Source organism: Papaver somniferum, unplaced genomic scaffold, assembly GCF_003573695.1.
Source record: "Papaver somniferum cultivar HN1 unplaced genomic scaffold, ASM357369v1 unplaced-scaffold_29, whole genome shotgun sequence".
Taxonomy (NCBI): domain Eukaryota; kingdom Viridiplantae; phylum Streptophyta; class Magnoliopsida; order Ranunculales; family Papaveraceae; genus Papaver; species Papaver somniferum.
Window position 1 is genome coordinate 1179354 of NW_020639929.1, and position 60948 is coordinate 1240301.

The following is a 60948-nucleotide window of genomic DNA, read 5'->3' on the forward strand; positions in this document are numbered from 1 at the left end:
ATATCGTTTTACTTGAGGACAAGTAAAATTCAGGTTTGGGGATATTTGATGAGCGCCAAATATTGTATATATCGGAACCTTTTTATTGGCATTTAACTCATTTTTTGTGCATTAATTCTACATTTTATCCCATATTCTGTATTTTCACTGTTTTCAAGAATAAATATTTTTATTAATTAATTTTGCATTTTTAGGTTATAAATAAAGTTTGGATGGAATTACGGAGCGAAAAGAGCAGAAAAGTGGTGGAAGCCGAGAGAAATCACGCAAGGAAGCTGCGAAGAATGTTGTGCGCAAGATCAAAAGGCTAGAAATGGGCTTAACAAGGAAGAAATTGTTCTTAAAGAAGAAATGGGCTCAGAATTATCCCAAGCCAAACTTATCTCCCAAACCAAAACCAAAATCCATAGCACACTTCTCCTGTAGCTGTCAGATTGGATCCTCAGCTGAATCCAACGGTCGCTTCATCGCAGATACATCAAATTTGCTACAACCGCTTCACACCACAGCACCTAACTCCATCTTGAGCCGTCAGTTTCATTGTATTTTTGCATCCAACGGTCGCTCATAATCTGTCTCCATCTCGCCGTTAGATCCGTTTCAGAAGTTATCATCCCACGGCTCAGCTTCGCGAAACATCAAAATCTTTATCCCTGCCTCACACCCAAACACCAAACTCATGTACACCCAAAATAGAGGTCGACCCAAACACACCCTAATCCCTAAACACATCGACCTTCTCTTTCTTCTCCACTCCGTCTTCATCCCATACCCTATCTCTGCCGCAGAAACCACCTCTGCCATCACCACCACCTCTGCCACAGCCACCCTACGACTTCCATAACAACTCTAACGAAACACCACCTTACCCTATATCTCTAGCCACTTATTTCACCAATTTCCCCTCTATCCATCTCTGAAAACCCTAGGTGGGAAATTGGTAAAATAGGTGAGTCTATAGAAGTGATTGAAGACAGGAGAGAGAGCAGGAAGAACAGACAAAGAATGGGTCGACGCTATAGGTAAGGATTATCCCATCCAATCAAGTAAAAATTGTAACCCTAGTTTACTGTTTCCATTTGGGGATTTGTAAGAACCCTAATTTTGTATTTTGGGGTATAAATAGAGATGGGGGGTTAGTGTTGTTGGGGTATGCCTGGACTAGCCAGTGTACCACCAAGAGGCCTGGAATATCCAGGACCTCAACTGTTAGTGTTGTTTCAATTTCAATTCAGCTCTGTTAATGTCAAATTCAGTTAATACTGTGTTCATTATGCTTTAGTTATTTTGCTTAGGTTTCAATGAAACCCTAACTTGTTGTTGTGCATTGCATTCTGATGACACTGCTTTTGAATGTTAATAATGCTCATGAAATATCAAACTTAGTGCTGCATCATATTGGTCTCACATGGTATGTCATGCATACCTTGTAGTTAGGTTCACACTATGATGGTGGAAGTACAACTTATATCAAACCAGATTATCATTGATCTTTAGACTAATTGTGCTTTAGCTAGACAATTAGTACTTAGGAGATATGCCTTAGTTGTGTTAGGTCTTTCTAGTGGGGAAACACCTTAGACATAGGGAAGACATGAATCTAAACCCTTGTCTATCATAAGGACAAGAGGAGTGTACACAGAGCATGCTTAGTGGAGGTTAGTGATGAATTTGAAGCTTGAGTTTCACATTGTCCTGCATTCCTTTCTTTTGCCTTATACTGCTGTGTAAAACTCAGCAGCTCACTGCCAGTTTAGTTGTGGTTCAACACAACAAATCAAAGCTCTCACTTCACTGTCTTTGCTTATTTTTGGCTCACTGCCACTGTCTCTTACTGTCACTATTTAGTTCTGTCTTGCTCTTGTTACACTTAGGTCACTGTCACTGTTAGAGAGTTAGCTTAGTTTCAACTTCAACTTTACACACCCAAGTCCCTGTGGACTGACCTGTGCTTGCACACTATCTACATTGACCCTGTGCACTTGCAGTAAAACATAGTTTGTAGGTTGTTTTCCCCTCCTACCAGTTGGCATGCCTTGGCACGGTGATATGGCTGACATGGTATGTAATTGGCATCCTGGTGCGGCTGGCATGGCATGCTATTGGCACTGTGGCGCCGCTGGCATGGTTGGCATTCCTTTGCGCGGAGATGTGGCTGTCATGCCTTGGCGCGGGGATGTGGCTGGCATGGCATTCCATTGACACTATGGCGCGACTGGCATGGTTGGCATGCCTTGGCGCGGAGATGTTGCCAGTCAGTTTTGAGGGTTCTGTCGTGGAATATAGCGTATAAAAAAAGTACCCCAGTAATTTTTACGTAGGCATGTTGAATGATTCAATAAATATGCTAGTGGTCGTAGTGACGTCATGTTAGATTTAAGGTTTTATGATTTTAACCTTCAGCTAAAAACCACTATCAACACCTGGCAAAATGCTTTGGAACCCAAGCAGCGAAAGGTGAATAAATTTCTTCATCTTCTCTCCTTTTCCTCTCTTCCTCTTCTCTCTGTCGTTGAGCCACTTCACTTGCACATCTATTTATCTCTCCCTGAATATCATCTCTCAATTTCATTAACTCATCAATTTCTAGTGAGAAAGCTTGAGTTTTAGCTAGGTTGTATTGATCGGAGTTGGAAGGTATTGCAGGATTGGGGTTACTGGAACTGGCCATATCTTGATAATTTTTCCTAAACCTTCCCTCTTCTGGTAAAATTGTTAATGTCTATGTTAATCTCACCCAAAACATCCCTTTTAAAGCACAATTTTGCCTATTAACTGCCATTTATGGCCTTCAAAACCATGCGTACTCCTTTCAACGTCAACACCATAATTACCCTATAAAACCCTATTTTCAACACCTAAATGCTTCATTAGCCATAACTCCCTATGGATCTGCCTTCAAGTGGAGTATTGGTAGGTCATCTAACTCCCATAAAGTATTTTGGGGTCTAATTAAAATTTTGTGTTTCATGCAGATTAGAAGAATGCAGCATCAGTTGAGAGGCACCATTGCGGTTTGTGGCATGTCTTCCAGATGGGTTATCCCAAAAACTAGCACACCCATCAAGCCTATAATCACTACCAAAAGAAAAATTACCAACCAAAACCATAAACCACCATATACAATTTCCCCCCATTTCTATTACCTCAATCCTCATCACCTTCTTTACAATACCACTACCATTATTACTCTTGGAATCTTGTATTATCATACATATGTCTATCTAAAAAAAGAAAAACCCATTTATGATTCACCAATCTCTGATCTCATCATGCTCACGTATCAAGTTTATATATCATTGAAAAGATTGCAAAGGATCGTGGTATTTGTCCATATTTGGATATCTTGTCATATACCTCACGTGTTTACAAATATCCCAACTATGTTAACTAGTATAAAATACGGGAAAGAAAGGGACAGGTCGAATGGTGCTTTCTATTCCCAACAGGGAGGTAGCAGTATAACAACAACTACTTTACATCATAGATCATCTGAGCTTCTACCAAAAAAACTTAATCAGCTTTCTCATTCCTTTTTTAAGGTTCAAATTCATAAAAAAAATTAAAACCTCACTGCTACCTCTCCATCCATATAGCCTGTGCCTTTTATCAGGATAGTACCAGGAAGAGATTCCTTTCTATACACTTCCATATTATATGTTTTTTTCTGTATCTCTCACCTCTATCAATCCGTATTCATATATATCCAACTTAATCTTCAAATGAATATTTCAAATCCTTCTTATATCCCTCGAACAATAAACCAAGAAATTCAAAATCTGTCTACCCAAATGGCTGAAAAATTAACATTACCTTCAACAATTGCTGATCTAGTGTTCATTGATAAAACTGTCATTCTAGCTGAATCTGATAGTAATTGGAAGTGGTGCATGGTAAGATATCTATGCAGTGAAACCCTTTTTCCAACCTCCTCTATCCGCTATTATATCTGTAATCAATGGCCTCTTTCTCAATCCCCCACTGTCACTACTTTCAATGAAATGCGCAACAAAGTCCTCATTCGTTTCTTAGGTGAAGATGACTTCAATAGAATCAACTCGCAGAGACCTTGGTTTGTCTGTGGGTGCCTAATGGTTTTAAAAGCTGTTCCAATAAAGGGATGGCCAGCAAACTACCATATTTCTTTCACTGAAGAACTAATATGGTTTATTTTGTGCCACATTCCAAAAGAATGTACTGAATTTGAAGATCTTCAGAAACTTACATTCAATATAGGAGAACTCATCGAAGCTCGAGACCCCTTTGGCAATCACCCTCTAAAGAAGAATGTCAAAGTGTGCATTAGGATTCCAGTTCAGAAATCCTTACCAGTAGGCATTCCACTTTTCACCAGTGGAAGAACTCAACCTTTTCTTATTTGAATGTAGATACATGAAAGTTCCAAGATATTTCTGTACTTCATGTCGTGTCCTTGATCATAAAGGCATCAACTGTCCAGCTTGGAAGTTGAAAAATAAATCTATCAAGGAAACTGCATCTTCTAGCAGTAATTACGTTCTTCCTACTGTCTCAAGACTTATGATGCCATCACCACCTGTTTGAGGGTGGAAACAATTTCTGCTGATTTTGGTAATTTCGGGTGTGTGGGTTGATAAGCACGAAAGTGCGACGCATTTTCACCCATAAATACATTAGCTAGGGATCATTGTTTCTCTAATAAATCTGTTTTAGTTGTTTTTGGAAGAATAAGCTCTTGTGGAGAATTGGCTCGAAAACATGGTATTTGCACCCGGAGGACACGTGTTATTCGAACTCTCAATGTTGGTTAAGGGGCACTCAATTACTAAGGGGCACCTCAATTACTATTTGCAACTCCAGGAGCTAACTGCTATTCGCACCCGTGGTCTGGATAAGGGGCACTTTCTTATACCTTTCAAATTCAAGAATTGGCGGGAAAACATGTTTTCACTGGCAGAATTATGGTTGAAGTTTTGGACGGGATTTACAGAGATTCAACCGCTGATTTTCAAGGGATAAGCCTGTTATGGATAAATAAAGATGATGTGGGTGTTTTATTGGTCCAAAATTGGATAAATCATTGAGTTTAGGTAAACAGAGGTTCACGAGAAAAATATTATACAGGATCTTCTGGATTTGGTTTGGAGAGCTTCTGGTGAGATTCAATCGAAGTTTTAGCATGATTTGGGACTGTTTACCACAAACAGGACTTGTAATTTCCTCTGGTTCGAAAAAAGGAAGGATTTTCTCACGATTTGAAAAAAACAGGGAAGTATTTGGTAGTTATATTTTGGGAAGCCACGAGATATTATGTTTTGATTTTGGAGATATTTACTCGTGATTTTCTTCAACAGATTGATTGGAAATGATATATTATGAATAAACAGGGATGGTAAGTCCCTTAGGTTCTAAGAAATAGGGAGATATTCCGAGTTTGATTGAAACAGAGGAGGTGGAATATTACGGATTATGTTGGCTTATATTTTGGAAATTTATGAACGGTGAGAGAATATATACTCTTCTGGGATTGATATATACCGAGTATGGAAAGTTTTGAGCACATCAGAGACCGAGTAGGATAAAAATAAAGAGTTTTAAACGAGCCAGAAGACACGTAAGAAGAAACAGGGAAGCTTATATTATTCTCGGGATTTCTGGGTATGTTTGGGAAGATTTCATGTGACCTGAGCGTGTTTGACGCATGCTGGGATGTGTGGAAGAGTGTATGGACAAAGGATGACTACAACAGGTGACTGCAGGAGAAGAAAAAGGAAAGAAAATATTCCTGTGGTTGGCAGCGTTAATGAGGATTAGAATGGAGTTATTACGGTGATTTTCTTGCTGCAGAGAGGTATAAATAGTGAAGGGATATGCAAGGAAGAGATATCGACTTACTGGGGAGAAGAACAGAGGGTTGCAGAGCAGATTTTTCTGCTGCAGCAGAAAAGAAGAAAAAGAAGAAAAGACTACGCTTGTAGTCTGTCGTTTAAAACTGTCACTGTTTCTACCTGGAACGAGAGTTTTCTGCGACAAATAAAAACAATAGTTTTCTGTAATATTCATTGTAACAGTTTTGTAACGGCTTTACAGCGTCGCGAAACTCAGTTTTCTTATCTCTTCACCTCTTGTAAGCACTTTTGAGAAATAAAAATGAATTTTGAGCGTGTCTACAATATGAGGAGTTAAACCCCTACTATGGGTCGACGGATGAATCCGAATTTCATACATGGATGAATTTATTTTATTATCTATATGACTTTTGTACTAATTAAAATTGATTTATGATTTGAATTAATTGGTTGTCATTTAATTTGATGGGTCATGCTTGCTTGGATGTTTTGATGTCCCATTAGGATTTACAACTAATCTTTTGAGAATCTACCTTGGCAAAAATAAGAGTCCATGTTTTTATTTATTGAGCTATAATTGCTGAAGAATAAATAATTGAAACTTATGATATGAATTCGGTGAACTCCTAGTCCCAGTAACTCTTGCTTTTATTAAATTTTTAAATTAAATATTCACAAGTCTTAGAGTTCGAATCTTATTTACTACAACAACAACTTGAAAATTTGACCATGGGTGAGAAACGAGTTTAAACCCTAAACAATGTAATGCAAGGGAGTAATTTAGATTCGAGAAATCAATCTGTACAAATCTGGCCTAGACCAATAAATGGTCGTTCCATACTTGCTTCGGTCACAAAGTGAAGGATAAGGGTTGGTTTTGGGGAGGGAAGCGAAGAGAGTGTTGAGACCAGAATAGTTGATTCTGGAAGAGTAGTTGTTTCACGACTTGTATCATAAAGTGGGAATCTAACAGATGGAAAACTAGCAAATATTTTCTGAGTGTTGTATCATCCTGACCTGAACTTGTTGTTCGGTGGAAATAGGTAAGACCTATTTATAAAAGTCGAAGTGAAACGTACTCTGGTCTCGTAAGAAATGGAAAACAGATGAGTAAATGGGAGGAGGTGGTAACCGGTAACGCCTGTAATTGATGTTCCATAAAAGAAAACGTTTCACCACTACTCCCTGTATTTACTAACCGCCTCATTCTTATGACACTGTCTTGTAACGGGCATAGTGTACCCAATAAGCATCCCCAGTTTGTGACATGTGTTGATGTCTCGAGTGTTTTCGTGGAAAACATGTAGCATGTTGTTGTTCGGAAAGTTGAGCTTGGGAAACTTGCTGGCTCGGTGGTGACCTTCGACGGTCGAGATTTTGCATATTGAGAGGAAGGGTAGCCGTTGATTATTGCAACCCTTCGTTTGGTAGCCAGTGGTATGAAAGCATGGCCGGTACGGCTTTAATATGGCCTAGTTTAGGCGCGGCCAAAAGTTAGGGTTTTTCCTTTGTTTGGGCGCGACCAAACTAGGACTTAGCGTCGGGCCAAAGGTTGTCATGCGTTAGCTGGTAACCTTGGACGGCTAATATCTACATCTTAGATGGAAAAGTGGTCATTGATCTTCGCAATCCTTTATTTTGGTAGCCGCATAGGGAAGGCCGGCATGGTATGGCGCGACAAGGTGGTTGGAATGCCATAGGCACATGTGGCATGGCTGGCATGCCTTGGCGCGGTTTGGGCGTCGCCAAAACAAAGGTTTTGGCGTTGGGCCAAAGGTTACCATGCGTTGGTTGGCGACCTTGGACGGCTAAGATTTTCATCTTAGATGGAAGGATGGCCGTTGATCGTCGCCAGCCTTTGTTTTGGTAACCGCATAGGGAAGGTCGACATGGTATGGCGCGACAAGGCGGCTGGCATGCCATTGGAACATGTGGCATGGCCGGCATGCCTTGGAGAGGTTTGGGCGTGACCAAAACTAGGGTTTTGGGCCAAAGGTTACCATGCGTTGGTTGGCGACCTTGGACGACTGAGATTTGCATCTTAGATGAAAGGATGGACGTTGATCGTTGCAAGCCTTTGTTTTGGTAACCGCATAGGGAAGGCCAGCATGGTATAGCACTGCAAGGTGGCTGGCATGCCATTGACACATGTGGCATGGCCGGCATGCCTTGGCGCGGTTTGGGAGTGACCAAAACTAGGGTTTTGGCGTTGGGCCAAAGGTTACCATGTGTTGGTTGGTGACCTTCGACGGCTGAGATTTGCATCTAAGATGGAAGGGTGGCCGTTGATTGTCACACGCCTACGTTTTGGTAGCCGCATAGGGAAGGTCGGCATGGTATGGCGCGAAAAGGTGGTTGGCAAGCCATTGGCACATGTGGCATGGCATGCCTTGGCGCGGTTTGGCGTGGCCAAAACTAGGGTTTGGTCCAAAGGTTACCATGCGTTTTTTGGCGACCTTGGACGACTAAGATTTGCATCTAAGATGGAAGGGTGTTCGTTGATCATCGCACGCCTTCGTTTTAGTAGCCTCATAGGGAAGGCCGGCATGGTATGGCGCAGCAAGGTGGTTGGCATGCCATTGGCACATGTGGTGCGGCTGGAATGGTTGGCATGCCTTGGCGCGGAGGTGCGGCTTTCATGGCATTCCATTGACGCAGTGGTGCGGATGGCATGGTTGGCATGCTTTGGCGCGGAGGTGCGGCTGGCATGGCATGCCATTGGCGCGGAGGTGCGGCTGGCATGGCATGCCATTGGCGTAGTGGTGCGACTGACATGGTTGGCATGCCTTGGCGCGGAGGTGTGGCTGGCATGGCATGCCATTGGCGCAGTGGTGCGGCTGGCATGGTTGGCATGCGTTGGCGCGGAGATGTGGTCGGCATGGTATGCCATTGGCACAGTGGTGTAGCTGGCATGGTTGGCATGCCTTGGCGCGGTGATGTGGATGGCATCGTCATCCATTGGCACAGTGGTGCGGATGGCATGGTTGGCATGCCTTGGCGCGGTAGCATGAGAATTAGGGTTTGGCATAGATGATGTCAGTCAGTGTTAAGGGTTCTGCCGTGGAACATGTCCCATATAAAAAAAGGGTAACCCGATAATTCTTACGCAGGCATGCTGATTGATTCAATAAATGTGTTAATGGTCATAGTGACGTCATATCAGATGTACAGTTTTACGATTTTGACCCTAAGCTAAAAACCACCATCAACACCACCAGTAAACAAACAGGATGTCTCTACACCTGCTGCAACAACAAATACTATCATGGAACAAACAGAAATTGTAACAGATACTCAAGTTGAGTCCACCACTGCTCTTGTATGTGAAAAAGGTAAAACTAAGGATACCAATCAAAAGATGGAAAACACTACCCAAAAGGGATCTTCTAGTACTTTCTAGATCGGACCTTTTGTCAATCGTTCCACATCATTGAAGATCATTGATGTTGGTCTGATTCAAAAAAATTTGACTCAGCAAAGTAATGGTTTACCAATCATCTTTAAACAGGTTACTACTCTGAACGTTTCTATTGAAGCTTCTATCACTAGATCTGAACCGGTTACCAGTGGACCGATTCGAACATCTAACTCATCAAGAAGATTCAAAACTGCTGATGTTCCTATCCCAAATCCCATTATCACCATAGGAACTCTTATCTCTGCTGAGCATGATGATCTTTCCAACCTCAAAAGAAATATCAATCCTAGGTATGATTTGAGAAAACGTTCCAGAGCTAATACTAGTCTTTCTAGCTTAGTGGTTATCCCAGAATTGGATACTACTGAACCTGAATATGCTCAACGTGCCCTCCTATTACCAAATTGGGGGAATTACCTGCCATCAATCTCTCAAAATGTTCTCTCAATACCCAACCAGTTATTGATTCTTATGGGAGCTATAATGTACCTGATGATACTTCCCCAAACAAAAATAGTGCCCGCAATAATTCTCATCTCAATGCTGCTACTTCTAATCTCGATTCTTCCCAAAATACTTCTCAATGTGGTGATACTACCAATGCTTCTCTTGGTGGTGGGTTTGACTCCACCACTCAGGTAAATTCAACTCCTCCAACCCCTTTAACTGATAATACCAGTAATAGTATAAACCAATTCCCTGTCAATAATATCAATCTAATTAATTGCTTGGAACATTAGAGGTTTGGGGGAAAAATCTTCTAATAAAGAGCTTAGCTTACTATGTAGGAATGTTAACCCTGATATTATCTTTTTTTATGAGACAAAAATGAGTAAAGATATGGCGGCTAGAAAACTCAAGAATATGGGGTTCCCTTGCACTTTTAATGTTTCTAGTGTTGGTAGAAGTGGTGGTCTTGTTCTGGCTTGGAAAAAGGAAATTCATATCAACATTATTTCTTCCAGCATGAGGGGCATCTATGTTACATCCACGACTTTATCCATTTTAAAACTTGTCATATACATTTTGTTTCTGGTGAATCCAACAGTAGTTTAATACAAGCTTTCTGGGAGAAACAATGCCAATATTCTAATGCTCCTTTAAACGAAACTGTTTTCTTCATAGGTGACTTTAATGCTCTCTTAGAAACAGAGGATAGAAATGGTGGCTTAGAGGTTGATGATTCTGATTTTTCAAATCTTAGAAATTTTTTCTCAGCTTTTAACTTGCATGATCCTGGTTTTTCGATCCCTAGATCCACATGGTCCAATATGGAACAAGGCCCTGATCTAATCCTAGAAAGGTTAGATAGATGCCTTATAAACCAATCTGTTGAGTACCTTTGTCCTAAACTTTTTGTTAACAATCTCCCCAAAGATTCTTCTGATCACTTTCCCATGCATATAGGTTTCAATTATGAGGATGTTTGTATGCCTAGACCTTTTCATTTTATGGCTATGTGGATTGAAGATCCTACTTGTAGAGATATTATTGCTAATTCTTGGTCTGTCAATGTGGTGGGTTCCCCATCCTATAAACTTAAAGTTAAACTGTTAAGCACTAAGAAAGGTCTAAGAGATTGGAATAAATCTTCTTTTGGTAATATTCAAACTAATATATCTACCATTAGAAAATATCTAGCTGACAAACAAATTTCTAACCCCACTGATATCATTACTACTTCTAGACTCAAATTTAGAATTGATATCTTTATAATTTAGAAGAGTTATATTGGAAGGAAAAATCTAGGAAGGTTTGACTCATGGAAGGTGACATAAACTCACCATATTTCCATAGAGTTATTCTCTTTAGGAGAAAAAGAAATGCTATTAGCTGGATTAAGAATTCCCTAAATACTATTCTAACTGATAGCGATAGTATTGTAACTCTTTCTTAAAAGTTGCACTCCTCCCATCCTCACCAATTTCAGGATGAAATCCTTGATGACCTCCCTATTAAGTTTTCTATTGAGAACAACTCTTTCTTAAATGTACCTCTTACTCCAGAGGAAATCAAGAATGTTTTTTTCCAAATGAGGGGGAAGAAGACTCCAGGACTTGATGGATTTACAAGTATTTTTACCAAAAGCACTGGGATATTGTAGGAGATGCTGTCATTGATATGACTCAAACTTGTTTCAGAACAGGGAATATCGCTAAGGTTTTTAACCATACTAATATTGCCCTTATTCCTAAAGTTCCCCTTGCTGAACTTGTAACCCGGTACAGACCAATGGGGCTCTGTAGTTTCATTTACAAAATTATTTCAAAAACTCTTGCTAATAGGCTCAAACCTTTTATGAATAACATAATATCCCAAACTCAAAGTGCCTTTATACCAAAGAGGAGTATTTTAGATAATATTCTTCTATCTAATGAGGTCATATATGTTGTCAATCATAATGACAAAATTGAAGGAATAACTGCCATCAAACTTGATATGTCTAAGGCTTATTATGATAAGATTGAATGGGTTTTTTTTAGAAAAGGTGTTAACTAGAATGTGTCTTTCTAACCACTGGATTAAACTCACTAACCAGTGTGTTTCTACTGCCTCTTACTCAGTCCTTCTCAATGGCAGCCCAACAGGGTTTTTCCAACCGGAAAGAGTCTTGAGACAAGGGGACCCTCTTTCCCCTTATCTTTACATCATATGATCTGAAGCTCTGTCTTCTTATATTGATAGCCTTCAAAAGAATGGAACTTTAGAAGGTATCAAAGTTTATAAAGATGTTTCAGAAATGACACATCTGTTGTTTGCTGATGACTCTCTCTTGTTTTCTAAAGCTACTACCCAAAATTTTCAAGTCATTAAAGACTATCTTCAAAAATATTTTTTGGCCTCTGGGCAAGAAATTAATTTTGAAAAATCTGGTATTTTATTTAGTAGAAAAATTCCTGAGCATAGGAAAGCTCTACTGGCTAACATTCTTGAGATCCAGAGCAGGGACCTAGGAGAAAAATATCTTGGCACTCCCACTGTGTTCCAAGACTCTAAATCCAAACCCATATGGGTATTCTCCAAGCTGTAGATGCAAGAATTTCTATCTGACTACATAAGCTCCTGTCCCAGGATGCTAGAACTACCTTAATTAAGCATATTGGCCAAGTTATTCCCCTTTTTCAAATGAGAGCTTTTCTTATTCCTAAACATCTTTGTAAAAAAATGGATTCTCATCTTTGTCAATTTTGGTAGGGAGAAACTTTAGACCTAAATGACAAGAAACTGCACCTGCTGGCTGGGATATCTAATGCTCTCCCAAGTATGAAGGTGTCTTAGGCTTTAGAAAGGTTCAATTGAATAATATGGCCATGATGGCTAGGAATGCTTGGAGAATCCTGGAAAACCCAAACTGTTTGCTAGCCACTTTCCTTAAAGCTAAATACTTTCCTAGAACTGATTTCTTGAATGCTAAGTGCACTAGAAAATGCTTTTGGACTTGGAAGTGTTTACATGCTATAAAAGAACCCATTAAGCCTTTCATTTCCTGGATTGTAGGGGATGGTCAATTTATTGCCCATGGTGTGATAAATGGATACCCACTCTGGGTTCTGCCACACCCGACCCTTTAGTCCCACGTGATCCTAGTATCAAAGTATCTTACTTCATTGATTCTCATACCAGAAGTTGGGATTTATCTAGATTCAACACCCATTTTGACATATGCTTTTGTTCAGAAGATTGTCACTATTCCCTTAAGCCAGCTTTACACTCCTGATAGGAGGGCTTGGGATCTTCCAAAGAATGACAAGTTTTCTTCTAAATCTTCCTACATGGGGCTCAGAGGTCTTAGGCCCTCCCCTTGTAAAAATCTTTGGAAGCGCATCTGGAAAATCAGAGTTCCTTACGGAATTCAAGTCTTTCTCTGGAGAGCAGCTAGAAATGCTCTGCCTTACAGAACTGTTTTACACACTTGAATGCCTATGCACAGTGCTATTTGTTCTAGGTGTATGGATCCTCATGAAACTATTATGCATGCTTTGGTTTTCCGTCCTTTTGCTAGCAGGGTCTGGTTCATTTCTGATTTCAACATAAATACTCAATTTTTCCAAAACAATTCTTTCACTGAATGGCTTCTCTTTTGGTTAACTGATCCCTTGTCTAAACTTTCTGATGAAGCCCAATCCCTTTTTATAGCTATTTGGTGGTCAATTTGGACTAGCAGAAACAATTTCATTTTCCAAAATCTAATTGAAAACCATATTACTGTCTTAGATAGAGCTATGCTTCTCACTAGAAAACCTTGCATTATTGTTTCTTCTATTACTCTTGTCAGTATTTGTGATAAATGGATGCCCCCCTCGTTTGGATGGATTAAATGTAATATTGATGGTACTTATGATGACACTTCTTGAGCTAATGGTGCAGGGTATGTGATGGGAGATTTCTCTAGTAAAGCTTCCTTTTGTGCCTCCCTGGTCTTTGATGTTCAGTCTGCTGAAGAAGCTGAAGCCAGAGCTATTTAGGCATTTTTGAAGAAAGCAGTGGAGCAGCAGTTAACTCATATCCTTGTCGAAAGCGATGCAAAGTCCCTCTTTGAACAATTTTCAGCTAGTATGTTCGATGGAAACTCGCGTACGGATGTTATTTTTAAGGATATTATTCAATTTTTTTCTTCCAAATTAGTGGCTTGTATCTTTAATTTCCAACCGCGTGTTTGTAATTCGGTAGCTCATGAGTTATCTCAATGGGCAAAAAAAAACAATGCCTCTATGTACTGGTTTGTTCCTCCTGTTTGGATCCTACCAACAGTTGAGGGATCATTAGGGGGATCATTAGCCTTTTTGAAGGCCGTTGTCTAAAAAAAAAAAAATTAAAGTTCCTACTCGAAAATAGGCTTCCTATCACGAGAAAATTCTCTAAAAAAATTGACACATATCTATGATATTAATGAATTTTGTTTCCAAACATACCAACACCAATTAAGAAAACAAAGTTTCTCTCTAAAAACACACTTCTTTTATATTTTTGGAAACAAAATTCATTAATATCAAAGACTTGTGTCATGTTCCCATGTCTCCTTTAAAAAACGCCCCCGTCAAATTTTTTCAATCCTATCACTAGTCAATACAAGTAGCAAAACTTAAAATGTCGATGTGATTTACTATCATAAGAAAACTAGACAGACGATAAAACGGACCTTAGTCGTCTTTGAGACACTAATGTCCCAATACATCTTTGATTGGAGAGATTATTGAAGTGGATTCAGAATTCCTATTTTGATGGTTGATGAGCTTCGGTTATCTTGGAGAGATGGTTACAAGCCAAGAATAGTCACAGGAAAGCCGGAACCTAGTGTTACTTTTGTTGATGTATTAATAGGAAATCTTAGATGTAGTATTAGAAGCATTCCTAGGTAGAATATTTGGACGACCAAAGAGAGTCCTTATGTAATGAAAAAAACTCATTGTTGTCAGTCACAACAAATATGCAGAGAAAATAAAATTGAATTTTTATTCATCAAATTGAGTTATAATTTGAGATAACTAAACAAAATGTTCAACAATCAAACGAACAAATTATCAGTTTATAGCTCAGTGGTATCCCATCAATTCCAGTAAGGAGAAAGTCAGGGGTTCAATCCCCACCGTAGAGATTTGTATTTAATTTAGTTGTATAGAGGGGTTTGGCAAGGTTGGGTCTAGCAGTGGAGCTAGTCCAACTGGATGGATTTGGGTAGGATCCTAGCGCCGGCTTTAGCCTATCAAAAACTGCATTGTCAGCAGCAGAGAAACGGGTAAGAAGATGAACTACTCGAATACGAAAATTAGAATTTCACAAATTGAAATGAAAATTTCGTGAAATTGGAAAGGAAAATAAATATGAGCAACCCATTCAACAGATTTACAAACAAGTTTTCATTAACAAATTTCAACTTTTTGTTACAGAATGAAAGGAAGAGGAATCAATGGAGAAGAAGAAGATGATTATTAAATAGAAAAGAAACATACTTCCACCCACCGTTGCACTCGCCCCGCCGATTTAAGTCGCTCCATTTGTTTCACTTAGTTGTTCTTCTTTAACTAATGAACTACATATAATCCCTGCAAAAAAAAATTTAAGAAAAAACAACGCAGGTAAGAAATTGTGATGGAGAAACCCAACCCAATCAAGTAAAAAAGTGATCGAATTTGGTGAGGATGACGTTAAAGTGGTGGTTGTACGTTCAGGGCCGTCTTAGGCACTAGGCCATATAGAAGGTCGCCTAGGGCCCCAAATTCATGGGGACCTTTTTTTTATTTATTTATTTAATTGCAGGTAATATAGGTGTTACAAAATAATTTTCTAAATTATGGAAAATAGTAATTGTTACTGAATGTTTTGAAACAGTTTGTAGCCGTTACTAAATTTTTTATTTTTGAATCAACAACCCATTTTGGGCATATTTTATGCTAATTTACAGGCTTAAAATCTCTAAATGGCTTAAAAATTTTGGTCCCCTAAATTAAAAATTTAAGTCTTTCTGTGGCTTGGTAACACATAAAAATGCCCGGTATATTAACTTCGCTTAGAACATTCCAAAACGGTAAGACGGCCCTGTGTACGTTGAACAGAAGTAGAAGAAAAACGTAGAGGAGTGGAACTGAGGAAGATGGCAACAGAAAGAATACAGAACGGGATGTGAGGGAGGAAAAACCTATACCTACAGTTTTTGTTTACTCAAATCACCTTCCTGCTTTTCTAACACGTGGGTCAAATGCATACAACGTGTCGCAAATGCCCTTCAAGATCAAGGCGCCCGGATTTTTGATTAATGGGACGTCTCAGCGTTGCCAGCCCAATTATTAGAAGGGAAGTTATCGGGGCTGAATTGGGGCCCTTAAAAATAATTGGGATTCCTAGCTAGAGGACAAAAAAATGTTATTAAAATCTAATTTGAGTCACCTCTTATCAATTTTTTTTAAAAATACTAATCTACACTTATTTATTAGTGATAATTTTACTTAATTAGTGTTAATTTCATTTAATTTGATTTTAAACTTCTTTTTTTCCAAAGTTTTTGTTGGCAATTTTCCTTTTCTTTTTTTTTTCCCAGACCTGCATGAAAAGTCGTCAGGATAGTGAAGTATTTTAATAACAACTCTTAACAGTCGTTTAAGTTTCAAAAACGACCCTCAAGAATCGTTAGTGTTTAAAAATTGTTTCTTGACGACTCTGAACAGTCGTTAATGGTTATAAAAGAGTCGTTATCTTCTTTGAAGAGTCATTAATGGCGGAAATACATTAGAAGAAGATAACGACTCTTTTATAACCATTAACGACTGTTTAGGATCGTCAAGAAACAAAGACGGCTCGTGAGGGTCGTTGACTACCCTTTAATGTATCTCCTACTACTGAATCTTAGAAGAGGATAACAACTCTTTTATAAGCATTAACGACTGTTTAGAGTCGTCAAGAAACAATGACGATTTTTGATGGTCGTTTGAAACACTTCAATATCATGACGACTCTACCAAATTTGGTGAAGATTCTCCAATAAACAATGACGATCCTTCCATTTATTTGGACAAAGATATAGTTTTTGGTCATAAAGAGTCGTTAGTGTATAAAAAGGGTCGTCAAAACCCAGAAAAAGGGTCGTTATCTCCTACACTCTAGACATCAACAATTTTTCATACAAATAACATGCATATGAAAAATTGTTAGGGTATATAACTATGAGGTTGACGACTCTTATTTTTCAGTTGTGATGGAGAGTCGAGAGAGAGGGGAGGAGGGGACTGATTATTTTTTTGGGTTTAAAAATGAAAATGAGTTAGGGTTTAAAGTTAAGGGTTAATAGAATTTTAAGTTTTAGATTTAGTGAAGGGTAAAACAGTATTTTCACTATATTTTGGGGTGGAAATAGATTTTTTTGGGGTGGGATAAAATGTTTGAGACCCCTAATTATTTCTTGGGGCCCTCAATTAAGCCTTGGAAGTTATTCGCAAATAAATTTTTTTTGATGCCCTAGACTAGTGGTCCCTAGACTACATCCAAACTCCTTAAATTGGAGTGGATTACAGCAATTACAGGATTAGAATCCCTATCTCCGCAGTGAAAGGGAACATGCCAACCACCAGACCACTTGGTGACATTAACAAATAAATAACAACACACTGGTAATTCTAACTCTAAGAGGCTTTTTTTAGACTTTCGTAGTTTTATTACATGTCATTTTTGGCCGATCAAAATATACGTCTTTTGTTGCTTGAGATCAAATTTAAAACTATATAGCGAAAATGATTAAGAATGATTATTTCTGCTCCTAATTGATAAACCCGCTGCTATTTTTAACGGATTGATAAACTGAAAAATTATCCTAGAAACAATGAATAGGCTTGTATCCATTCATAGTCGCAAAATATCTATCAGCTCATAATAAGTAATAGTTGCAATATATCATAATTTAGTTCAAAGTAGATTCTGACTTCATTCGAATTTTTGGTCGGTCCTCATTGCTGTAGCAGTAATCTAGTATAGGGACGAGAGGAAAATAAAATGTCAGGATTTTGCACTTTGGCCAGAGCCAGTGCTAGAATTTTGCTCCGAGTATATACATTTATTTATAGAGACCTTTGATAATAAATTAAGCCCGCCCACAAAAACCACAAACAAATATTTTGTTAAGTGGACTGACGTATTCTGTGCCCTCCAATGGATCTTTTTTTGTTACAAACAGATTAGGGTAAGTCCCCCATGGGATCTCAACATATACACTTGCGTATATATATCTAGTGTGAATAACTTAGGGTTTATTTTTTCTTTCTCTTCTCCGGTGAGAATGGACGAGCTTATTATGTTGATGCTGAATATGAATACGAAAAACCAGACTCTGCGCCGTGAAATTCATGATCTCCTCATCAAAAAAAATTGCCGAGTTGGAGGATGAGGAAAGAAAACGTGAGTGCGCAATTTGTTGGGAAGATATGGAAGATGGCGCACATATTACTACTATTAAAAAGTGTTCACATAAGTTCCATAAAGGTTGTCTGTCAAAGTGGATGAAAAAACAATATACTTGTCCTCTTTGTAGGTCTGATTTTAGGTCTTATGATCTTGATTCCACGTTCGAAAAGATGTAACCAAAGAAGTATCTCTGAAAGTCGTTAGTTTATTTTTTTAAGCATCAATATTAGTATGAACTAATTAGAGAGTATTACACGTAGATACATAGTACCCAAAGAGTCGTTATATCAATGTTTCATTAGTTTAGTAAAGATACATATTATTGTTTTTGCTTGTTTAAAATTTATATTCTAAATTTTCATTAAAGTAATTCTTGTCTTTGACTTATTGCATTTCCATGATTCCATCTGAAACATATTCGAACTGTTTGAAGGGCAAGTTGTATGGTGTGCATGGATTGTGGTATCAGTGGATATGCATCAACATCCCGGTCGATACCTATTTGTATCAATAGGTATGTATATCAGTTTAGTATCGAGCTAATACGGATCCCTATCATATTAGGGAATTCTTAGAATTGTTAGCGTGAATAAGTAGGGTTTGTTTATTTTCTCGGTTGAGAACAATGGACAATAAATAAAGTGTGTTCTATTGGAAATAGTATTAGAATTTTGCTATAGCACTCTTTTCCACTATAGATTAGGAGTTCAGAGCCAATCTTTCCCGTTTTAGGCTAGAGCCAGCATTAGAATTTTGCTATATATTGTATAACAAGGCTACACACAAAACTAATGAGCAATGTGTTACATGTACGTACTAAATCGTCCTAGACCGATTATACAGATCTGCATATATTAGAAATACTGAATTCTAAGCAATTTCTAAAAATTAGTTCTTCCTTAATTAAAACTCGGTTTCCTTAGTCTGTTCCTTTCTCTGTCTATACATAATAAACCATGGCTTTTGATCTTTCATTCTTTCACAGCTGATTTTCCCTTGTCTTTAAGTTTCTTTCTCTTTCGTTCTGTCCTCTTCGCAACAAACAAGCATGGGCTTTCTATCTTTTCTCTCGAAGAAAAAGAAAACCGACAAGACTCCTTCAATTAATGGAGGTGAAAATCCTAGTAGTCGCTCGGCATTATCATCTGTTACTGTGGCAGTGGGATTTGAAGAAGTTTTCAAGAAATTTGATGCAGATGGAGATGGTAAGATATCGTATCTAGAACTAGGTTCAATATTAAGCAGTTTAGGTTAGGAAGCAACAGCTGAGGAATTACAAGTAATGGTCAAAGAAGTTGATTCAGATGGAGATGGGTTTATAGATTGGGAAAATTGGGAAACTGTCCCAATTTGGACTGCAATCTTGGAAAACTGCCCCAACGTTAAAAAAAGTTGGAAAACTGCCCCACTGTTAGAAATCTCAGTTAACTCCGCGTGTGCGAGTTCTCACGTGCCAAAAAAGACAAAAATACCCCGAACCGCTAAGATGTTGCCACGTATGCGAAAGATCTGACGGACTGAGATGAAGAAGTAAGCACGTGACTCGCACGTGATATTCAATGAAATTACCAAAACAATATTACCTTTTCCCATTTTGACTTCTGTGACCATTGTCTCAAATTACGACACGTCGCCGGAGTAAATGCTTACAGCCGTTGATTGATAACACTACCAGATTCTTCCACGTGTCATGTAAAGAATGCAAGGCATTCCAAAGGGTTTCCGATGCACACTTTGTTGCACAGCACAAGAAATTTGCTGATCAGGAAAATGCTCTACGTGAACAATTTGAAAGTAAAATGCTTTCATTATGTAAGCATAACATATGAATTGCACTACTAATTTTATAACAATAAAGACCATACCATCATACCATAATAAAGGCCATACCATAATACCATAATATATTACAACCATATTATCTTTAGGTAACATAACATAACCGGTCTTCAAAGTTTTTGGGAAGCATAACATAGCCAGTCTTCAAAGTTTTTGGGAAGCATAACATAACCGTAAGTCTTAATACAACCATAATACCACTGACCACTAGAACAAAGAAAAACTAGACTAGACATACTTTGAGTTAGGCTTTCTTTGCCTTTTTGATGATGGTTCACAAATATTATTTGTCTGGTTCTGTATGTTAACTGTGCCATGGTAAGTTTGACTAAACAAACCAGCAGCTAAAGAAGAACCACCACCACCTGCGGAAGAGATGGTTGGTGCAGTAGTTACCTTCTTTGAAACAGATGTAGATGGTGTTGTAGAGGTTGATGGTGCAGCAGAGGTTGAGGGTGCAATACCTTTTTCCTTCCTTTTCGATCCAGTAGAAGATGTAGCTTTAGCGGCAGAGGTCAAAGGTGCAGCAGTTCCATTTTCCTTCCTTTTCGATCCAGCAACAGATGTAGCTTTAGGGACAGAGGTTGAACGTGCAGCAGCATCAGTTCCATTTGCCTTCCTTTTCGATCCAGCAGCAGATGTAGATCCAACAACAACAGCAGCAGAGGTTGATGTAGCTCTATCAGCAGCAGCACTTTTGCTTGAAGATGCAGTTGCTGATGCAGATTTCTTCCTGATCTTCTTTGTGTCTATAGTTCCTACAACAATAGTATCTCCATCAACAAGAATCTCTGTTCTCACTCTTTTCTTCTTTGGATTAGATCCAACAGGCCCACCCTTGCATGTTCTGTGATCATCACCACCACATGTACTACAATGCCTAGGTTTGCTTTGTTTATTCTTCTCCATCCAAGATTTCTTCCTTCTTACACAAGGTCTTCCGGGATCTCTTAATCTAATTGGAGAAACCAGATCCACCTTAGACTACACAAGATGAAGAAAGGGATTATGTTCAGTATTCTTTATATACCTAGATCTAGAAAGAAAACAAAAAAAATTATAAAGAAAAAGTACAAATAAGATAATGTTATTTAAAAAAAGATTCTCAAAACAAGCAATAAAGGTCACCTGACTTTCCCACTCATCAATGTCTCCTAGTGGAGTTATTGACCAAGAGTAAGTGGTCCTATACATGTCCATAGTATAATACTTACTACAGTACCTGCAAACATAAATAACCCATTCATTGATTAACACAAAAAAAATTGAATTTTCACTTAAGTTAGCCATGTGAATTTCTTAAACAAAGAACCAATAAACTGAAGAAGAAATAATGTTAAAAAATGTCATACCCTTGCATCATTTGCAACCCAATAAGGTATGTCAACCTTTAATTGGGGCCAAATGATTTTTTTCATGATTTTTCTACCCTTCTTCAAAGAAGTAGAAGCAGTCATTGTCTTCAACAAGTAATCTGCTACAAATCCAGAATTACATTTTGGGTTTTTATCAGCACCAGTCCTCTTACATTTGTGTTCTAAGTTGCATCTCCTGACAGTTACAGTCTTACAATTAGGAATTGCTCTTTCACTCACATTCCATTCACAGTCATTGATGTGTCTGAACTTGCAAACAACATAACATCTTTCTTTATCTGTCTTCTTAATTTCATACTGCATAAATTTCAGTACTGCATATTCTCTTAGATGTTTCTTGAAAGCAACTATGTCTGGAAATGCCATTTTAGTACATAACACACCAGGTTCAGGGTCAGGTGCTTCTTCATTCTCCATTGTCAGAGTTTGTTTCCCAATATAGCCACCATAGTCTTTTTCCCATTCTTCATCTTCATCTTCATCCATCTCATACTCATGACCATCAACAATTCCTTTAACATTGCGACCCAAATTCTCATCACCAGCCCCACTAGTACCACCAGCTAAATTCTCATCACCATCCCCATTACTAATAGCTAAATTCTCATCACCTGCCCCACCACTATCAGGCAAAATCTCATCACCAGACCCATCCAAATTCCATTCCACATCACCAACTCCATCCCTAACATCTTCATTATTAAAAAACTTGGACAAAAATTCTTCATAATAGGCACTATCAACAGCATCTTCGTCTTCGTCTTCATCGTCCTCATCATCTGCACTAAGATCATACTGAAATTCTGGCCTATCATCTGGATGACACTGATCTTCCGCTTCATTCTGCAGATTCACTGGGTCTTCACTAATATTAGCATCTTCAATAATTGAACATTATGTAACAGCATCATCCCAGAACTCCGTTTCTTGCTGATCATGTATATTGTTTGCCACACTAGCTTGTGTTGTCATAACTTCAGGCACATCTTCATTACCAAAGTTCAATCTAGTTGGTCTGAACTCTGTGTTCTGTTGCTGCTTTGTAGACTGTTTCATAGCTAGTTCAGCTAGTCTTGGACTCTTCCTAACATTAAGCTTCTTACTAACCCTTTTTTTGGAGGAGTACTATGTAGACTAGACAAACCACTACCACTGCCACTGTGTGCACCACCAACTGAACTATTTACCTTATCACTGCCACAACCAAATGGTACATCACCATCAACCATAAACACTTTATACTCAACAAATCCATCTTCATATGTGACAGCTTTGTTCCACATTTTAATAAAGTCATTTTCCTTTTCACACATAAAATTTTCTTTATCAAACAACATAAGGTTAAACTTTTCTTCCATACCCATTTTGATCATCCTATCCTTCACCATTTGTATAAACCCAAGATCACTAATACCAGCAAAAACATTTGGAAAATACATAGGTGTAAACTTATTATTTCCATTGCTCACAGTAACTCTGATGTTCCTATCCATATTACCCTGATATATATACAAACAAAATTCAATACAAGCATGTCAAAATCCACACCAGCAAGTCAAAATATTACATACAACTCATGTTAAATAACAATCAAAACTTTGAGTTTCACACAAATTGAACCCTAAATTACAAAAGAAAAAAAAAATCATGAAACCCTTAAATTATAATTTCATTTCGTTTACAAATTAGCACAAAATATCATCTGATTCAAGCATAAACAACGATTGGGTTTCAATAACTTACTTGTTTATCGACCAATTAAACTGCAAATTTTTCAAACTTATACTTTCATCGTCTCTAAGTATGTTCTTCAGGATCTTTCATCGATGTAACATTAAGAGAAGAATCTTAATCATTAATAGTTAAAAAATTTCGAGTTCAATCGAGATGAAATTGTAGTGCCAGTCACCTTACCTAATATTCTTCTCATTCTTTCTCCTCTCTCGTCTCTGGTTAGATCTAAATGAAAGAAAGAAGAAAATATCTTCTCGATATCTTTTAGGGCAGAACTTACAACCATGTGAGATATCACGTGTGACGGTGACACATCTCACCATAAGAAGTCGACACGTAGGTGACATGTGTCGTGACTGGACGGTGACACGTCTCGTAGATGAACTTCATTGAATATCACGTGCGAGTCACGTGCTTACTTCTTCATCTCAGTCCGTCAGATCTTTCGCTTACGTGGCAACATCTTAGCGGTTCGGGGTATTTTTGTCTTTTTTGGCACGTGAGAACTCGCACACGCGGAGTTAACTGAAATTTCTAACAGTGGGGCAGTTTTCCAACTTTTTTTAACGTTGGGGCAGTTTTCCAAGATTGCAGTCCAAATTGGGGCAGTTTCCCAATTTTCCCTTATAGATTTGAATGAGTTTCTTGAACTGAATAAAAGTGATTCGGATAAACAAGTCCAAGATATTGAAGAAGCGTTTGCTATTGTTGATACTAACGGTGATGGTTTCATTTCTCCAAGTGAGCTTTAGAAGCTTTTGAAAACTTTAGGTGATGAATCGTCGTCGATTTCTGATTGTAAAAATATTATTCAGAATTTTGATTGTGATGGTGATGGTTTGATTTCGCTCGAGGAGTTTAAGAGGATGATGTTCCAAGGATCAACAGTCTTGCAAAGCGGAAATTAAACAGAGAATTATCGAATTCATTTGAGTTTCAGGGTTTCTATTTATTTAGTTTTTCAATTAAATTAGGGAAAATTGGGAATCTATCCCATTTTCACTAATTGGTTTGGGGATCTATCCCATAACGGGAAAAATTAAGGAATCTATCCTAGAGAGAGAAAAAAACTGTTAAGCGGTTAACATCCCACATGTGCGGGCTTACACATGCGATATATGGACGTTTTTGCCCTCACTGGTTCGTTGATCGACACTTCACCTAGAATTACACGTGTTTGGGATCCGACGATTTTGAGTTAATGCTTTGTGAAATGGGTTGTCTTCTCTGTAGAGAAAACAGATCGAGACAAACATTAGGTTTCAAATGAGAAAAAACTTTGCAGAGAGTAATCGAGAACCAGGAGAAAGAAAAAAGTAAATAGAGTGAAATAGTGATAGGTCTAGTACAAGGATGTGTTTTTAGAGATGATTATGTGGTTTTAAAGGAAGAACAACTCTAATATACATACGTTGCCTTTTTTTTACTTCAAAGTTGCGAATGCTTCTCAAATCCAGATTATAGTGCTTCAAAACATGTAAGTTCTTCAAACCCAGTTGCAGTTGTTGTTGTATCTCACATCTAGTAGGTTAATTTTTCTTTAATTGCAATTTTGAATTTAGGGTTTATGTAAAAATGGGTTTATCATAGTTCGGCCCTTCAATTCTTAATTTGATGGAGAGAACGTATATTAGATATGACTGGACATGTGTTGTCTTTTCTATTGGACCCCAACTAGCTTTGTTGATGATCAATCAAGTAATTAGGAAAGATGTGATTCTTTTTATATGGAGATGGACACCACTGTCACTGTTCACTAATGTATCGAAATTAAGGTTTATTTAAAATACATTTTAGTTTATGATATTTGGGGATTTTTTTGTTGAGATAATCATTGAATTACTATTAATTTTTGTTTCAGGAAAGTGATTGAAAGGAATTTTAGGCTAACTGTTCTAAATCAGATTGCCGGGATTGAAGCTGGTAAAGCATTGTATGTGTTGAATGTATTTGCAAATGATATTAGCTTTGATGGGTTTATTGAACACGTAAGGAGTAGGTTGAATTTGTCTACGGACCACAAAATTGAAATACTCTGGGACTGTAACTTACTACTTGATGCATGCGATTTCTTTGAAATGCTTAAATGTGCTGAGCAAGATGAGGATGGATTTGTTATGTTAGATTTGTGTATAAATGGTGGTGAAGATGCTGATATGGATGGTGGTGGTGGGGTTCATATGGAAATAAGTTGTGTAACTGATCCTAGATTTAGAAAGAAGATGACACCAAAGAATAAATGTGTCTCTAAGCCAAATATGACACCTAGAAGAAGTCCAAGACTGCAAAAGAAGTCGAAGAAGCAAGAGAAGTTAAAGAAAAATCTACCTACAAGACTGGATTTTGAAGATGGAACTATGAATGAAGTTGAAGTTGAAGTCTCTAAGCTAAATATGATACCTAGAAGGAGTCCAAGACTGCAAGAGAAGTTAACGAAAAAGAGACCTACAAGACTGCATTTTGAAGATGAAGCTCTGAATGAAGTTGAAGTTCAAGTTACGCAGGCTAGTGTGGCTGATAACCAAGGAGTAGTAGATGTGAATGAAAGTGAAGCATCCACACATGCAGATAAATTGGAAGTCACATGTGATGACGAAGAAGATCAACCAGTAAAACTCCCAAATATAGCTGTAGATGAGTGTAACCCGGATGATAATTTTGAATTTGAGTATGAATCAAGTGATGATGAAATTAAAGGGAGGGAGAAAAATGTTGAAGGGTATGAGACTAATGATGATGGGTATTTTCCTTATGATTATGCAGATGCAGATGTAGAAGTTGAAGAAGATGATGAGGGGAATAGAACTGATGATGGTGAGTCCAATGGTGATGTTCTTGGAAATGATGATGTGTCTGCAAAATATGGATGCACTGAAGAAGGTTGATAAAGATGCATGGGAGGAATTAATGAAGGAAGATCCATCATGTTGGGCTAGATCTCACTTCCCACATGATTGTGCATTTGAACACATCAATAACAACTTTTCTGAATCATTTAATGCAATGGCTACCAAGATTAGGGACAAGCCAGTTTGCAAGTTGCTAACCATGTACTCTCAGATGGTTATGTTGTTGTTTGCCAAGAGAAATGCAGTAGCGGCCAAATGGAAAAGTGGTCAACTAGTCCATGCTGCACTCGATCTAATTAAGAAAATGACAGATAACATAAGCCAGTTTAAGACTGGTCCTTCACAGATATTAAAATTGTATGAAGTTACTAACAGGGCCACAGGAAAAGTGTTTACAGTTGACATTATTGAAAAAACTTGTTCTTGTATCCAATGGCAGCTCAGGGACTTCCCCTGTCAGCATGATGTGTGTGTGTTGGTCACCATGAGACCAGATTGTCCTAAGTAAGATGTTTGGTTGAAATATTTTATTTCATTGTTTGTATTTGATTGAAATATTTGTTTCATTATTTGTACTTGTCTGTTTGGTTGAAACTCTAAATTTTGTGCTTGTGTGTTGTTGTGATATTGCAGGTACTGTAGTAAATACTACACAGTGGATGTTTATAGGACCACATACTCCTGGGCAATTACACCACTAGGAAACATGGAAGACTGGCCTGAGGTTTGTTTATTGGGAACCTTTTACTTTAAGAATCTTTTCATTTTATATTCTTATCTTATTTTCATTATTTTGTCCTTTATTAATTGTTTTAGTCTATCCACTTTGGATTCCTTCTTTATAGATCTGTAAATGAGGCAAAAATCTAATTTCCTCTATTTTCTAGTTTTCTTTATTTTTCTTCTACACTTTCAAACTGCATCTGTTTTTCTTGCACACAGTGTGAAGGAGTAAAGATCAAACCTCCACATTTGCTTAGAGAACCAGGCAGGCCTTGTGTCAACAGGAAGAGGTCCTGGACAGAGATGAACCCCGAGAAGAAAGAGAGACACTGTCGTAAGTGTGGTAGTTCGAGGCACAACAGCAGAACATGTAAAGGTGGTGAGGTTGGATCCAACCCCAAGGGAAAGAAAGCTAGAGTTGAATGCGAGGTGAATGGAAGTTCATTTACAACCACTACCTCAAAACCAAAAAAGATTCCCACTGGAACCAAGATCAGAAGGAGCAGAGCAAGTGATTCTGGTAAAAAGACAACCTCAAGGACTGCTTCATCTTCTGAAACTGTTAAAAAGACTACATCAATTGCAACAACTAAGCCAGAAGGAAAACAACCAAAGCCTAAAACTGCTGCTACATCATCTAGTGTGAATGTGTCCATCAGAAACATCAACAAGGGCCCTGTGAAGCAGACCATTAACAATTTCAACTATGATGCAGGTTCAAAGAGGCAGAGGAAGCCTACAGTCCAGTTTGATTTGTAAGCTTGATCAATGTTCATTTTGGTGTTTAAATTCGATTTAATCTGTGTGAGAAGCAACTGTTGAGATAGTGTGTTGGACCAATGTTAAATTATCTTTGGTTAAATGTTTGACAGTACTACTAGAACTAGCCTAACTAGTCTTTTGTTCTTTCTGTGTTAACATCTCAAGATTATATAAAGACAAACTTGATTTCATAATTTCTTTTATTTGAATTGTTAATTTTATTATGTATCTTAATTTTTGTATCTTAATTTTTTTCTTAACTTCCAATAAAAGTTTCTCCACAGTGGAAGTAAGATGATGATGAAGACTTTCGATAATTTTTCTATTAAATAAGGGTAAAAGTGTCATTTCAAGTATCAAGGTAAAAATAGACCGTTGAATTTCATAACACGTGGCTATCATCGACATAATAGGTGACATGGCGCTCATTTATATGCTAGTTGACGTGGCGCTCATCCAACGGTCGAGGGCAGAAATGTCAATCTGTCGCATGTGTAAGCCCACACATGTGGGATGCTAGCCACTTGACAGTTTTTTCTCTCTCTAGGATAGATTCACTAATTTTTTCCGTTATGGGATAGATCCCCAAACGAATTAGTGAAAATGGGACATATTTCCAATTTTCCCATTAAATTAGTTGTTAGGATTCTGTTAAACGATATGACCCATCATTTTATGTGAGAATCGGATTTGGTAACGATATTTAAAAATTTTGTGTTGGAAATACTGGATCTCCTCGAGGGTTTTTGTTTCTTGACCCACCATTAGGGCTGTCAACGGTAGCTATCGAAACGGATAATTGCTATACCGTATCCGTTACCGTTAATTAAAATCCGACGGATATTGAAATTTTTATTCGCTATCAGTTCCGTTAAGAGTAACGGATATTCGATAATATCCTTTAATTATCCTTTTCCGATAATAAATTAAAAAACAGTTAAAATGTTGAAATGAATCGGGAAAAAATCAAATCTTCTTTGAGACTCAGAATGGAAACCAGTCGCTCTACTCTCTGTCTCTCTGTCTCTGAGTTAGAGTCTCAGTCTTAGACTCTTAGTTTCTAGAATTTCTTTTAGTTTACCCTGATAGTCAATAAGGTTACGGGTATATGTATATTACATATATACCCTCGCTATCGGATACGGATAATTATCCGTCGGATACTAACACAACCGAATCCGTTACATTAATAGGTGATTATCCGATATGATTATCCGACACCGATACCGATATCCGAAACTTCGGATAATATCCTAACGATTCAAACGAACTCGAACGGATAGCGGATATTCGGGTATCCATTGACAGCCCTACCCACCATACAATTGCAAGGATAGTAAGGCATATGGAAATCCTGTTCACATAAGTTCCATTTTAGTTGGGTGTCGAAGTGGATTAAAGAGCAAAATGCTTGTCCTATTTGTAGGTCTAGTTTTACATCTTCGGATCTTGATTTCATGTTCGAAAAGATATAACCCTTTTACTAGAGAAGCATCAGAAAGTCTGAATTATAATGTTTTACTGGTCTAGTGAAGTTTTTCTTTCCCTGCTTGTTTGAAGTTCTGTTCGACCTTTCATTGTGTGATTCTCATTTTTTTACTTCTTTTCTCTGAATGAATGAATTGCAATCTGTATGCCTTGGCTCAAAATCTTACATGAATTTTTGGACTGCCAGAAACTTTCACTTCGTCAATATATATTTACTTGAATAAATAATAACGTACGTTAGATGTTCATATATATAGCGTTTTTTTATTATGAATATTTATGAGTTTGATGCATATTGCACACATGATTGACCGGACGAGAACCATCCAATAGGATTTGATCTGCGTAAGGGCAAGTTGTATGGTGTGCATGTGTTGTGGACCTTGTGGTACAATATCAGTGGATATGTATAACATCCTTGCCAATACGGCGATACCTACGTGGACCATCCTTTTTAAGATAATATGTAATTGATGATTCAACGGGTTATAGCGTGCCCACACGTAATCTCTTTATAGTTTAAACTTAAATCAATATAACACACTTCAAAAGAGGGATTGAATTGTAATTTAAACTTTTCCTAATGGAAATATTGATGTTCATCAAATTTTATATGAATTTAGTCGAAAAGAAGACATCTAGATTTGTTTCAAGAAAACTGCTTAATACCTTAAATACTGATGTTCTTATATAAATGTGTGCAAAAGTAGATAGCTAGATGGAATTGGAAAGCATTAGACGGTACTTACATAACAAAGACGGCTGTGAGTGCTGTTGCCGCAGAAATCGCGAATATGCCAGGAAAACTTGCAGATCGTTAGTGTATCAGTTTAGTATCATGCTGATATGGATCCATATCACCGGTCCATATCATTGTGATACATATAGACTGATATGATAGATTTTAATGACTAATGTTTAATTAGAAAAAAATTCTATTTATTTATTGATATGAAATGCCTAAATGTTTAATCAAATTTAACATCCCACCAGGGATTCATAGATGTTAACATAATAAATTATGGGTAACCAAGACGAAGTAATTGACGTGGTTCGGCACTAACTCTACGTCCACATAAACCCCGTAAGGTGAAACTCCACTATTGATCATCAGTAGATACTGAGATGATTTACAATTACATTAACTCTCTGTATTTATAGAGTGAAGAGGAGAATAATTAAGATATTCTATTATTCTCTGGAATAAATCCTAATTAACTAAAATATATGAATTACAGGGAACTCCATAGATGCTTGACTTATATATAAAATATTACGTGATAACTTTGACTCAATCTCCGGAAGATTGCTTGATCTTCGTCTTGTGACTGAACCGTGAATATTGAACTTGACCGCCTCCCTATTCATCTCGGTGTATATATATGCTCTAACATAACAGTCAGCATGAGTGAGTATCGGTCAATATCACTGAAACGAACGTATCGTTTAAGTATTTTGGTAAGGTAAGAGTTTTAGCATTTCCCGTGTGTCGCAATTTGTCTAGAGCCAGAATTTTGCTAAATACAGATAGATTTATTATCTGCGAATCTCGCACAGATAAACCCCTAACGAATATTTTGTTCAGTGAAAATATATTCTGTGCCCTCCAAATGATTTTCTATCTAACAAGTTAATTATATATATCTAAGTGCGATTAAGTTAGGGTTTGTTTATTTTCTCTGTTGAGGACAATGAACAACAATTTTAACAGGGATGATAATCCCGAAACCTACCGTCAACTACATGCTTGCCATATGAAAAGATTTGAAACAAATGCTAGTTCGGATGTGGATGAGCATGGCAGCACCACAAACAATTGCAAGAATAATACAACAGATGAAAATCCTTCAGAAAATAAGAGAGATCAGATGTGTGCAATTTGCTGGGAAGATATGGAAGTTGGTGGATACTGTACTATTAAGAAGTGTTCACATAGGTTCCATTCTAGCTGTATATCAAAGTGGATGAAAAAGCAAAATACTTGTCCTCTTTGTAGGTCTGTGTTTAACAAACTGGTGGGGTCTTCTGTTGAAGAACACCACTTGATTAATTTTCAAGTTCGATGGATATAACCATTCTATTTGAGAAGCATCTGTATTAGGTCTGAATATATTAATCTTTCGATAGTTTAGTTATGATTTTTTATTTAATTATTCTTTTCTTGTTGCTTGTTTGCAGATTATTTTCTGATTTCTGATTTAGTGATTCTTGTTTTATTACTTCTGTCTATCCGAATGAATGAAATGCATGCATGTCCATCTAAATTCTGCTGTAATATGCTTCGGCTCATGCAGTCTTTCTTGGTTCATAATCAATCTTACATGCATTATGAGAGCTGCCGAAAACAATTTCGCTTCTTCCATATATATTTACTTCAATGGATCAAATGATAATGTATCTAAACTGTGTTTATATATCGTCTTTATCTATGTTGGAAATTTATGAATTTGATGCATATTGCATATACATGGTTGCGAAGAATATTGTGAAACCAACTAAAACTCCTGCAACGACGCCCATGAAATCATTTTCGTACCCGTAATGTTCTTTTATGTAAGCTTTAATCATCTGATCTTCCATTCCAGGTACCTTTATCATATCTTCTAAGTCTCCGTATTGCGATAATATCAACCCGTACACTGTCCATGCAACAGGGCATATCCAATAATACCATACCCACCACTTGGGAATTCTCTGCAGTTTTTCAAACAAATGGAAAAAAAATATATTAGCTGAAAGAAATAGTTGTGACTTTTTTTTTCTTGTACATGAGTATCTGATAACAAGAATTACCGGCCGAGGGATGAAGAAACCATAAAAGAGGTTGAAGAATCCGTAGAAACTTGAAGCAAGGATAGCTGCGGTTTGAGGGTTTGGAGTGATGGAGACAGACATCATTCCATAGTAAGTGAAGTAAAGGAAAGTTAAGAATGTGATGAAGAAGAACCATAAAAACTTAGTTGATGTCCATTCAAAACCCAGCATTGCATATGCAATGACTGCAAAATATATAGCCTGGACAAACGCGTACGGTATTTCTACGACCACCTGCAAAATCAAAGTGAAAGTTCAGCACACAATTCATAGAGAAAGAGAGAGGGAAAGATGGAGAAGCCTTTTCTCTTACTTGTGCGATGGCATAAGGTAAGGCAGAGTACATCCCGGCAGATCTTTCCCTATAGAATACTGATCTTTCAGTAGCAACAACAGGTTGGACAGTAGAGCAATTTGTTATTCCAATGGAAAGTATAGAGAAAAACATTGCTCCAACAACTATGTTTAGGTCGCTAGAATTGTTCCTGAAAAATAGACGACACCAAATGTCACACGTGGTTTGAGATATATCTTAGTTTCTCAGGACTTGGTAAATGATACTAACATTTTTGTGCCGATCATCCAAAACATTGATCCGAGCAAGAGTGCAGCAGTCAAGCTGAAGAAGAATCTAGCAAGGTTATATTCCGGGCTTCTCCAGTAAGTCCACCATTGTTTCCAAAGGCAGGATTTAAATTGCCCCCAAGTTGATTGAGAATATTGTGTAGGGAAATAAAGATCTTTGGCACCTGAAGATGGGGTGCCGAGTTCCTTAACTAGCGCCTTGTTTTGTCTATTTCAAAATCCAACATCATGCATATTAACTAAATATCAATATTAACACTTTCAAAGATTTCTCAGGAAGCTGTATACAAGAAAAACATATCATGACTTACTGATACAAAGCTGACATTTTGTAGAACTCTGCGAAATCAATTCCGAGTCTAGCTTCACTCCCAGTTGAGCTTGCTTCAAGCATCCATGTTGCTGGGTTGTACTTATCTTTGATTTTCGGGACGCCTGGAATGGCCTATGACAGGCGTAGAAAGAAAAAGGAAAAAGTATCAGTTTAATCTTTCAGTCTCAGTAGTGATATTACTTAAACAACTTGTGGAAGCGCGTAAATACCTCAAAGTATTCGATAACTCTACAAGAATTCCTCCCCAAGGGACCCGAGTAGATAACTTGTCCTCCCATTTTCATCAATATCAGCTAGTGCAGAAAAATAATTAGTAAATAAACTGCATGCGGCATGTCATATGTACATGTGTGAGAGAGACACTAACCTCGTCGAAAGCTTCAAAGATATCAATGCTAGGTTGATGAATTGTGCAGACAACTGTCCGTCCAGTGTTGACAGTTTTTCTAACAATGCGCATGACAATGGCAGCAGCCCTTGCATCAAGACCAGATGTTGGTTCATCCATGAAAATGATTGAAGGGTTAGCAACTAACTCTACAGCTATAGTCAGTCTCTTTCTTTGTTCTGTTGATAAACCAGTGATCCCTGGAATGCCAACAATAGCATCCTTGAGAGTATCAAGTTCTACTAGTTCCATAACTTCTTCCGCAAATATCTGAAAATCATTTTTGAAATTCATAAGTTAGTTGCAAACCTGCGAAATTAATACGCCGTACATGGTTTATTGTCAGGAATAATTAGCTACGTTCTTACCATCTTGTCCTCATCGCTGACTTCCTTTGGGAGTCTAAGGAACGCAGAGTAAATCAATGATTCTTGAACCGTAACTTGAGGAGAATGGATGTCATTTTGCTCACAGTAACCTGAAATTCTTGCAAAAGTTTCTTGGTTCTCTGAGATTCGGATATTTCCTTCGGTGTACCCCCCTGTTTTTCTTCCAGCAAGAACATCCATAAGTGTTGTTTTTCCCGCTCCACTTACTCCCATCAGTGCAGTTAAAATCCCAGGCCTAAAAGCTCCAATTACTTCCCTTAGTAATTGAAGTCTATTTCCGGTCTCCCCTTTTGCCTTGAGTTCCTATTTAGTTCAATACAAATATACAATGAGTATTACAAAGATTGAACCAATTATTCGAGAACTAGAAAAAGATTTAGCAGTATGGTAAAAAAACTTCACCGCAGGCATATCAACGTAGTAATTTATATTGTCAAAAGACATAGAAAGTGGCACAAATGGAAGAACCATTCCTCTCTTGCTAGCAATCCCGCTTGCTTCCTGATCAAGAACTGAATCAGCACCATTTCTACTTGCATTCCTTCCACTTATTCGTACTGTTTCCATTTCCGCTACTCCTGTAAGATTGCAAATTTGGTTCATGTTTGAAACCTTTTAGTTATCCCAAAATTGTAGCTATAAACGATTTACATCGTAACACATTGCGAATTCTTACTTGGACTAGTTTTATGCATGCCAACTTCCACCACGTTAGACCTTTCTTCTGATATAATCGCTTGGGGTCTTCCAATAGCTGTTATAATACGAAAACAAATAGTAAGAAGCGAAGTTTGTACGTAAGCTATCCATCTAAAGAAAAGTGAGTTTAGAATTTTAGTTACGGTTTAGGTATGTAAGTGCAATGGTGAAAAGACAATTGAAAAGAATGGCGAAACCCAAGAGCGCTGCTGATCCAATCCAAAACCAGTTGCTTTGAGGAAAGATGTCGAATTTCTCCAGTACTGCAACTCCCACTGCTGTTGCATTATCAGATGCCTGTAAAATTGCAAATCTGTATGAATATCTTGTTGGCTAATTTGTATTATTGGAAAAATGATATGCAACATACCAATCTGTCCATCCACCTTGGTGCAAGCATCTCGTTGACGGCCAGAGCATCAAAAGCATATGACAATGGTGAGGTCCAGTAACCCCAACTCCACCATTTTGGAATTAAACCTGTTTATACCCCGAGAAGGGAGAGTAAAGAAAAAGAGATCTAATACAAAATAAAGAATGAAAATCTACATTATTTTTATTATAATGCTTACTGTGAGGGAGGACAAAACCACCGAGCATGAATAGGAAGAGAATAGCGAGAGAACCAAAAGTGCTAGCAATGACCATTGACCTGCAAACACTTGCTATGGCCCTAAATGCTCCTGCTGCCATTTGTTGTAATAAGAAAACAACCATGAATTGTTTGAAAAACCTTCAAAGCAACAGAAATCCAAGACAAAGTGAGTAACACTTTAAATACAAAGGAAAGAGTCAGCTTGAAATATTTAGCAGCAGTTGTTCTTACCTTTCTGGATTTGGTGCAAACCCGATTGGACATCCATACTAGGGACTCGAAGATGGAAATTGGGATCCGAAGCATGACAGTAGGAAGTGTGAAAGTCCAAGGTGGGTAGAAAAGAAGGTCTCTTTGTTTATAAAATACAGGAAGCCTAATGATAGTGATAGCAAGATCAGCAAAACCATTGAACATGTTGGTATTGATAGTGAACAGAAGTTCACCAATGTAAAGTCCTGCATTTTCTTCGTTGTTATCTTTATGTTCCGTTCTTAAGAAAACAGTTGAACTGACAAATGCTAAGAAAACAATCTGACAAAATCTGAAAATGTAGACGAACGAGTTTCTTTTGATGAGTAGCCACTCTTTAGCGAAATTAGCTTTGAGAAGTTGAACCTTTGAAAGTGAGTACTTGGTGAAAACTAGTGCTGATTTATGTGAATTATTCTTGTTGTATGGATTTGATAACTCATTTCTTAGACCCTTGCCAACATGAAAGTCGTTGAATTTGTTTGCGAACTCGGTTACCGATATATATCGATATGGCTTGCTCTTGTCTGCCCAATAGATCTCTTGACCCTTCCTCGACGTGACCTGCAATACATGCATTCCCCTATACATACATGAGTGGCAATGCCATCCTATATTGGCGACGTGACCTGACCACATAATCGCGCATTGACATGTAGACATCTGATCGCGTGACCATGCATGAACCATGACGCAGTGCTCACTCCATGATCAGCGACCACAAATTAATTAGTGGCACAAAGTGATACATACATTTATAGTCATGTGCCTGCAGACTATGCAGTGCATTTTGGTGCCAACACAATATATAAGAAACTATTAAGCTGCAAATATTTGCATGGGGAAGCATAACTCTGTGCCCAGCCCCAATCCTTTTGTGTGATCAATGCGGTATGAAAACGTACCTTTTGTAAGAAATCAGCAGTGCCCTTCCTTTCGGGACACCGAAAACCACAAATCTCAAAGAACTCGAGGACATGATCGCGTGGGCGCTGATATATAATCTGAGTGTCTGACAGAAGTATGATATCATCAAAGAGATCAAATGTCTCAGGAGCAGGTTGAAGTAATGACATCAAAATGGTTACTTCAGTGAGATGAGCAATTTGTTGCAAACACTTCACAATCTGATATGTTGTAGAGCTATCTAAACCCGTTGATATCTCATCCATAATCAATGTCTTCGTCGGTCCCACTGTCATTTCACCTGTAAATGATGAAAAATCAGTTTTCAATTAGTTTGAGAATGATGTTTCCATGACCTCTCACAATCTCCATGGTCACAAGACATTTCTTATGACAGGATTACGTCGATATTCGCATCTAACTTAACAAAGGAAAGACCTGTTGTAAGTCGTTTCTTTTGGCCACCAGAAATTCCCCTCATCATTTCATCTCCAACAATTGTGTCCTTGCATATGTCGAGTCCTAATAACTTTTGATAATTAAAACAAAATAATTATTAATCCCAGCAATATTTATAGTTTTGTACTAAATTCAACTTGATTAGAATCTAAGTTCTAATTAATGGCCTTACTTTCAGAGTATAATCTGTTTGGAGGGTACTTTCAAGTCCTTCAACTGCACATGCCTTCATAAACAAATCAACTTCTGCATCCGGAAAAATTCCAGCATTCTTTTCCTTCCTCAAAAGTTCAGCTAATAAATCTACATATATATATATATGTGTGTGTGTCAAATTATTGTGTTCTTAAGAGTCCTTTTTTTCAGAAAAAAAATATGTTCTAGTATGAAATAAATACCGTGTCTTGATCCAACTCCTTGGCACCTAGCAGAGAAATCTAAAGTTTCTTTTACAGTCATTTCAGGCAAATGAATGTCATTCTGACTAATATATGCCGACGTCTTCTGTGGTACAAGTTCGTCGAATTTATGCCCATTGTATGTTACCTCACCCTTCATCTGTTTTATGAAAGTAAAATTTGTAAAATTCATCACATCTTTTTTTGTAAAATAACAAAAAAAACATTTAGATGAAAATTTTCAGCAAAAACAAGAATTTTTTTTATATTAACCTTCAGATCTGTTCTTAGCTTCCCTGCCAACGTGTGCAACAACGTCGTTTTTCCGGAGGACGGAGGGCCTAACAGAAGGGTCATCCTATGAAAAACATTATATGAAATTAATCTGCGGGCATTACACTAGTATTAACTCATAAAAGTAAAGCAAAAATCCGATTACCTTGACGGTTTTATGATCCCGGAAACATTTTTCAGAATTGTGAGGTCTGTTCTTCTAGCTGCATTGATTCCTACAATTTCAAGAGCTGATTCCACAATATTTCTTTCGGTGTTTAAAAGTGTAGGTAATGCTCTATTTCCGATCTAACATTTTGCTTCAACCGTTACGTTCTCATACCTCACTTTAACTGTGGGTAATTGAACATTGACCCTGCAATATTGAACCAAAAAATTGGAGAAATAACAAATAAAATTATCACCCTTTGAAGGACGGCGAGTAAATGATCACTGATTAAGAAAATTAAATAAAGAGGAATTTAAGTATATACCTATCTATACGGTTTCTGAATTTCCTCAAGAACTTGTCATTATCTTCTTCAACAATCTTAAACACACTCTCAATAAATTCTTGTTTCTGATTCATATCAAGAGTTCTAACATAAACTTCTTCATGCTGTACTTTTAAAACACTAGTATGATTATTTTCATTTTCCTCTTCTACATATGATTTGAGAATACTTGTTCTTAATCTACTGTAAGTTGGCAGTTTCTCTAAACCTTCCCATATAAGGGCTTCTTCATCATCTTCATCGATGTTTCGATTCCTCCTTGAAGTGCCATAACTACTACTAGTACTTCCAGAGAACTCTCCTTCTTCCATATTGTTTTTGGTTGGGTTGAGGTTAGCTAGGTCTTTTTCTCGCCCTCAAGAACAAAACAAAAAGAATTACTCCCTCTCAGAGATCCAAACAAAGAATTTATGAGGCTCATTTGTAGTGGTGAATATATATGGAAATATTAGCTAGAGCTTTGGACTAAGAGAGAACAAAAAATGGCGTTTTTTCTTTAATGGACTTTCCGTAGGCCAAAAGGAATAAAGGATTCACAGTTCGGTTTTTATTACTTCGTCTAGGTTTGCCATTTTTGTCATTCAATTGGTGGGGATTAAATGAGCTGCAGAAGTCGCACTCGCTCTATATGTAGCCATACCCGATAGAAATCTGATCTACATCATAGCCAACCATGTTCTATAATTTCATTAGAACAGTTTATCGAATATGCATCTTTAATTGCATCATTTGAAAAGTATTTTTTTTTATTCCTGTCCATTCAAACAGTATCAAAATTTACCTGTCTGTTTCATCTAGGAAGTATTGATTTTGATCTTTTTAACCAATTTGTGAAAAAATGACTCCCTCCATAGATCCAAACAAAGAATTTATGAGGCTCATTGTAGTGGTGAATATAGATGGAAATATTAGCCAGAGCTTTCAGATTAAATGAGAACAAAAAAATGGCATTTTTTCTTTAATGGACTTTGCGTAGGCCAAAAGGATTCACAGTTCGGTTTTTATTACTTCGTCTAGGTTTGCCACTTTTGTCATTCAATTGGTGGGGATTAGATGAGCTGCAGAAGTCTCACTCGTTAGCCATGCCAATAGAAATCCTGAAAATGGGCCATATGACCAAAACCCATTAAGTCTGGAAATAATAGATAAACAAATTATGAGTCTCGGTGAAAAAGACACAAAAAAATTTAGCTATATATACCCTTTATTTTAAACTTTAATTTTTATAATATCCTTTTCTCTCTCTTATTTATCTTCTTTCTCCAATTTAAAATTAATCACGAGAAAGGTCTTAACTTCCCAAATATATGTCGCATTTTAATAAAATTTATATTTTTGGAAAGGGCTCGAAAATCTCTATAAATCAAGATCCATTGTTGATATGAAATTCGAAAAAAAAAATTAATTTTAAATCAGGCCAAAGATACATTATGCACCCAGGTGCAACTTAGCCAAAATTTATTTCATATGAAAAATATATATTATGTGCAACCCGAGCAAAATTTATTTCCTCTGACAATATATATTATGCACCCAGATGCACCTAGCCAAAACTTATTTCATATAAGAATCAAAAGAAAAACAAAACTAGTCATAATAACCCAAGGTGACCAAACTTGTGGTAAAAAAAAACCCACTCAAATGTTGGAATTCATTAAAACTCCATCTTAAACTAAATTGATACAAAATCCCAAATTTTAAAAAACTGATATAAAAACCCCAAATTTCAAAATTGGTTTCACCAAATTTTATGATGAAACCAAAAATTGGTTTCTTTAAATTCTATGAGGTTGCATCAAATGTTATGATGAAACCAAATTTTGGTTTCATCAAAATTTTGTTTTTTTGGGGTTTTTGTGTTACTTTTGTTTTGGCGGGTTTTTTGTGGATGGATAGTGACACCTTTGGGGTTATAACTCGCGGCAGAAAGAAAAAATATATTATGCTCGGGTGCAACTAGACCAAAGCATATTTCCCTTCAGAATATACATTATGCGCTCAGGTGCATCTTGTGTATTTAGTGGATAAATCTAGGTTTATCCTAGTAATCTCCTACAATAAACCCAAAATTACTAGTTCGTGATCTCGAACAATAAACCCACCACCATTACCATCATATTCACCACTAAAACAACAACCAAAAACAAGTATTAAAGAAGAAAAATAAGAAGAACAATAAAAAAAATTCAAAAAAATATACATTATGCACTTGGGTGCATCTAGGCCAAAACCTATTTTTCTACTAAAAAATACATTATGCACTCAGGTGCATCTTATGTATTTCGTAAAAAAATCTACATCTAACCTAGTAGTAATCACCTCCAACAACCACCAATGGCAGTAGCAATTCCATTATCTCCTCTATTTTATTGATCGTAACCTTCACCAAACCTTCTTAAATTGAATCATAAAAACCAAACTTTCAATGACTTAATTTATTTATTTTGATAGTTAAAATTTTGGTGAATGAATAATGAGAAACAACCTGCAACACCCAAAAAGTGGAGCACTTCATTATGCATCCAAACATATACTAGTAACACAATATCAGACTCACTGGCTTAAAACACTTTAATAGCACGAACCTAATCAGCTCTCTCTTCTCACCAATTCATACATTCACATTTGAATCAGCTCTTTCTTATCCTCTTATGAACAGCCAACCCTCTACCACTTGTCTGTTTCTCATTTAGTAGCTGGTGGTGGGCAGGTGCAGTCGATGCTGCTAAGGTAATCACCACCCCTTCTTCTTTTGGATGTCCATAATGAAAACTTCAAACGGCACAAATTCCTCACCTTGTTAGCTCAATCCAAGGCATCAGATGAATTACTAACCAATTCCAATGAATAATCTCGTTATTATCTTAAGAAGTACTAATGATAATTTCACACAATTAATTAAAAGTATTCATCACCCAAAAATTACAAATCAAATAAATAAATAAATAAATAAATAAATAACAACAACAGAGACAAGATTAAATTGTGTGTCCTAAAAAATCAATCAATCAAACATTTACCTCAACTTTGGGAAATTTTCTTTGATTAGTTGAGAATCGTTTCTTTTTCGTTTCTTTGTATCACCTTCGTATTCATTTGTTTTAGTTGTCGCCATTGAAGCGAATGCAAATAAGCAGAGAGAATAGCGATAGAGAAAAGAAAAGGAACGCACAGAGAGGAGAGAGTACTTTGGTCAGTTATAGTTATTGAAATATATAAGTTTGGGTTAAATATCCAATTTAGTATTTTTCAGATTTAGGATATTACAAAAATGCTCATACGTTGCTTGTCTTTTTCACCCAGAATTTCAAATTCAAGGCTATTGAACCAAAAATCTGAAAGCAATCTGATCTACATCATAGCCAACCATGTTCTATAATTTCATTATAGGCATAGAACAGTTCATCATATGTAGTTTCTTTTAGAATATGCATCTTTAATGGTTTTTTTTTTTCTGATGCAAAAGATATGCATCTTTAATTGCATCATTTTTAACTTAACAAATGAAACATGTACAGTTACCAATGTAAACTAAAATTTTCCAAATTAAATTAATCTCATATATTAATAAAAATATTTATCTTAGATTTGATGTATTAATTTTTTTGGAGATATTTCAAAAGGCTAATAAAAAGAAATTAGAAGCACTTTATATTAGTATATCGTAAAAAAAGAAACAAACAAAAAGTCCTTTTATAGTTCCACACTGGGAAAGGAACAGAAGGCAATAATAAAGGAGAGAGCAAAAAATGGAATGGAAGTTAAGGTTGAGGTAATTAGCTAGATGAATTCCAGAGAAAAGAAAAATTAGATAGATGATGTTTGACACATTATTAATTGTAGTATTTAATGGTTCTTGTTGTTTCATTTGATATGTCCAATAAAAGCCTGAAGCTGATACAAGCATTTTGGCGTGTGAATAAACGATTCGTCCAAAGTGCAATTTGCAATACACTCACGGGACACATTTACCATTGAAATGTGATATGAGAGAGCCCAGGTTAGCGGCCTCTAGCATCCCTTCAGATTTTTGGTTCTTTTTGAACGATTTTTGGGGGCCACTCCATTTTGGAGGGGACTAACTTTTCAATTTTACTAGGACAATTACAAATCATCTTTTATTCACATATTTTATTAGGTTCGACTTATTTGCCACCCATATTTTTCCTACTTGTCACCCATCTTAAAATTTATAACAATTTTATTTTCTCAATTCTAGTTTTTCCTACTTACCACCTATAAAAGTCAAATATAATTTGACTATAACTTTAGCATTCTTATTTATTTTCACAAAATTGGTTAAAAAGACCAAAACCAACAATTCCTGGGTGAAACAGACTGATAGGTTTTGATACTGTTTATATGGACATGAATCAAAAAAATATTGTTCAATTAACCATTTTGGATATTTCACCCAGGAAAAATAAAATAAAAAAATACATTCTACCTAATATAACCCTCGGCCTTTTAAACAACGTTTTTTGAATAGATTTTCATTATCTGACTATTGTCTGACTAGCAGATCATTTACACAATCAAATAGGTCTACATTTAGTTCTTAAAATCTTCCATTATGTACAATAAACATGTTCGCACTAACTAATTAGGGGTACCATCAAAGACTAGAGAACTCTTCAGTAGAAAAAATATGAATTTAACTCATAGGCAAACCGAGCCTTTACCTGATGCTGAACAAAAATTCCGGAACCCAACCTAAAACCTCATTACCCATCAAGCTTCTGAAATAGATCAGAAAGCGTGTCATAGACCATGAAATCTGTAGGTGAGGGAGGTAATGAACCGAGAAGAATATACGATGCAGAAATAGAGGAACTACCATAGAACTGAGAGTTCTCAAGCGCACGAGTAGTCACAATACTCCCTTTGAGAGAACACCCCACAATAGCACCTGCAACAATAAAACCATGGTTGGTCAGATAAAAGACAGAAGAATTATTAAGTACTCTCGGACATTTTCTTACAAGTGTTGCTCGATAGTTGCATGTATAACACCTAAGTCTTATAAAAATCTCATGACAGTTATTCAAGGTGAGATCACTTGTAGCTTGTATTAGCCCCTAGAAACATAGGGTGGATCACTTAGTGAAGATATTTGTTGTCACTCTCATTTTCTCTTCACGAACCCACTATATGTTAACTAACAAAGAGGCTCCAAAAGCTCAGAATTGTTTTCCCCTTAGATATGAGATAGTTAAACCAATGTTGTAATCGGAGGTACAGCTGCGAAAAGATAGGTTCATGCCTAAAATAAGGGTATGATTGCACCTGTCACTAAACCTTAATAACATTTCATTCCCAGTTTGTCAACACAATATTAGTTCGGCTAGGAAATCAAACTTGACAAGCAAAGCCTTACCTTGTTATAACCAAGGATCATGTTAGAAGCCTTATAGATTTCATCCTCCATTGAATGACACCATGGGAAGTTTTCCCATGACCGGAAAGTACTGAGGTCTGTTACGTCATGAGTCGGAAACTGCACTGCTCGACTTACTTGTTCCATTAAGTATGATTGCTCCGATTCGAGACGTACACAACAAACATCGCAGACTCGTTTTGGATCCTCTGTCTGAAATTTTACTGGCAACATACTCCTTCCTTTAGAACATTCACCGCAAAATATCCCTCCACAAAACCTACAGTGATGCCTCGAACACATAAGATAATGAAATCTCACACTACAAAACATACATGAGGGACTAGAACAGTCATGAAGACATTTCAGTCGCACGACTTCAAGGATTTCCTGTATTTTGCCAAAATATGCTTGGGTAAGTGTTTCAACCATCTCCTTCCAAGCCTTCTCAAGAATATGTCCTGATAGCCATGAAATGGTGCATCCGTGAATATTTCCATAAGCAAGAGCTTTATGATCCAAACTAAAGACTAATATTTGATCATCCATGTACTGCGTACAACATATGCACGGGTGATGGCACAAAATAATTGCAAATTATAGGTGTGGTATTATAATAAATTCATACCCACTCCATCTCGGCAAACATCAAAACAAGTTTCATCCTAGTTTAAACATGGGCGAAACCAAATTCCACCAAATATAAAACTGGATGAAACCAGTTTCATCTCAATTTAAACATGAGTGAAACTAAACTCAGCCGATCTAACACACAATTAAACCAGTTTCATCCTAGATTAGGCATAGGTGAAGCTACATTCAAGACAATATAACATTAGATGAAACTATTATCATCCTAGTTTAAACATGGGTGAAACCAAATTCAACCCACTGCTAACTTAGATGAAACTGGTCTCATCCTGGTTCAAACATGGATGAAAACAAAATGCTACTCAATCTAAGAAAGGATGAAATTGGTTTCATCCTATTTTAAACTTGTATGGAAACAAATTCCAATTTAAAACGGTATGAAACCAATTTCATCCTAGTGTAAATATGGATGAAACCAAATTCAGCTCAACCAAAAACAGGATGAAACCGATTTCATCCACGCTTAAATAGGACAAAACCTCTTATGCAAGAAAAATGCATACTAAAATTTCAGCATCTCATAATCACTTTTTAATCACAATCGAACAACATTTCTGACCTAAATTTCATTCACATTTTAGCATTTCTATACAAAAGGATGCACAATTTATGAGTTCTAATATTAAAATCAAAAGTAAATTAGGGCTGGGATACTTGCTGGTGAACGTTTTTTAATACATTAACTAAAATGAAACAAATTTGAAACCAAATCTAATAAAAAACACAATTAAGGTTAAGAAATTTACCAATTTGAGAATATTCTCCGTTTAATCTTGTGAAATTGATTTAACCCAAAACCCTAACCTTTTCAGTTAAATAAATTTGAGAATTTTTTATGAAATTGGCATTCACAGAAAATCACATTTGATGGTGGTGTTACTGGTACCGATAATGGTGTTGTTGGATAAAGGTGATGAAATTGATAGCGATGTTGGTGTTTGTGATTGTGGAGGAAATAGAGATGGTAGAGGAAGACGATGTTATCGACAGCGGTGTTGGTTTTCATGGTGGTGGAGATGGAGATCGCGAAGGAAGATGATGCTGATGCACTACACCAAATTTAACGATTAGCAAAAGCTTGAATCTGTTGCTGAATAGGCTTGGAACATATTTTAGACGTTCCTAAATACCCTGTCGTAGTTTTTCACAAAAGCTGTAGTTCTGTGCTAATTTTGGTCAGCAACGGAAGTAGCAACAGAGTTTAGTTGTTGCGAAAATAAAATATAGAAACGGAAAAAAACTGTTGCTACTCTGTTACTAATTTTAGAGCCATTCTGGGATATATTTTAGCAGAATGGGATATAATTATTCTGGTTCAGATTTAGCAACATGTTTTAGACGTTGCTATTGTTTTGCAACAACAACAAAAAAAGGTCAAGTCTTCGTTGACCTAGTCCAAACTGACTTCCCCCCAATCAATACCCCAGTTCCCTGCAAAACCCTGATTCATTTTATATCCAGCAATTGAATCTGATATTCTCATACTCTATATTCACACAAACATTCCCACAGGTTTAAACCTCAAAGACATTCTACAAAGAAAGGGAACCAGATACAATAAAAAGCAGGGAACTCATGACATCAAAGACTTGTTACAGGTTGCATTAAGAAAATCAGGTGTCAAATTGTACAACTGAAAGATTGCATATGTACATATGTTCTTGTTTCTTACATTGTGCAGGTGCAGCTATGTTTGTTTGTTACATACAATACCTAGATAAATCAAAAGAATTGCTTACAGTTTAGGATGCACTTCCTTTGTTGGAACAATATGAACTTGCAACAAGTGGTCAAAGAGCAGAAAATTATGCGTACAGTCTGTGACAATCTTCGTCACCTACATTTGGCAACAATTATATTCACTTAAAACAACACAAATTTGAAGTTACACATACAAGCGAAACACACCAAGTACAAGTACAAACCTCAGGAGACCCAAACTCATGTCTAAGTGATGAATGCCAATTGGAAACAGTTCTGAAAAAGCCATCCAACTGATACTTGTAACGAAATTGAGTATAAATCCTTAGAACAAGTTAAGTGTTTGCATTTTAATCACTTCACTTACAATATGCACTTCCATTTTAATCTGATACTTGAAGAACCACAGGTTGAACAGGTTGACTTCTACATACAACTTATGGAACTGCTTCTCAATGCGCATGTTGTTTGATGAAACAATCTGATAACAATTGGTGTGCCTCGATGGTGCCTGAGATGTGCTTCTGCCAGTTGCATACAGCTAAAAAGGAAGAATAGGCAATCTTCAGCTCACATGAGAAACGAAAGTTACAAAAGGCCAATAAAAGAAATCTCCATTGTACATCATAAGGTTTACTTAAGCAAATCACTCGATCGAACATAAAAAAAATAAGGAATGCATAACTGGAGACAACGAGAAGAGAGAGCGAGCAGTGAGTCCTTACCTCAATGCGTGCAATGGATTTGAGTAATACCATGCAAGTACTTAGCGTCACTTGGAGGACGTGGTTCTAATCTGCTCAAGTACAAGTCCTGCATGTTGATGCAATAATTTCTCAAGTGTTCAGTTATGTAATTCAGAAAGGAACACAACTTAACCAAGTGTATACCATATTGTTCTATAATATCTTTTCCTATGCAACTAATTCAGATAAAGAACAAACCTTTTAAAGCCCTGGAATGGCATAATGAATTATGTAGCCAAGTACAACAAAACCTATCGTCCTTGCTAGAAGTGCAATACGAGTGAGAGAAGCATTTTGAAAAGAAAATGCTTCTAAATTTGGAAATTCTTAAGCATATACATACAGACAGACACATGTAAATTCTACATAGTTTAACAGTTGCGGAAAAAAAAACTAAAAGAACAAAGATGGAAGTTGTTCTAACCTTTAGAGTTTTATTTAAGTTATTCCCTCCCATTACTGCGAAGCTGTAACTTGGCTCATGATTTTTGATTAGAGATGACATTCTTGACATAGCAGAACAATATCACAAGGAGGAAGCAAGTGTGGATCCACCACACCCAGAAAAAGTGCTTCGTTCCGTTTGTTGGTAGTTGTATTGACACGAACTTGGCTCAGGTGCTCTTCCAGTTTTGAATACAAAGTATTATATGGGGCTACCCGTGCAATAAAGACCAAAAACTTTTCTAAACATTTTCAAGAATGAGTAGGATGAAAATGAATCCAAAATGTCTTATCAACAACATTTTTGTATACTAAAAGGAGATAAGAAGGTTTAGAGCAACAGGCCTCACCTGCAACTTAAGATTCCCCACAAATTAATGGTCGCTAATTTACTCCTACATAGAACACGCACTCACGACAACTGGCAATAGTTATTCGCTTAGTTGCAGTGACTTCTTTCTTTGCCTTCAACGACATACGTTTTGGAATGACGTAACGAGACCAATCCCATACATCACTCATCAAACATAAAATCAAGCTGTTCTTTTTAGAACACAAAAACATAAATGGTATAGCAGGACCTATCTCATACACTACAAGATTCGACTTTAGTTCCCAGGTCTAACATAAATCCCTGTCTTGTGTTTCCATCATAATCAGACCTTAGACTTTGCTTAGGCCACACTAGTACTCCTAAACCCACAAAAAAAATGCTACTGCATACATCATATCAACTGTAACCGCTTATACCAAGTCTAAAGACTTAATCCACTTCCCTTGTCTAAACCTTAAAGGTATGTCTTCTAAACTGATCAACAGCTAAGCTACTCATATAATCTCATAAAATAGCTAAACCTTATCTATCCATTCCCTGGAGTCCGGTCGGCATTATCATATTACTGATTACAAACCATCAAATAATTAAGTATTGTTAAGAAGTAGTAACATACATTTAAATTCACAATATTAGCCAACAGATCACCAGCATCCAAAAGTGATAATCAAATGCACCTACCAATTAATAAAATGTGTATAAAGTGTTGTGCAGGGACCAAGGTAGAATAATAAACAATGAATTAACATACATGCTTAAAAATTTGACTACCAACAAAACAAGATATGGGTGTTTAGTAAACATGGGTGAGCTATTAAATTTACCTATCATGACGTCTAATTTATCATGGTAATATTCGCAAGATTAATCATGTATTGATCACCTACGGAGGACAAAGAGTAATTTTTATTCAAAATCTAAATCAAATCTTAAATCTTCCCTAATACTTCAAAATCCTTTAAGTAAGTAAGCTAACAACCTAAATCAAATATTAAATCTTCCCTAATACAAATACAATTAAACTTGCCTTAAAATCCAGCAACGTTATCCCCGATAGCCCTGAAAAGGGATTTTACAATCTTTCTCCTAGGCTGAAATTAAACAGCACAAAACCTCAATTACAACTCCAAATGACTTTCAGAGTAATACTAACCTTCTTTCGTATCTCTTACTATGATCCTCTAATCTCTTTTGCCGTTAAGAATCTCTTTCTCTCCTTCCCGGACGTGAAGAAAATAAGAAAACTTAATAAAACACAATAAGAAAACCCTGATAAGTTTCAATCTTTATGATTCTCTTATTGTAAAATCAATAAACCCTAGATTTAAATGAAAATGGCGTTCATCATGTAAGAAACAACTTCAACATCAAACCCAAATCTGCAAACAACAAAACCCTCAATTATTCGTGAAGTTTAAATGAAGACATGGGTTAAAATTTTCACAAAAATTTAAGAAAAAGTGATACTGAGAATTACCGATAATTCCTAATAGAAGAATAGCATCTAACCAAAACATCTTCACTGATTTCTGTTACTCTTCACTAATGATTTCTGTTACTGTGGAATGATAGTAGTGACAGGTATGAAACTGTAGAAGTAAAGCTTTCATAGAAGCAGACTTTTAATGGCAGCAGAGCTTTCTCAGATCTAGATGTAGAAGTAAATGGAGAAGATAAAAGAAAAGAGTAAAGTAAAGAAATTTGTGTGGTTATGAGAGGAGTACGTGTAAAAAACTCAAAAGGTCAAGGGATGGACTCATCTCAATACACTTCTAAAAAGGTCAAACTATGGGCGGAATAAGAGTAAGAAGTGTTACCTGTACGCATGTGAATCGCATGCTTATACTCTCGGCTGTTGCTAATCGCAACAGAACATGGATAATTGCAAGTTTAGTAACAGAAAAGTTGTTGCTAAAATTTGGCAACTGCTGCTCTTGTTGCGAATTAGCAACATATAAATCTCTGTTGCTAATCCGGGTTGCTAAATCCAGAATTTAGTCTAGTGATGGTGGAGATGGTGAAGGAAGAAACGCTAATGGTTGCTGAAGAGACGGTAAAGAAGCCTTTTCTTTTTTCTGTAATGAAGTATGGAAGAAAGTGGAACCAGGGTATAGTGGTAAGTTTCAAGTTAAATTATTTCCCTGTCCATTTGACCCAAACAAACTTTTACCCATCCATTTGACCCAGGAAAATTACCTTTTTGGCTAAATAGTCAATTTTCTGATTTATTTTTTAATGAACTATTAAACCCTAGATTAGAATTTTTCTTAACCACCGAAAACTATAATAGAGTTTCCCTACTCACGATGCGCTTGCTTTAACTCATGGATACAGATCAGAATTTTAATAAACAGTTGCCCTATCCACCGGTGTTCATCAAAAAGATTTGTCTAGTTTTGAAAAAGAACGATCCAAGACCTTGATGCCCCCACCCTCTTCTAGACTGTTAAATTCTGTTGAAACAATTCCCCCCAGTTCTGAATTTCGGTGCAGTTGCTTCATCACAGAAGAATGCAGACACTAGGATGATCAGAGGGTCCAAGGAAAATAATTATTGGGAAACATATGTTACTCCTACCTTCTGTTGTGTGAAAAAACCCACATCTGTTTCCAATTCTATGCCGTCCACTCACGGTAATGACATCCAAATGATACCAGGAAGGATTGTTGTGTGAGTTTAACTTTCATACGTAGCCTTTAAACCAATAGCACGGATATTAGGCAAAGAGAAGTGATGAACAGAAGCCTCTCCCAGTATGTCCATTAATGAATCCATTATAATGAATTATCTCCACTATAAGTCCTCCATTAATTAATCAAATTGACTAAGCCAATTTTTCGTTAATGAATCATCTCCACTACAAGTCCTCCATTAATGATTCAAATTGACTAAGCGAATACTGGAGAAAGTGACGGAGGGGAGGAAGAATACTGGAGTTGTTTTCTTCTTGGGTTAATTTTTAGGGTTAAGTATTTGGGTGATTTTAATACTGGGCGTGAATAAAAAGTCAAGAAGTGTTATTTAGGAGATACTGTGAGATATATGGGTGGTAAATAGGATAAATGAGTGTGGCAATTAAGGTGGGTGGCAATTAAAGTGGATGGCAAATAGGTGAAACTTTTTATTTTAGTTAATGGCTAGAGTGTCCTTATATTATCTTTATTTTTTGTTTTTTTAGTGTTTCTTTTCAAAAAAAAAATTAAAACTGCAGGAATTAACACGACAATTTAAATTGCAGGATGGTAGAGTTAGCTTGCCCCCTTGTGACACAATCTCAGTCTTCATCCGTTTCGGCTCCCTTGGCTAGGTTACCTATGAGGCACGCTGATAGGCTAGCACAACAATCTGTTCAATTAATGTACTAGTACGTTGCTGGAGCTTAGCTTGTTGGGCTTCCAACTAGTTAATGTAATACTCTTTGTCTAATAAAAATTTAATATCTTTTAAAAATTTATTATTTATTATTTTTGTATTGTTAGGTTTGGTTCGTCAAGGCCTGATTCTAACAATTTCGCAGGAATTTTTTTCCGCGAACCCATTAGTTTTAAATCGTTTTTATTGAAAAAATTGAGTAGTAACCATCAAAATAGAGTGAAAATGGAAGTTATAATAGGAAGTTCAGTTAGTAGAAGTTTTAAAAAACCTTAATTTGGTAACCGAACTTTCTGAAACCAAGAACACGAAGAACACTTGGCTGAAACGAAATTTTCTGGGCCTAATCGAACTTTTATATAGAACACCATTCAGTTAGTTCGCAAAAAATTTCTGCTTAACCGAACTTTTATCCGTGAACCCATATGTTGAGTTCAGTTAGTTCGCACTCCTTGGCCGAACTCTTCTCTGTAAACCCATATGTTGAGTTTGGTTAGCTCGCATACAGCTGAACTTTTCTATTCATGTAGTTCGGCTAATTTTTATTTATTTTCTCCTAGTTAACCTCAAGTTCGACTATATTTATTTATTTTCTCCTAGCCGAACCAAAAAAAAAAAAAATTGGCTCCACTTCTGACTGAAAACCAAAATTATTCACCAGATTTTGGCGAGCTGTTCTTGATTTCATGATTTCCCCATTTGATTTTCGTGTTCTTCATCATCTTCTTTTCCATGCGACACCCTTTTGTCAGTTTTTCTGAATTTTTGCCTTTTGTTTTTTAGGGTTTTGATTTTCTTTTTAGGGTTCCTCAGTCTCATTATGCCTAGAAACATCAAGCCTTCTTCTCGGATTCAGAAGGATTCTTCTGTTGTTGCGTCTCTGGACTTGCGGTGTACTTCATCGTCTCCCTCTGGTTCTTTGGAAGCAGTTATCGAAGGGTACTGTCATTGCCCCTTTAAGGGTTTTGATGGATGTAGCGACGAGATTAATGGCAGGGGTACGTTAAAGGATCTTTTCTCCGGCATTTGCAAGACTAACATGTTTTTAATGAAGATAACAGGGTTGTTTGCATAGACTTAATTTCTTCGGATTTTAAGGTATACCAGGCTTGGGAGAGAGTTCTTCGTAATCTTCGAATGTGGATTTGCGGCAAATGCATGTATTTGCATGCCTGGAAGTTTCCCAGCAAAGGTAAGGGAGGGGATGTTCATGGACATGTTATTGTCGGGCCTGCAAATGGAGCAGCTGTTGTTCTTATCATGGTTTGCTCAAACCAGCTGATTCTACTGCCGTGTCTGCTGATCCTGAACTTTTTGTGGAGAATGTCGTTAATACAGGTGAGACTGAATCTATGAAGAATGCCGCAGGTGAGACTTGACCTTTCTTTGGAGCTGCTTAACTTGGCTTTTCAGAGACAGTTCTCAACTGTTTCCTGTATCCCTCACCAATGCAGAATCGCCTTCTCGAGGACTCTTAAAGTTTGCCTCGACAAAGTTCTGTCCAGTCCAGCTGATGTATCATCCTGGATAAGGCTTATTCTTCTCCATGTCTGCACTTTGCGTGTTTATATACCTAAGAGTTCTGCAGAAGAGAAGTCGGGCACGCGGAGAAAGCTACAAATCATGGTCATTAAAAAAACTCTCTTGGAATGGAAGGACAATAATGGTTGTTGAGTTATAATACGTATAATGCTCCAACAACCTGTCCAATTGCCTCACAAACAACCATTCAATAAGAAGCAAGACACTGCCAACTTGACTGCGCGTGTAGGAAGAAGATGAGCAGTGGACATTTTTCAGCTGCAACCCGGGTGTTGTCTTACAATGACGTTGCTCCTCGCAACAAATCAACCCTCGCAGAACCGCAAATGAAACATCCAGCGGATCCACCCCTTTTATTCCACCAGAAGATATTTATGTTGACTAAATAGTGGTTTATTCCAGGGATGTCCTTGGTGCCATCAAGAGTTTCCCTAAGGGAACTTCTTGCGGTCGAGACGGTTTGCGTGTGCAACATTTAATGGATGCATTGAGTGGTTCGGCATCATCAGTAGAGGACGAGTTGGTGTCTTCAATTACATGGGTTGTCAACTTATGGTTGGCAGGAAAGTGCCCCAATGGTTTAGGTGAGTTCATTACTAGTGCATCCCTAACACAATTGTTGAAGCCGGTTGGTGGTCTCAAGCCCAAAGGTATTGGTACCATTTGGCGCAGGTTGGTCTCTAAGATAGTTGTTTTTTCCGTTAGCAAGGCCATGACTACTTACTTGGGGGATCACCAATTTGGTGTTGTGTGCCAGTTGGAGGTGAGAGTATTTTACACGCTGTAAATATCTTACTGGAGTTGAAGTGCCAGTCCGCCAATATGTCAATGATGCTTGTTGACTTTTCTAACGCTTTCAATTTAATGAGCCGATCTCATCTTATTAAGGAAGTTCGACTCCATTTTCCAAGTATTTCACGTTGGATGGAATTTTGTTATTGTAGGCCTGCTAGACTTTATTATGATCAATAATATTATATCCTCGGCACTTGGTGTTCAACAAGGGGGCCCTCTCGGTCTGTTGTTGTTTGTGAAAAACGGGGGTCTAACAACCACGCCCAATATTTCGTTTGACAATCTGTGTAAACTAACTCCAGTATAATTCCAAGAGAATCAACTAGACAGTTAGACTCAATCAAGGAAAGATATCCAATAGTTATATCTCTTTCTAAAATCAATCAGTAAATCAACATGAATGAATCTGTGAACTAATCGGTATGAGAATAACTTCAATGGCACCAAAGACCAATATTAAAGTGTCAATCAATTTATATCAACAACCAAAGGTTGGATTTACCAATTGATTGAACTACGCACAAAATGTGATACTTCAATTATATAAACAAATATAATGCTGAAAATAAATAACACAAACACCAGAAGTTTTGTTAACGAGGAAACCGCAAATGCAGAAGAACCTCGGGACTTAGTCCAGTTTTGAACACCACACTGCATTAAGCCGCTACAGACACTAGCCTACTACAAGTTAACTTCGAACTGGAATGTAGTTGAGCCCTAAATAAATATCACACCTATTAAGGTATAGTCACGTTCCTTACGCCTCTGAATCCTAGCATGACTCTACGCACTTAATTCCCTTAGCTGATCTCACTCACAACTAAGAGTTTCTACGACCCAAAGTCGAAGAATTTATAAACAAATATGTCTCCCACAGAAAGGTCTATTCTTATATATAAATCTGTCTTCCACAGAAATATCGACGAAGTTTTTGTTCCGTCTTTTGATAAATCAAGGTGAACAGGAACCAATTCATAATCCGGTCTTATATTCCCGAAGAACAACCTAGAAATATCATTCACCTCACAATAACTTAACTATACGGTAGTATAAGAAGTTATTGTGGAATCACAAAGAATGAGACGAAGAGCTTTGTGATTACTTTTTATATCTTACCTATCGGAGATAAATCTCGAGCAAATCTTAGAGAAGATAGTACTCAATACGATAAAATAAGTAAGATCAGAACATGCAACTACAGAGAAAATAGTTAGGTCTGGCTTCACGAATCCCAAATGAAGTCTTCAAGTCGTTAACCTATAATGGTTTTGGAAAAACCTAGGTTAAAGGAGAATCGACTCTAGTCGCAACTAGGACACGGGAAAGTGTTGGGATTAGGTTTTCCAGTTACTAGAATTCTCCCTTATATAATCTTCAAATCAGGGTTTGATAGCTTTGAAACAAAGCAATCAATATTCACCATTAGATGAAAATCTGATTTAAGATTCAAACTAAGTTTGCTTAAAACCAAAGCAATATCTCTCCATCATTAGATGGTCTTAGCTTGTTACACACAATTGAAATATACCTTCATTTAGATATGGGTAACCGTACCTAAACGTGTATATTGAGTTGGCTCAATAATAGTTAACCGAAGTAAACCATTGATACATATTTTTGTGTCTGAATTGTCCTATGTGTCTCTATTGTTAGTGCTTGATTTTGTACTTATTATGGTGTTTTTATGTTTGTGTCGGTGTTTTTGGAGAAATACACATGTGTGGAAGAAGTTGCTCAAAAAGTGCTATTTGGACCCCCGGAGAAAAGTACTAAAGGCACCCTCAGTTTGGATAAGGGGCACCCCCAGGGCACCCCTCAAGGAACCTGCTATTCGCACTCCCAGTTTGGTTAGGGGGACACCATCTTCATCATTCAAATTTTGTTTTTGGCGGGAAAATATTGCAGCACACGACCAGATTTAGGGTTCAATTTTTGGACATCTTATGAAGAGATTCAATGGGTGATATTTGTTGGGATGACGTGACTAGTCTTAACAGGCTTGGTATGGTTGATTTCGTCGGATAAATTTGGCTAGATTCTCGGTGAGAAGCAAACAGAGGAGCATGTGCACAAGAGGAGATATTCACAAGATTTCACGAGAAGCAGAAGAGTTCGCACGTGTTTGGAAGGCCCTAACAACTATTTGGAGTACGAAGGAGTTAAATATGGCAATTTTTCAGCTTCAGAACGCGTGTAGAGATCAAAAATATGAATTATTTCCTAAACTGGCCTTGAAGAATAATGCCGGGTAATGGAGAATTATATGAAGTTATTATGTGAGATTTTGCTGCTGCTGGGATATAAATAGTTGTTGGGATATCAGTGAGGGACGACGGAGAGTTTGGGGATAGTTTAGAGCTTCAACAGAGCTGAAAATCAAGTTGCAAGAAAACTGTTTTCTGCTGGTGCACTGAAGAACACGAAGAACATAAGACGCACCAAAACAGTCGTTCAGCTACAGTGTCAGTGACACAAAATTTGTATCGTTCTCTGTAACAGTGACAATTGCAACATTTATAAGCGTTACAAATTGTTGTTTTCACTCTACTCATCTTTGTAAGCACCTATTGAGCAATGAAATTAACTTTTGAGTGTGTTTCCATGATGATGAGCTAAACTCATCCTCTGGGGCAACGGAGGAAGCCAAGTTTCACAAATGTGGTGACTCTATCAATTCTTGTTACGACTATTTGCACTATTATTCAATTGAGTTATGAGTTTCATTGAATGGTTGTGACTACAATTGATGGGTCATGCTTAGCTTAGATGTTTTGATTTCCTATGATTTAGTTTTACACCCATTACTTTCGAAATCTACCTTAGGCAATGAATTAGAGTCAATAAAACTTTATCATTTGAGCTTTTATTGTTTAGAATTGATATATGAACCATATTAATGTGGAAATTGGTGGAATCCTAGCGTCGGTCTCTCCATTTTTTTACAACACTTTTTAATTGAGTTTGTTATTTTTATTCATAAAAATTAAGTCTAAAAAATCTGTTTTCACAAGTCTCAACGAACTTATTACTACAACATCATTGAAAATACCATCATCCATCTGAACACTTTTATATTAACCACATTCATCTAACACTTCTAGATCAAATACGATGATCAATCAAACATGAAAGATAATCAAATGAATCTAGCTAAGTGTGTTACTCGTAGATTTGTTCTATTGTTTATATCTCATAGAAGTATACAAGACACAATTGAAACAAAGTCGGATTTGATTCATGATAGTACAAGAATCAATTCATGAACATTAAGCCACGTTTTGCAAACATTGCATTCCTTAATTTATAAATATATTTTGTCATGAGTATGAAATCATATTTAACCACTAAGTTTGCACATGGGTACGCAAACTTAAGTTCCGGACTTTTGGTCTTGTCCAGCAGTTTGCAAACTGGTATGCATACTACTGTCCTGGACCGTAACTCAGGTAGAACCGTTCGCATACTGGTATGCAAACTTGGTTCCCGGACTTTAACAGTTAAAACCGTTCGCATACTGGTATGCAAACTTGGTTTCCGGACCTGAATCATACAATACAGTTTGCGTACTGGTATGCATACTGTGATATATCCAGACAAAGGTTAATTGTTTTAAATTCTCATTTCAATCATTGAAACATCCCTAGAAGACGACAATAACTGTCTCACACAAACTATTAGCTTATAAGTAATTTTCAAGTGATCGAATGATCAATACGAAACATTCCGAGTCAACATCAAATGACTGTCTGACACAAATCATGTAAGATGTTTCAAGGAAATTTTAACATGATCATCTTTTGACTTATTATTTAGTTTCCAACAAATAAATTGTTTCCAACTAATTAAACTCGTCAAGAATAATGATGAACGTAGTTAAAGAAAAAAGCTTCCAACACATATTTAGAGAAATAGATAAGCGAGATAAACTCGGCTCGAAATATCAAATGTGTATAATATAAAAGTCTATATAGCTATACGACTTAGTCTCATTAGGAGATAGAATAGAATAGACTGTTAAGTGATAGATAAGTTTTAGTATCCACATACCTTTTGTTGATGAATTTACTCCAAGCTATCCTCGGTAGATCTTCGTCTTTAATCGATGAACACCGTGAAGTCTAAAGCTCAACTACAAATTCTATATCCTAATCCGAGATATAATTGTAAGTAGACTAGAAATCAAGACTTATAGTTTCGATCACCTAAACTTGACAAACAAGCTTGAGATAGAAACGCTTGCGATTTCGATCGAGCAGTGCTCTAACAATCTCCTCTTTTATCAATTTTAGTGACAGCACTATCAATACATATGTGTCAGAGCACTGCTCGGTCGAACTCGCGAGCGTTTCTATCTCAAGCTTGTTTGTCAATGTTAGTGATCAAAACTATAAGTCTTGATTTCTAGTCTACTTATAGTAATGTCTCGGACTAGGATAGATTTTGTAGTTGAGCATTAGACTTCACGGCGTTCATCAATTGAAGACGAAGAACTACTAAGGAGAGCTTGTGGAACTTCATCAATAAAAGGTATGTGGAGACTAAAACTCATCTATCACTTGGAAAGTTATTTCTACTCTATCTCCTATATATATTGAGATAAAAGTCGTATTACTATATAGTTTTTGATTATAAACATTTGATATTTCAAGCAGAGTTTAACTCGCTTACAAATTCTCGAAATATTTGTTGGTAAGCTTTCGCTTCAACCAAGTTCATCTTATATTCTTGACGAAGGTCAAAAGATGATCATGTGAAAATCGCCGAGTGACATCTTACATGGTTTGTGTGATACAATCATTTGGTGTAGACTTAGAATGTTTCGTTATGATTATTTCAGTATCTTGAAAATTGCTTTGCTAATAGTGTGCGAAAAGGACTATTGTCATCCTCTAAGAAAGTGTCAATAATTGAAATAGAGTTTAGAACTATTGGATTATGAACATAGTATGCATTCTTGCATGTATGCAATCCATGACCGGAACTATAGCATGCATACTCGTATGCGTACTTGTAGTTGTGGAATTCCGGGTACCAAGTACACGTACCGGTAAGCATACTTGCGTAAGGTATAGGTCCGGGAATTTCTGCTGGGTTTTGGAAGTGTACTAAGGTATGCGTACCCATTCGCATACTGGCGAACCCAAACTCAGACCGGCTACTTAGGTATGCGTATCAGTATGCGTACTTGAGTGGTTTAAGTTCTAAAATCGGCTGGATCATGAGCTAATACATTTATATATTAAGGAATGCATTCTTTGCAAACCGTGGCTATAATGTTCATGATTTGATTCGAGTGAATCAAACCGATTTTGCTTCAATTTTGTTCTTGTATACTTCTATGAGAATATAGCAATTGAACAACTCTATAACTAGTTTCATTTGGTTCAATTGAAGTAGTTGTGATTAAGATGAATATGGTTGGTATGAGAGTTGAAAATGCGGGGGTCTAACAACCACACCCAACAATTCGGTTTGGAAATCTGAGAGGACTTACTCAAATACACTTTCTAGAGAATCAACTAGACAGTTAGACTCAACCTAGAGTAAAGTATATCAAAGAGTTTAATATATCTAACTCTTAATTCAATCTGCAATCAGCAAATACAAATCTGCGATCCCGATTGAATAAGAGGAGTAACTTGAACGGTACCAAAAACCAATGTTCAAGTGTCAATCAATGTATATCAATAACCCAAGGTTGGATATTCTAATTGATTGATCATAACGCACAACCTGTGATATTTCAACTATATAACAAAATATAATGCGAAAAAAAATAACAAAGACACCAGAATTTGTTAACGAGGAAACCGCAAATGTAGAAAAACTTCGGGACCTAGTCCAGATTGAACACCATACTGTATTAAGCCACTACAGACACTAGATCACTACCAATTAACTTCGGACTAGACTCTAGTTGAACCCTAATCAATCTCACACTAATTCAAGGGACAGTTGTGCTCCTTACATCTCTGATCCCAGCAGGATACTACGCGTTTGATTCCCTTAGTTGATCTCACCCACAACCAAGAGTTGCTACGACCCAAAGTCGAAGACTTGATAGACAAATTTGTCTCACACAGAAAAGTCTATAGGATTGAATAAATCCGTATCCCAAAGAAATACCTCCGTCTTTTGATAAATCAAGGTGAACAAGAACCAATTGATAACCCGGACTTATATTCCCGAAGAACAACCTAGAATTATCAATCACCTCACAATAAACTTAATCGACTAGCGAAACAAGTTATTGTGGAATCACAAACGATAAGACGAAGGTGTTTGTGATTACTTTTCTATCTTCCCTATCGGAGATATAAAACCCCGAGCCAATTATTTCAATTGTACTCAACACGATAGAAACAACAAGATCAGATCACCCAACTACAAAGATAATAGTTGGGTCTGTCTTCACAATCCCAATTAAGTCTTCAAGTCATTAACCTACAGGGTCTCGAGAAGAAACCTAAGGTTAAAGGATAATCGACTCTAGTTATGCAACTAGTAACACACAGGAGGTGTGGGGATTAGGTTTCCTAGTTACTAGAGTTCTCCTTTATATAATTTTCAAATCAGGGTTTGCAATCCAAGTTACCTTGGTAACAAAGCATTCAATATTACCGTTAGATGAAAAACCTGATTCAAGCAAGATAATATCTTTCAACCATTAGATCGAACTTAGCTTGTTACACACAAATGAAATGTACCCTTATTTGGGTTTATGTAACCGTACCTAAACGTGTACACCATGTTGGTTTACAAATAGTTAACTGAGGTTATCCATATGATTAATCTCATATCAACCTTATTCATCTCAACCATAACTAGTTCAAGTGACTCAAATGAAACTAGTCAAAACCAAACTCAGCAGAAATTTTCGGTTCGAAAACTTCCGCCAGTATGCGTACAGGTACGCATACTTAACCTGTCTCCTTCACCAATTTCGTATACACACATATGCATACACTTGGCTCCCGATTTATGGATTTATACACTAATGAACACACTATATATGCTTATATCCAAATATGGTTACATTCTCAACTCTTTATTTCAATCATTGAAACATTCTTCTGTAATGACAATAGACGTTTTCACACACTATTAGCATCAAAGCAATTTCGAGATATTGAAATAATCATTATCGAAACATTTCAAGCCTACATCAAATGATTGTATCACACAAACCATGTAAGATGTTACTCGACAATTTTCTCATGATATAAGATGAACTTGGCCGAAGCGAAAGCTTACCAACACATATTTCGAGAAATATGTAAGCGAGATATACTCAGCTCAAAATCTAAAATGTGTATAGAGAAAACTATATCTTAACACGACTTATGTCTCAATATAGGAGATAGTAGAAATAGACTTTCCAAGTGATAGATGAGTTCAAGTCTCCACATACCTTTTGTCGGAGAAGTTCCACAAGCTCCCCTTAGTAGTTCTTCGTCTTCAAATGATGACTATGTGAAATCTAAGCTCAATTACACTATCTATGTCCTAGTCCGAGACATCTATAAATAGGCTAGAAATCAAGACTTATAGTTTTGGTCACTAACATTGACAAACATGCTTGAGATAGCAAAGCATGCGAGTTCGACCGAGCAGTGCTCAAACAATCTCCCCATTTGTCAATTTTAGTGACAAAACTGTTAATAATATGGATCACAAAATAGATACAAATTATAGCTTCTCATCCAAATGCTTGATCTCCTTGGCATCTTCAACGCGACTCGAAATCTTCGTCACTTCCAAGTACTCCATGATCCTAAAGGTTGTAAGTTCAACATCACAGTTGTTGAAGATCCGTAGCGATAACAATGAGAAAACAAAAATGTTCTCAATAGTCGTTATATGGTGTCATAGTATTATTACATAGCATCAAAGTTCAATTGTATCACAATTTTGACAACAATACTATGGTGATATGTATCACTCCCCCTTAGTCAATACTTCATCTCAACATGAAAACCGCTCCCCCTTACATAATGATCCGTAAACCATATGTATTTGTAGTATCACACTACACATTAATTCTCCCCCTTTTTGTCAATATAAATTGGCAAAGGTACGAAAACTAGTGGGATCCTCATGAAATTTTCACAGAGATACTTCATGACCAAAAGAGAATACCATATCAACTTATTTAGATGCCATCATAAAGTCGAAGCTAAATGCATTCATCAAGGAGTTTATAAAGATACAAGATAACCCCTAATATTCCACAACCGCACTCCCCACAAAGATTTGGTAATTAAGCACAAGTTCAAAATGAACTCTCCCCCATAACATGTCATTCCCGAAAGAGCAACAAAGGCGACCTTGCTTTTACAAGAAAAGAAGGATTTCTTTTGGATAACTCAAATCACATGAAAACATGAATTTGCATCCAAAAAATTTAATTGAATTAACCACAAGAAAACCCGTGATTAATGCAATCGAAAAAATACAACCAAATTAATC

The 60948-nt window shown here is 36.8% G+C and overlaps 1 protein-coding gene and 1 pseudogene across 4 annotated transcripts; both read right to left on the bottom strand.

Annotated features, from left to right (window-relative positions):
• Positions 1-31205: 31205 nt before the first annotated feature.
• On the bottom strand, positions 31206-37318 carry LOC113341297 (annotated as a pseudogene).
• Positions 37319-45124: 7806 nt separating this feature from the next.
• On the bottom strand, positions 45125-48404 carry LOC113341467. 4 transcript variants are annotated; one of them, XR_003355942.1, is made up of 6 exons: positions 48244-48404; positions 46783-48145; positions 46413-46644; positions 45968-46055; positions 45467-45783; positions 45125-45378 (listed from the first exon to the last, which is right to left on the bottom strand). XR_003355942.1 is itself a non-coding variant. In XM_026586342.1 (6 exons), the coding sequence occupies exons 3-6, from the start codon at positions 45998-46000 to the stop codon at positions 45277-45279; spliced, it is 378 nt and encodes a 125-aa protein (XP_026442127.1). In that variant the 5' UTR covers positions 46001-46055; positions 46413-48145; positions 48244-48404; the 3' UTR covers positions 45125-45276. The 4 variants fall into 4 exon arrangements, 1 of the variants encoding a protein (XP_026442127.1); XR_003355941.1 differs by having other exon boundaries at positions 46413-46674; XR_003355940.1 differs by having other exon boundaries at positions 45467-45518; positions 45610-45783; positions 46413-48145.
• Positions 48405-60948: the final 12544 nt, after the last annotated feature.

What these genes read in the sequence shown, in the direction of transcription:
- LOC113341467 (XM_026586342.1), bottom strand. Translation starts at nt 46,000, where the DNA reads ATGGTATTACTCAAATCCATTGCACGCATTGAG. An exon ending in TTAAAATGGAAGTGCATATT is followed by an intron (nt 45,536 to 45,609) that starts GTAAGTGAAGTG and finishes TACAAGTATCAG; the next exon opens with TTGGATGGCTTTTTCAGAAC. An exon ending in ATGAGTTTGGGTCTCCTGAG is followed by an intron (nt 45,379 to 45,466) that starts GTTTGTACTTGT and finishes TGCCAAATGTAG; the next exon opens with GTGACGAAGATTGTCACAGA.